Source organism: Ambystoma mexicanum, chromosome 7p (genome assembly GCF_040938575.1).
Source record: "Ambystoma mexicanum isolate Mex_15411 chromosome 7p, UKY_AmexF1_1, whole genome shotgun sequence".
Classification (NCBI taxonomy): domain Eukaryota; kingdom Metazoa; phylum Chordata; class Amphibia; order Caudata; family Ambystomatidae; genus Ambystoma; species Ambystoma mexicanum.
Genome location: NC_090939.1, coordinates 192655561 through 192727649, shown reverse-complemented (window position 1 = coordinate 192727649; position 72089 = coordinate 192655561).

Below are 72089 nucleotides of genomic sequence, written 5' to 3'. Positions count from 1 at the left end.
GTATCATGAGAACCACATTATGATGGTGCCTGCAAAGCCCATTCTGTGAATATGGAGGGACTGTATCATGTCATGGTCGATCAAAATGAATGTGACCAAGAGGTCAAGGAGGATTATTAGGTATACACCACCTTTATGGATAATTTGCAGCAAGTCATCAACCACTTGGATGGTGACTTTCTCTGTGCTATATTTGGGACTGCAAACAGATTGATAATCCCAAAACAGGAACAGTGGGTACATGTTTAGTGAAAAGTTCATTGTTGACTAACTAAATTATATTTCTGATGAAAGGGAGGCTGGTGATAGGGCAGTAGTTTGCCAGATCCTGAGGGCCGAGGGTGGTTTTTATTAAGAGGGGGCATATGAGCCCTGTCTTTAGTCTGTCTGGATGAGTGCCTTTTGCTAAGAGATGTGTTTACAATCCTGAGGGTGGCAGGCCGCTAAGTTGTTTGAGGGTTTTTGCCAGGATAATGTCATCCAAGTTGGCAGTGGGCTTTAGGGAAGCAGGGGTTTTAGAAAGGCCCTCAGGTAATAGGAGGGAGAAGTCAGTCCAGGGTTGTACTGATAGTTTGAGGATTGTGGGCAGGGTGTCTAATTGTCTTGATGGCTCAATGTGAGTCCTGACGGTGTTGATTGTGTTGATGAAGAAGTCATTTATAGCTTTACATTTGTCTTGTAATTCAGGTAGCACTAGGTCCATTGTGTGCTTAGAGTATTGCTTGACAGCTGCAAAAATGGCCATGCTCCTGTTATTGTCTGTAGCAATGGTGTTGGTGTAATAGTTCGTTTTGGCCTTGGTGATGAGGATCCTATGGTTGGACCTAAGGCCTTGAGGGATAGGGGGTCTTTTGGTTTGCGTGCCTTGGACCACTGTTTCTTTACTGACATAACTAAACATTTGTTGCTGAAGAGCTCTTGAGTGCACCAAGAGGCTGAGAGTTTTGTCCTGGCCCGGCATAGTTTGATTGGCATGTATGTGTTGTCTAACTCCTTTGAGATTCATCAAAAGGAGTCCAAAAGGGGAGAGACCATCTCAAAGGAAGGGAAGTTAGAGAATACTTCTACCATGGTGTGTACCGGGAAAGTATTGAATGAACCTCGTGCGTTATGCTGGCCTTTGAGGGCTGCCATTGTGTGAGTTAGTGAGAAGGGTGTGAGGAATTCGACCATCTGCACAGTGGGTGTGCGCTCGCCTGGACTTTTTTGAAATTTTACTTGAAATTGAATGATGGCAGATCAACCTCTGGAAAATGTGTGGGGCTAACAAGAACTCATTTTCCTATGCTCACCACTTGGCATACGCATAGACCTGTGTACTCTGGGAGGAAACAGCCTAAACACAGCCCCCTGTCATATTTAGTTGGGATCTGACAGGTGGCGTACACAGTGCATCTCCAGAAAGGGACGGGACAAATATTCCCCCTGCCATGGCTAGCCTAATTTACTAAGAAAAGGCTCCATGGATCTGCCATGTCCTTTTGTTGAGTACTGTAGCGGGTGGCAACATTCACATACTAATCAGATTTTTTTTCAAACATGCCCACCTGGGGCCTGGCTGCAGAGGCTAACAAAGGAGACAGGAAAGAGGAAACCCCAACAACCTTTCATATGCAAGTGTGTCAACCTGATGCCAGCTATCACCCTCAGTATCGATTGACAATGAAATGTCATGTCTAGGACTGCGTGTTTGCAGTAGTCATCCCCAGAGGTGGACCCCATTCAGAAGGTACGAGTATGTGGTTTGAAGGAACCAGAAAGTCTGGTCTCGCTGCAGCTTCAAGGGAGACCTGCCACTTTAATCAGGAACCACAGAGAGCTCCATTTACCAGAGGGACCCTTTGATCCACAACAGACAGGAAGATGGGTGGGACTTAGTATTACATGTTTTCGCCCTGTTACCTTTTCTGCTGCAAAGCACTCTGGTTATGACCTCACCGTATAGGAGATTGTTGTGGGACCCAGGATTAGTTCATTATGATAGGCTTAGCCTACACCAATCTCTTTGGTCCATTTGGCTTTAAAAGAGGGCTGAGCCCCTCTTTTGGCAGATCATCTGAAGGCTTCACCAGAAGCAGAAGGAAGAACTCTTCCTTGGACCCAGACTGAAGGTACAGTCTGCCTTACATCTTCCACCAGTGAAGGAAGGCCAAGACCTCCAAGAAGGGAGCAAGATCCCTCCCCTAAACATCTCCCAGGGAACAGAGGAAGATACCAAATCCAGAGAACGCTCCAGCAGCTCCAGATCTGGTACACAGCCAGCACACAGTGTGGCCTGCTAGGCTCTGTAGCAAGCTTCCTAGGTTGGAAGTGCCAGAGTGTCTCTGAACCAAGCAAGTGACAAGTCAGCTACCTGCAACACTTATTGTTGTTATGCCGCAGTCATAAAGCTTTCCAAGATGCCTCAACCAGTTCTCCCAAACCGCATACCAGCACTGAGATGATTCCTGACTCCGAGCCACTGTGGATTCCAGCCTGCAGCCATCCATCCAGCTTTGTTCACTAAACTACCGGCCGCCTGATACCTGCAGCTGTCTCCCATCTTGAACTCTGTCGCAGAAACAAGTGCCCTGAAACCTACTCGACCCTGTCTAGCTCCAAGAACTCCTACAGCATAAGGTACATTGTGGTTCTGTCCTCCTGGCTTCTAGTGACATTTTACAACCCATTGCTCCCTTTGTGTTGAAACCAAGTATCCTTGAACTATTGTGATTATTACTATATCGACTACCCTCCTGTTAGTATCCAGAGTGCACCTCTTTTCCTTCTTTGAAACTGGCTGTCCTCTGCATTCCTTTACAGGGTGGGTTGTATTTTGCAGGATGTTATAACTGTCTGTTGTGATAATAATAAAGTAGATATTTGTGTACAATTTTGACTGGACTAGTCCTTTTATCATTGGGTAATAATTGTATTTTTGCTGTGTTGCAACTAACCAACGATCTACGACTTTGCGGAGATAAGCCTGCCCTTCCGTCCACGTTACCAAAATTGGACAAGGAGGTTTATAATTTGCTTTTGTTTCCAATCTGATGGTTTAGAAACCAATATTCATCCCTGGACCACTGCTGCCCCAGAAGTTGATTCATCACAAAGGGGATGGCAGAGTGATCCACCCAGTTGAGGGCTAAAGGGTTAGAACAGTTTAGGAGGGAGCTGGATGAGAGGATTAGGTCCAGTGTGTTCGTCTTGATGGGAGTGGGGGAGAGCACATGTTAACTTAGATCTAGATATTCAGCTAGGCACAAGAGTGCTTCACTGGCATTCTTTGTTGTGTTGGTCCCGAGGAGATTGAAGACTCTGCGAAAGATATTTGCGTGCAAGATTGAGACTGTAGAGATTAAGTCTGTGATCTCATCTATGAAGTGACCACATCTGTGAAGTTGTCCATAAATGAGGAGAAAGGCAGTTGAGTCTTTATATGAGATGATGGCTGGGTAAGAACCGAACATAGCCAGTGATATTTGTTTACTGGGACACTCCATTTTCCCTGATCATACCTCATATTTAATGCTATAACTGGGTGGTAGAAGGCCATCGAAGATATGGGAAGAGGATGGCATGAGTTGGGTTTCGGTGATGAAGGTTGTGTCCAGTTTGTGGTAGCTGATGATAGTGGAGATGCCAGGCATGTGTGCAATAGCTGATCAGCGTTGATCAGCACCAAGGCGCCTGAGCACAGATAGGGTAAAGACTGTGGGCCGACAAGAGGTATTAGCCAGGTTGGGTGACCTTTGCGGGCACTTCATTTGACCAGGTTTTACTTGCAGAGTGTTGGGTTTGGGCTTGGGGGTTAGGAGAAACATGGTGATGACTTCCTAGGGGAGCAGAACAAGGTGCCTGGACCTTGGCACGTCCAGGCCTGAAAAGGCACAAACAAGCATAATCCTTGTCTTTGTACGTCCTTTGCCGTGGATGTCTAGTCAAGACTGTTTATAAAACTGAAGGTGGGCCTGACCGAGGAGTCCGGAGTGCATGTGGCATTTGGCAAGGAGACAGGAAGCAAGGCCACGTGACTTGTACTTCTCAGCCGCTGCTGCCTGTGGTGGTAATTACATCTTGTCTTCTACTGCATATACAGAGTAGTGGAGTAGAACGGCTCTCAATGTGGTCCCCAGAAGTTTTGTGAAGAAATTATTTTGTTTTTATTTCACATATATTTTCTGTACAAAGGCTACAGAACTAATATAGTGTGTTTCAATATGAGACACCAGTGAATGCATGCTAAGGGGATGTACATGGAATGGGTGGGCGTACATAATATGAATCAGGGGAAATTGAAATAATAACAAAAATAGTGGTGTCTTATATCATAAATGCAACACTGCATTCAGGGTTTGTCACTAACATAACGTGTAACAAGCAATAATGCAGGAAATCAATAGCAACAGATTAAAATGTCATAGGCATCCATATATGTCATATGAATGTTAATGGGCAGTGACATGTGTTTTCACTTTTTAAGCCTGAATGAGAGGAAGATCTGCCCTCAATCTGGCTCATAGGAACTGCATGATATCTCTAAGGGGAAAATCACACCAGAATCACACAGACATCAAGAACTTGAAACATTCAGTCGAGGCAGCCATCTGAACACCATATGGCGCTTTCTAATTAGCAGCTAGACACTCTGTTTTCATATTCTCCTCTACACCCTGCAAGAGTGTGAGGGCTGGGTGACTTTAATAATTGTAATGACTCCTACATATTGGCGTACTGATATGATATTATATGTCATTCATAACGCGCCTGTACACAAGTGTTTCTAGGCACGAAAGACTGAAAGACTTATGACACTTAACTTTGATCCATGGGATTACTCGAGCTAAGAGATTACATTAATGACCAAGGCAGAACATAGCCTACCACAGAGAGAAGTAAGGAATAGTCAAGAACAAATGTGCAATTCATCTGCCTGTTGTCAGTCTCCCTCGCCCCTACACATCTAGTATTGTTATTGCGTATGAATGTTGCAAAGATTAGGTAAGCATTTTTGAAAATAGGGGAGTGTCTAAATAGAAATCTATTTGTGGTAATTGTTGATTCCATTAGATTCAGTGGAAACATGTTAAAATAGTCATAGTTATATCGAATATAGTTCTGGACATTCCGGAATTGGACACTATTTTAGATCCTGCGTTTCAGGGTGGGGGAGATTGTAATGTTTGTTTGGGACTGAACACAATACCACAAAATGCTACCCCACTCCCTGGATGGGTGGGGGTTGAGCCACCTATGGGAAGACATAGTATTACACCAGTTCATAACCTGTCGTCTATGCACTGGAGGTTGCCACATGCATTGAAGAGAAAAATATAGATATCTGAGCTATAACAGAAACTTGGAGGCACAGGGCAGCTGGTCCTGCGCTTAACCTAGCAATTCCTGACGGCTATGATATGCTACAGCAAGATAGAGAGGAGGGAAAAGTGTGGCGGCGGTAGAGGGGGTATTGCACTGATTTTTAAATCCTCATTCACCATCTGGGAAATTAGCGGACGATGTATGAATGGTGTAGAGGGATTACATGTTAAAATTGGACTTAATGCGGAATCAACCTTGAATTTATTTCTAATTTATAGACCTCCATCCTCGACAGATGACTTTATTACGGCCCTGTCTAATCATCTGCTCTCTACCTTCAAGCCCCATTCTAGCTTCCTATTACTGGGTGATTTGAAGCAGCACTGGCTGGGGCATAAGGATGACTCCCTGGCCTCTGATTTGGAGCTGGCTCCGGCTGACTTGTGCTTCGAGCAAATGATGTGTATGCCAAACCACTGTTTGGGACATACTTTCGATTGGGACTCGACCATCAAGGTCATCACCAAGAACGTTCAGGTATCTCCCTGTCTGTGGTCTGACCACTTCTTTGTACTCTTTACCATACTGGCGGAATTCCCGGTGAAAAGGAAGGGCAGGAAGACGCAAGGGTTTCTGGGAAGAAACCTGAAGCTACTTATACGGGAAAGAATTGAACCCCTGCTGTGTCATTCGATTAGCTTTACCTCCCAAGACCCCCCAGAGGACATGTCTAAATCCCTCCTATCAAATTTGGATAACATTGTTAACTCTCTAGCGCCGCTCAAACCTAGAAAGGTTAAAGAAGGGATGAAAAATAAAGCATGGCTCACACCAGAGCTGAAAAAAACTTAAACCCTCCACCATTAAACTGCTGTATATATGGAAACCTAACCCTTCCATAGGAGCACTGGCAGCCTACAATGGAGCAGCCAAGTTATACAAATTGGCGATTATTGATGCCCAAATAAATTCTTTGAATTCCAGAATTCCGAATGCACAATCAGTAGTTAAGGAGCTTTTTAAGATACTATAGGAACAAGAAACCACAAGCCCATCCAATGCCAGTTGCTTAGTTAAGGATGAGGCTTGGTGTCGGGAAATTCAGGAAGCCATGCAAGATAAGTTGAACGCCATTAGGTTGGATATAATTCTCAAAAAATAAAAATATCCCACTGCCCCTGGTGAGGCAGTGAAGGAGGTGTTTGAACGATTCTTAGCTATCCCTCAAATCAACTTTTCTAATATAACGGTCGATAAGTTGGCTGTGGTAGTGGAGCAGCTTCAGGCCACAAAATGCAAAGGTGATCCTTGCTCAACCATTATAATTAAAACCCACGTCTTACTGGAAGCCATTTGCAAGTTTGCTTAGGGAAGGTCAAGTGCCAACGGACCTAAAAAAGGCATGGGTTGCCCCTATTTAAAAAAAAACTGTCCTACCCACCGAGGTGTCACTTAACTACAGGGCCATTACCAAGACACCTTTTTTGTCAATAATTCTGGTCCGTGCCGCATACGGACAAATTGCAAAGCACCCGAATAAACACCCCACTCTCAATTGTCATCAATCGCAGTTTAGACAGGGATATGGAACGGAAAATGCATTACTCAAACTGAAGTCCAGGCTTCTGGAAGGGGTGGACAAAGGCAAATCATCCATGCTGATGCTGCTTGACTTGTCGGCCGCCTTCAACCTGGTTGATCATTCAATCTTGGTCACCGGGTTGGAGGAAGTGGCAAATCTCTCCTCCACAGCAGCTCGCTGAATTGCCTCATTTTTGGATAACAGGGAGAGTAGAGTATTTCATGAGGAGGCAGTCGCCCCACCTGTTACAGTCAAATTTGGTGTTCCGCAGGGTACGTGTATCTCGCCCTGCTTATACAATAGATTTATTGCACCCTTTTTCACCCTTTTAGAACAAAAAGGGGTTGTGTTCACAAATTTGTGGATGACACGCAGTGTGTCATCCCTATTAATGGAACACATGCTCAGGACGAAGCCGAGTTGAACAGAATTCATGCCACCATCGAGTATTGGATGGTGCAGAACAATTTGGCTCTGAATAGGAAAAAGACAGAGCTGTTAATTGTTGGCATGCAGTCTATGTTAGGAAAGCTCGGTCCATTTTATGAGAGCTTTCAACTAGGATATGTTAAGATAACCCCACAAAAGAAGGTTAAAACTTTGGCCGTGATTTTCGATGAACAGCTCAACATGAAGGCTCATGGATACTAAGGCAATAAGACCCTCGCCAGCGGGCCATTACGGCGTAAGGTAATCTTCCTGGGACCCATAGTTACAGGCCTGAGCATAGCAAGGGCCTTAACGAAGAACCCAGGGGCATTACCTTATTCGGTAATGGTCCACCGGTGGTTGGCCTATTGGCATTAGTATTCTGGGGCTTAAAGCCCCGGGATACTAATGGTGGTGGTTTTTCTGTCTAGCATTTCTATGTGCAGTTAATGAAGGCGGCAGTTGCAGTATGCGCTAGTTGTAAATAGACTACAACGCGCGCACTACTTCATTACAATGGAACACAAGGGTGTCATTTTGGACTCGAGTTGTTCTATAGTAATGAATAGGAACTAATATCATATGCAACACATTGAATGGAACAGCACTGGCACGAGGGGCACGCCTCTGTGTGAAAGGAATTGCACTACAGTAAGGCTTGGAAAGGATTCAATCCAAAGTAAGAGTTTCCCCGCAGTGTTTCGGCGCACCGCGTTCTTATCGATTATATGCTGAACAGCCAAAAGGTTTAAGCCCTGATGAAGAGATAATGTGTGTTTTAGGCCGACAGTTCCTGAATATGAGGTTGAGTGAAGCCCTGTATGTTTCTGGATTATCGATTGCCTGAGACATGTTTGCTCTATGCATTTTACTTTGACATAGTTCTGATGTGTTTCTTGATTTGTGCAATTTTAGGACTCTTTACTTATGCACTTGTATGGGTATAGCATTGTTTGTGGTTATTTTCTTTATATAATTATTTATTTATAGCACGCCAAAGCCCGCAGGCATCAGGGCACGTACATGAAGACAAGGACAACAAATAATGAACGGGAAAACCAGATTATTTAGTGAGGTGGGCCAGCTCTTTTACTTAAATAGGCTTGTTTTTAGTTTATTTCTAAAGGACGTGTAGTTTGCCTCCAATCTTAATGAGCTTGATAAGCCGTTCCATGTCTGAGCCGCTCTTGCAGGGAACAAACGACCCTGGCCGTTTGTTCTTTTGGCTCATGCGCATGCAATAAGGTCTTGTGCCTCCGATCTTAAAGAATGGCCTGGGGTGTAGAGGGTTATTTGGTCTTCCAGAAATGCGGGGGCTAGTCCAAAGATGCAACAATGCACCATGGTCATAGATTTGAAAGTGATTCAGTCCCCCAAGGCTAGCCAATTGAGGGAATTTTTTTCAGCCGTGATGTGCTCTCTTCTAGCTTTCTGTCTCAGGATTCTCACTGCGTTGTTTTGTATGATTTGGCAACACACTATACACCCGGTGCTAGCTACTACCAGAAGGGTGTTGCCATAATCCAGTCTGGAGAGTATGGTTGCACAGTTATTTTCACTTAAGTAAGGACTGATGAATTTAAGCAATCTCAAGTAGTACTGCTAATTTTTGTTTAGATAAGCAACATGTGCTTCAGCCCCAAAGGATGCTTCCAACTATATGCCCAGAGTTTTCACTTTCCCTAAAACTGGGATAAGGGAATCTCTGATCTTAAATGATGAATATTCAGGGCTTAACTTAGATCTTGCTTGATGAGAGCCAAAAATAATCAATTCTGTCTTGCTCCCTTTTAAACATAACCAGTTTGCCTTCATCCAGGTCTCTATGTTGTAGATGTTAGCCACTTTATTGTTGTCCGCATTATGGCAGCCACTCAGCTCAACCACCATGTCTTTAAGAAGAGTACAGAGACACCACAGGTACAGTTTGAACAGCAGGAAGGACAGACTGGCCTTCTGTGGCACACCACAATTGATGGATATAGGGCAGGAAGATTGATCGCCCTTGTGTATTTTAGAGCTTCGTTCTGCTTGTAAAGAAATCACCCAGGCAGTTGCTTCCTGAGAACAACCCCCAGATTGTTCTAAGTCCCATTGGAGTTGTTGGTGGTCCAGCAAATCAAAGGTGGTTGATAGGACCAAAAGGACCAGCATGCTTGTTTTGCCTTTGTCCATGATGTCCAACATATGAGTTTGAAGGTCTAGCAATGTTTCAGAGAGGGCAAAATTGCAGCCAACAAAATGAAATTGAGGACGTTTGCCATCAAGTATGTTTTCTCTGGCTGGGTGTTTGGTGCTTTTATTTTTGATTGGAAATTTCAGGCTTCCCTAAAATTGAATTTTCTGGGTCCTGAAAAGCACAAACAAATGCGATTTTGAAAAAAAAACAAATCTAAGGAATCAAAACATCTGCAAATTGGTTTTTCACAAATACAATTTTGAAAAGGTGAAATTTTGGCCAGGAAAGGGCAGAAAAATCCAATTTCACTTTGGGTCACAGCAGCCTGTCACAGAGAGGTGCAGTCGCCCACTACCAGAATCTTGGTAGCCAGCCCTGTGCCCCTCAGTCCTGTCATTCACTGGAAGATTCCTGCCAAGAACACATCTGCTGCCACTACCTAGGAGGCAACTGCCTGCACAGAGAAGAATGGCACTACCCCAGAAGTTGTCACACTAGATACCTCCTTAACAACCAACTACTGCCTCACTAGGTCATGATAAGCAACCTCAAAGATCATGGTAGGCAATCTAGCACCTGCATCACAAAATCATGATAGGCAATCTCATGGAAGCATCTGCCACAATCAATACCTCAATACATTTCTCAATGGGATATCAAATGAAAGGCAAAACAAAACACCTCATACTAACTAACTTTAGAGGATAGAGAGATTTTGCATAGACAGATTTGGATGCCTAGAAAAACCCACAATTCAAGAAAAAAATGAAAAATAAATTGAACAAATCCAAAAAAGCCACCTATTACTGCACCAAAAGCTTTTCATCAAAAATGCATCATAAAAACGATAAAATGAGTTAAATGTCCGTTAGCCTTAAAGGGATGGTCTAGTAAAATTTTTTATTTAAAAAATAGATAGGCCACATAAAAAAAAATACTAGCATCCTCCGTTTTAAAACTTCCTATGTAAAATTTTGAGCTATTCAAGCTCAAAATTCGAAAAAGCAAGCACAGGGGCGCAGTCATTTTGTGAAATGGAGGACCTCCTGTGCTGGCTTTTGCGGCACTAATGAAGGAAAAGCCAGCCAGCTGTAGTAAACAAAGTCTACCGCTGGGTGGCTTTCCCTTCATTAGTGCCGGGACTCGGAGGACGCGGACCGGAGACCAGAGCAGGAAAGCTGCAGCTGAATCTCGGTAAGTGCTATTTATTATTTTTACAAAAAATAAGCACTAGCTGCGGTTTTTTTTCTAGGTTTTCCGGGCGGGAGGAGCCCGGAAAACTTAGAAATAAAACTGCAGCTTTAAAAACGTGTTATTGTGTCGGAAAACACTGTGGTTTTTCTTTCCAAGTTTCTCAGGCTCCTCCGGCTCGGAGGAGCCAGAGAAACTTGGAAAGGAGCCTGAGAAACTTGGAAAGAAAAACCACAACGTTTTCCAACACAACCGCGTGTGTTTCTGCCTGCTGTGGCTATCACTTTGGGTCTCCGGTGAGCACCGGAGACCCAAAGTGAAAGCCACAGCAGGCAGAAACACACGCGGTTATGTTTACATGCCGCGTAGTGTTTCTACCTGCAGCTGATTTCCCATTTGGGGCTCTCTGGCTCCCCGTGGGGAGCCCGAGAGCCCCAAATGGGAAATGCTACGTTGTCTGCCTGAATCTGCTTTTCCATTTGGGGATCTCGGGCTCCCCTTGGGGAGCCCGAGAGCCCCAAATGGAAAAGCAGATTCAGGCAGACACAACGCAGTTGTTTTCCGCAATGCCGCGTTGTGTCTGCCTGAATCTGCTTTTCCATTTGGGGCTCTCGGGAGGGAGCCCGAGAGCCCCAAATGGAAAAGCAGATTCAGGCAGACACAACGCGGTTGTGTTGGAAAACGCTGCAGTTTTTCTTTCCGAGTTTCTCAGGCTCCTCCGAGCCAGAGGAGCCTGAGAAACATGGAAAGAAAAACCGCAGCGTTTTCTAACACAATAACGTTGTATTTATGTTTGCGGTCGCTTCAAAAGCGACCGCAAACATAAATACAACGTTTTTAAAGCTGCGGTTTTATTTCTAAGTTTTCCGGGCTCCTCCAGCCCGGAAAACTTAGAAAAAAAAACGCAGCTAGTGCCTATTTTTTGTAAAAAAAATAAATAGCACTTACTGAGATTCAGCTGCAGCTTTCCTGCTCTGGTCTCCGGTCCGCGTCCTCCGAGTCCCGGCACTAATGAAGGGAAAGCCACCCAGCGGTAGACTTTGTTTACTACAGCTGGCTGGCTTTTCCTTCATTAGTGCCGCAAAAGCAAAAGCCAGCACAGGAGGGCCTCCATTTCACAAAATGGCTGCGCCCCTGTGCTTGCTTTTTCGAATTTTGAGCTTGAATAGCTCAAAATTGTACATAGGAAGTTTTAAAACGGAGGATGCTAGTATTTTTTTTTTATGTGGCCTATCTATTTTTTAAATAAAATTTTTTACTAGACCATCCCTTTAATGGTGCCAGCATTTAGCCAATCCAGAATAATGTGTCTGCTCTTACGCTCTGAGCTGAAGTGCCTTGGGGGAAAATCCAGTAAATGAATTAGGCGGTGGTTGACCCTTCCCATTTAGAAAGCCTCGGTGCACCGGCATTCCCCAGCCCAATGTCAGCACCTTCAGTTCCTGTGTTAATGTCCTTGAACAGTTGGCATTGAATCAATGAAGCAGGTTAGGAGAGGGCAGGAGGGACCTGGCAGTGTAACCCCAGGGATGGCTGCTGGAATGGTCTACAGGTCACTGGTCTTCATAGCGATGTTCAGGTTGGTGGTGCTTGTGGCAGGTGGAGCTGCTGCATCAGAGACAGTGGAGGTCATTACGACCTTGGCGGTAAGGGGTTAACGGCGTCGGTAAAGGTGCCGGAGCCGTCAACCCCTTACCGCCTCATTACGAGTTCTACTCGCGGAACCCGCTAAGGACGCCTGGTTTTACCAGGCGGCCTTAGCGGGTCCCGCGAGCAGCCCAGAATGCTAACAACGGGCCCGTCATTAACAGGCCCGTTGTTAGCATGCTCCCCATTCCCATTGAGCCCTATGGGGGCTCGACTGGGAATGGGGATGTACCAGGTCCGGGTTCCTTGAATGAGGAATTACCGGGCCCTCCAAGGTCGGAATGGCCCGATAATTCATCATTCAAGGAACCCGGACCCAGTACCCGGTACCCAGAAAGGGGGTAGCCATGCCGCTCATAGCGGCATGGTTATCTCCTACCTCGTAATGACCCCCAGTGCCTGTAGTGGTGACTGATTTCTTGAGGAAGTTTGATCAGTCTTAGTCTTGACACAATGACAAACGTTCAGCTTTTCCATTAATGATTTTCTGCATTTTTAAGTGAGTAGTGTATAGTGATGATAATAATGGAAATTGGTCCTTCTTACACATTTCTCATCATTAAAAGATGTATTTTATTACATGAGAGTGTAGGAAGAATTCATTCAGTGTTCATTACTGAGTGATAAGTATTTGAACATGAACTTAAGGAGTGGGGCATCCATCTAAATCCATTATTTTATTAATGTGCTACATATGGTACATGTCTTTAATACACATATGTAGAGTTACTGGACTATAAATAAAAATGTATGTGACATTGGTAAACCTCTTCTGTGTTGGCAATTGAGAACAGTTGCCGACTGCAGGGGTTGTTGCCTGCTCTCTTTAATGTTGCACAGTGACAGGTACATTCTTTTCCCTTCCTCTACTCATACCACAGCACCTGCTGGGGGGCTCATGGACACTCCCCTCAGGTGAAGGGAATGCTCTGGATGTAGGGGTGATAAAAATCACATCAATAGTGTCTTTCAGGAAATGGTCAACACAGTGGAGAGCATCGTTGAAAACTCAACCCAGTTACAAACACCCATTTCCTTTTACCACCCAACCCTTCGAGTAGTGCCAAACATGCTAGGGAAAAAAGGCAAAGGGAACGTGTCCGAAATGCAGCTCAGAAAAACTAAATTCAGCGAGGTTGAGTTCCATGGTCTTGCAGAATTGGTGGTCAGCCATGCTGGTTAGCTGGTTGGGGCACAGCAATAGAAAACAACTCTCCAGGGGACGAATGCCATTTGACAGACACATGTGAAAAGGTGGTTGCTGTTGGCACAGTACCCTAGGAAAACAAAGAGTGCTGCAAGAGGAGAAATGACTTGAAGGTCTGGGTGTGGACCCTAATCTCCTTCCACCAATGGGAAACAGCAGCCACAGGAGGTGGCACAATCGAGGCGCTCACTCTCACATACTGGGAGTAAACGACCAGCAGTATCTTCCACATGAATGGCATGGAGAGAATTGGAGGTGCAAAGGTTGAAATTGGCAGTCAACCTTAGCATGATGAGTAGGAATGTCATCTCTGTGGTATGAATGCAGAACCTGTCTCCCTAACCTAGCCATATGACAGGCTGCAGATTCAGAAGGCTACTATAGTGAGGCTAAGGCCACACCCAGGAGGTCATAGGTCATAGCAATAATGCTGTGGCAACACAATGTATTTGTAACCCATGGATGGACACCATGTCCAGATGATGTGAAGGCACAAATGTACCATTGCATCCAGGGTAATGCGACCTTATGCAAACTGACCTAACCCATCATAATGTCACATTAACAATGCCTATGCCGATGAACGTTGTCATAAATTACAGGTCAAGCCATCATGTCGCTTTGCCCTAGTCCAACCTTGCAAGTGCTGTGTGGGGCACATGGAAAGATATGCTGAGTCCTCTGAATAAACAACAATGTGTACATGGCAACAAAAAACACCAGACACAAAATTGCATTGCCACACCCAGCTACGTGTGTGCACATCAGAGGCCCCATGTGCCAATGATCAAATAGACACCCCCTACCACTTTCTTTTTCAGCCATATACCATTCACCACAATGAGTGAATGCATTCCATTCATCCCCCAACAGGTTCACAGGACAACCAGGAAGAGGAATCTGGGTCCAGTACAATAGGGCCACTGAAACCTGCTACAAAGAGGGGCAGTCACCAATGCAGTCATGTAATGCACTGGAACATTTCCTGCCAAGAGCACATCTACAGTCATTACCTGAGGGGCACCTGCCTACACTTGCCAGAATGGTACCGCCCTAGCAGTATCATGCCAGAAAACACCACTAAAGACACCGCCTCTGATACAACATCTCCACCTGCCACAAGCACCACCAGCTCACATGTCTCTGTGAAGACCAGTGACCTGTGGACCACTTCAGGAGCCAGCTCTGTGGTTACACTGCCAACCAGTCTCTAGGCCCCTCCTGCCCTCTCCTACCTTGCTTCACTGATTCAATGCCAACTGTTTCACGACACTGACACAGGGACTGATGGTGCTGACATTGGACTGGTGAGTGCTGGTGGGTGGGGGGACAGTTAGATGAGTGGCACCCCCTGCCCTGTCTGCAATACCTCAGAGTGTCCCCCAGTAAATACATGAAGGGATCTGGAGCAGACTGAACAACATTGAGCAGCACCAGGTGTGCATGGAATTGATAGCTGAACAGCCTCAGCAACACTTGTAGGATATCAGGGATGCTCTTCAGGGCTCATCCTGATTGTGGCTAGGTCAATGAACAGGCAGTGCCATCAAGTACCAGTAGTGACAGCATCCAATATTGTGGTAGGCCAGAAGGTAAGAGAGTTGATGTAGACTATATCATCAGGTGCTGAGACCTTGCAGAGGAAGCACTGCAGCATATCTAAGGGCAGAAGTTTCCACCTCTCTCACTCCACAGAATGCTCACTGCCTGGCTGCTATCACAGCCAGTCCCAATGCTCTGTGTCACACACACACAATGAATAATCTGACACTGTCAAGTAAATAAGACTGCAAAACATAAGACACTCATTCTAGGGATAAGGGAAGTGTGTGACCAAGGTTGTTAGGGATAACGGGAGAGATGGAGGGCTATTGTGCTGGGGGTGACATGAATTAGTCTATTTCTGCAGTTACAATTAGCATTAAAAACCCTACAATCTGCATCCAACAAGAGGTATGTAAAATACTTTGGTGGTTAGAATTAAGTACAGCAAATATGAGTCACCTCATATGCATTTTCACATGAATCAAATGGCAAGGCCCCTTTTGAACTGTAGAGTTAATATACTTTGCACTATGGCACTTGTAAGCAGATTCATGGAGCTTTATGCATTCAATGCAATTCGAGCACTTAGAAACAGTTTGCATATTAAATGTATTAGGTAGTGACATATATATTGGATTTATGATTTAATCATGACCACTGTAAACTGAATAGATCATGGTCATAATACAGTGCATCTATAATTGAAGTCAGGAATGTCCTTTCTCTCAGCTGAGAAGGAATTAGAACAAGGTCAGAAATAGTTAAAAGTAGCAAGTTGGACAGGAAGATGAGTCCACTTAGAAACAGGGAAGTGTTGCACTGCGTAAGGCAAATTAGGATGAGTTGATTAACACAGGCTGAGGCAGAACGCAATAGCTAGGGCCCCACACTGGAATAAATGTATGTCTGGTTGTCTAATATGTTTTAATAAAACAATACAACAACTTGTAAATTACATTAGATCAAGCCACACATGAAATGGTATCACATAATATTCTCCCCAACAAAAATATCGCTGTATATATGGTCATCAGGAACGGCCATAGGCGATATTTTTATTGGGGATAATATTTGGGGTTTTTGGGAGCAAGGGTTGCGCGGGTGTCCCCCGCTCCCTTTAAAATAATACAGGGGTTGCGGGGGTGTCCCTCGCAGGTTCCATGCCTTAATATTGCCGCAAAAATATGGTGATATTTTTGTATGGCGATATTTTTGCAGGGATATTAATACATGGAACCATGAAATGTATATCAAGCAATGACAGAGGTTAGGATTAATTTCAAACCTTCCAGCCATCCCCTTTTTTGTTTTGAAATGTGTTTATCACCTCCTGACCATTTCAGAATTCATATTACAATGGTAACAATGATTTACCATTGACTCTTTCTACTAAAAAATAAAGAACCATTAATATCTTGCTGAACGTGCTTTGAATATTCATATATTCTTCATCAGGAGAACAGTCCTGTATTATAATCCTACAACCAATGAAAAAACGATTTAATAACTTCACTTGAGATAGGTAGACACATAAATATGAGTTCAAATGAATCCCCATACCAACATCTTTCCTACACTGCTCACTGGTGAGGCCTATTCAAGCTGTTTGATGATGTTTTTACTTACCAAGGATCTGGGTCTGTTGCCCTCTGTGGGTCTCCATGTATGCTGGCAGTGTATTGTTATGCAATACTATGGAATCATGAGTTGAATCTTGGAAATGGGCACAGCAATGGGTAACAGTCATGTAGGCATCACAGATCTCCTGTACATTTACAGAATGACTGTTCGAATACAACTCTGCGGATGCCTGGGAAGCTACCAATATGGTATGCATAAGGTCCAGAACCACAATGACGTGAAGGAAGTGAGCAGCTGCATAGAATCATGCCTTTGTTGCCTTTACCTCTGCTGGGGTGGTGGGCTGGGAGATGTGGTGGGGTATATGATACGTGAGGGTGCACAGCACCCAAGCAAGCACTATTGAAAACATGGGCTGCAGCATGACATGCTTCATGCCCACAGTGTGGAGCAAAAGTGCTGCACCGATTGAAGCTCCAGCCAAAGTGGGGTGGCTGACCTTATGCTGATCCTGCATTCTAGATCTGCATGTATCAGGGTAAGAAGCTCATTTATGGTGTACGTGTTAAGGTAGTACAGTGTAATGAGCTGCCCATCAGTGAGTGACCAGGGTAATGGCCCGACTCTGGGAATGTGCGCTCTCCTTTCAAGCCATTTCCTCCACATTTCAAAAGGTTGTATTCTGTGATGCTCCTGCTGCCCATGACTCTGTAGCTCAATGTACAGTAGGAGGTGATGAATCACAATGTTTGATGCTGCTAGTGGCTGCACATTGTTGGGAACTGTGTTTGGAGAAGGTGTATGCCTTAAATACCCTTTCAGGGTCAATTTGGTGCACCTGCGGCTTTATTTCCATCACTTGGATGCATTTACCTCAACCTGTTGGGTGGATGTAACTACACTATGTTTTTGTTGATATTCGAGCCCATCTTTGGTGCTATTTTGATGGTATTTCATCTTGAAATATGGTGTAATTAGCATTTCATTTTCCATCACTAATACCTGTGGTGGAATTAGCTATGGGGGAATTACCACAGGTTCTCTTTGGAAATTCAGTCCGGTGGAATTAGCGTCTGGGGAACTACAACCCATTTCAATAACCGTTAATTCAGCAGAGTGGTAAAAGTAACGTACATTATTACCCTTACCACCATCGTCTTAAGGGGAAATAATGCCATTTTAATTGTGATTATATGTAGCACAGTTGTGCTTGTCTAAGTGCCGAGATGACTTAACAAAGCATGCAGCATCCATGCAAAATGCTGAGGTGTGGGTTGGCATATTTTTATTGGGTAAGGCTGGATCTAAATGCAAATTAATGTTAGCCTGGTCAAGTGATCACCCTCAATGGTTTTTGTAGGTCTGCTGACCTCTGCAGGCAGCCACAGGCAGCTGAAATGAGTGTCTCTGGTCGTGTTGTGCTGAGCTCGGTGTTGCTCTCAGCCCAGTTGAAGGTCCTTCTGAGGATGAAGACACTTTAAATATCTCAGTTTGGGGATCAGCAGTCATGTGATCAGCCTGTTGATCTACTCTAGGTGGTTCTTGTAGTCCCCTGACAGCTGCAGGCAGCCTCAGGTAGCTGGAATGAGTGCCACTGGTGGTGTTGTGCTAAACTTGGTGTTGCTCTCAGCCTAGTTGAAACCCCTTCCGCTGCTGGAAAGACCAATGAGAGCGGTTTTGGGACAGGAGTCACGTCCCACAGCCAGACAATCCAAGCACATTACATTCACAGACTTAGTACCACTCATACCACCCCTACTTCCCAAATGGACACCCCTCCACTCCCCTCAACAATCACAACACCATCATCACATAGGCATTCAACAAAATCGCCCCCCTCAAATCACAAAAACCCTGCAGCCACCAAAATAAACCATGTTTTCACAACACTGTCCAAGCAAGAAGCCTGACGCCTAGAGAGAGCTTGGCAAAATAACCTATACCCCGCCAGCAGAACACCACTCAATTTCTGTTGTAACAAATACCAAACAGCCATATGCAATGCCATAGCCACACATTACCTCCAAGAACTCCAATCCGCCACCAGAACACAGAAACTATTCAACATTGTCAAATCCCTTTCCAAACCACTAGCCACATCTTCCACACCCCCATCCACTGCAGTATGCAACTCCCTCATGGACTACTTCACCTCCAAAATACATCACATTAGGCAAGACCTGCCCTCTGCTCTCCCACCCCTCCTCCCAAGCATTCTAATGCATGGGACACCTTCCACCCCATTGACACAGACACCCTCATCACCTTTACCACCAAAACAAACCTACACACTTCCGCAACTCTGTCTGGTGCAATTTGCGGTGAGTTCGGTAAGTCACCATTCACATTGGGTCTGTTGGACCCAATGGGGTTGGGGGGCGCTATTAATAGTACTGAAAATTGCCTTAAAAGCGGCGCATTCACCTCCATCTCAGATCTGGAGGTGAATGCCCCGGAACACAGGATTGGGCAGAGCGGTAATAGCCTTACTGATGCATTTTCCCACTCTGCCCAATTTGTGATGACTGCACCATATCTCAACCCCACACTCCCTAAAAAAATACTGCTCCATCACTATCCAGACATATCTCGCCAGATTCACGGAAAACTCCATCTCTACCCAACTGCAACAATACACCCCCACAAACAACCTACTCAGCTGCTTCCAATCTGACCTTCAACCTGGATACAGCACTTAGACCTCTACACTTCACAACCTTGATGACCTCCACAACATCACTGACAAAGGACACACAGCATTACCCATATTCCTTGACCTCTCTGCAGTCTTCGGCCCCATCAGCCAAACCATTCTACTCAACATCCTATCCCACAGGATGAAACTCTCAGGCACTGTCCTGCTTTACTTGTGAGGAAACAGGCATTAGGTGCTATGCAAAAACATGATACTCAGGGCCTGATTTACAGAAGCATTTTATAATAGTGCAATCCCATTGGAAAACGTTCAGTGTATCAGGCCCTTAATCTTCTTCATCAAGCCCAGAAGAATGTGAATGTTTTTTTTAATAAAAGACGAAAGCTAAAAATGTATGTATTTGTAAAATGTTGGTTAGATATAAATTGCAGTTTTATTTCAAGGGAATAAACAGGGAGTAAGCCATCTTCAATGGGTGATAGCTTTTTTGTGCTATCAGATTGGTATGTTTGCAAGCCTTCAGTGGAGCATGATCACTTTTTTTTCTTTCCAAGTCTACTTGCTGTTTAAGTTAGTTAGAAAAACAAAGCACAGATAATCTCAGGTAATACTTGCATCCAATAACTCAGACACATTTTCCTAAACATACCACAAAGATTTCAACCAATCATATTCGTCACACAAAGCTTCCCATTCAGGCAACATTTTCTGTTTTCTTTTTCTTTATGTTATGTTACAAAATTGTATATTTTGCCAAACCACCAGAGTTAGCTCCTAGTGCCCAGGCACGTCATTTTGTACAAAATATTTAAGGCCATGAGCACATCTTTGCCTCAGCAGTGGTCAGGCTGCTAAGACTTGCACAAGGTCCTGGTCTCACTTTTAACCAGTTGTAAATTACGTAAAACGAAAATAAAGATTGAATTGTTTATTTGGAAAACAACGCAGTAAATACATTTCAAACTGTGTGGTAACCTTGAAGGAAAAAACTCAGCCATCTAAAAACCACGGATTAATCCCAAAAGAAAAGCAATACCAGAATGGATACGACTCGAATTCGAGTGTGATATAGCTCATTGTGTGCCTGCCATAATCCCTTAGGCATGCCAATTCTCAGAATTATATCATCCATGTAAAGTTAAACAGATTGGCCAGGGATATATTGCATCTGGTCACAAGTCTTGGTATTTGTCTGTCATACAGAGCGCGAATGAACAAGGAATTAGCCAGTCCTGTTTTGCACAGCATCTGACATAAAAGCTCAGACACACTCCTCTGCTTTGCCTACACAGTGCACAACTGGAAGGTACTTTCACGTGAGTGCTTTTAGGATGATTGCATAATCCAAGATAGAACACCCCTGATGTACCCTGTGTGTGGCAGAGAATCTTCTTCTCATGGCCTCATAGCTCTATTAATGTTCATATTATTTTTTTCTTTAACATCAAGTAATGCAATTGGCATACAGGTTTAGCTAGGTGCACTATTCCTTGGCCTAGTGGGGGTGCCATGGCTACGGGAAGGTAAGGGTAATCATTGTGACAGTGAAAGAAAGGGCATTTGCGAGCATGGATGTGTTGGACATTCCAATAATACTGCCTTGCAAAGTTGCATTATCTCCGACCTCTGAATATTGTGACGAATCTGATGGGATTCTCCTCATGTGACTAGGTAAAAGCAGACACTTTTTGACCCTGGAGGTGGTGCACTGTGGGAGAATCACATGGGGGACCCGACCAGGAAGACTGGGATGAACCTCTTTTTAACTTTCCCCGTAATCCTGTCTTATGATGTATGGTTCCATCAACCGGACGACGCACTGCATGAGTCTAGAATCCTGTGGATTCAGAATCATATAGAGGCATCATTTGATTAGTGGTAGAAACACCCACCTGGGGACCTCCTTATCTGAAATAAACCTACTGAAAGTATCCATATCTGTCTACGAGCTTTCATTACTTTATAACATTGGCGATTAGGATCGTTCGTCAGAAGATGTCCCCGGCAAAGACACATGCAACAGTGCCGATGGAAACAAGAACGGCAGCGCATGACAGAAGACAGGCATCGCAACCCCACAGGAATACAGAGCACTCCCTGAGACAACTAACAGAAATGCCAAGTAGGTCCATTGTGAAAGAAAAAAAAAAGCTCAAGAAAGTTCTGTGTGGCCCACCTGCATTTTACGAACCCGAGCGTGCGCAACCTTTTGCGTTGTTAGAGTGAAGGACCCTAAATTACGTGCGATATGTGCCGCCATCTTGCGGAAACGATGGGCATTGCCATAGCAACGTAACGACAACAGTTACGGAACCGAAACAAGTCTCCGCAGCGCGATCCAAACCGAGGAAGTCAGCACAAACACCACATGCATTCAAAAGAATGCAGGGACTCAAACTGTGAAAAGTAACAGACATAACTGCCAGAACAGTGAATAGCACTGGAATAAGACAGCAAAATCGCAGACACAACTGTCTGCAAGTAAAGAACAATAAACTCAAAGACATCAGATTCCACAGGAAGAGAAAAAAATGTAATACTGTGGGGATGCACAATGTGACAGCCCACATACAATTTTTAGCGCAACCAGGCAACCCAACATGTACATGGGAACAATGGCAGGACAGTTTTCAAGTCTATCTAAGAGCTATAGGTGGAGCCAAATTCAGTGACGACTTAAAGGAGGCCACCTTACTGAATTGTGTGGGTGCAGAGGCATTGCGCATTTTTAGCACATTGGATATTGGGGAAGGTTCTGGTGACTCAGCCGCCACAGCAAGTGGAAGCAGGAAATATGAGACCGCTCTACATAAATTAACATGACATTTTGGCAACAAAACTAACATCGTCCTAGAACGGTACCGATTCTTCTCCAGATGACAGAATAAAGGGGAAAATGTGGATACCTTCATGGCCGCATTGAGAGGTCTCATATCAACCGGTAGCTTCACTGGAATAGCTGATGAGTATCTAAGAGATCAATTAGTCCTACAAGTTGCAGATCCTCGTATACAACAATGGCTATGGCAAGCAAGGGACCCAACCTTGGAACAAGCTATGTAAATAGCCAGATCGATAGAGTTGGGAGAGAAATGCATGAAAGAATTACAGAGTAGGGCAGAGAACGTTGAAATAAGGTGCATTCAAAATACACAAGATGGGAACTGCGACAAGGATGAAGAAGCGTTGATTGCTTTGGTGAAGAGGATGACCAAGACTGATGCTGGCCCCAGCGCCAAGAAAGAGAGGGAATACATCAATAGAGCACAAAACAGATGCTATAAATGTGGCAGATACAGACATGCCAACATAGAAAGTGAATGTCCAGCGTTTTCAGCAGAATGCTTTAAATGTGGCTATGTTGGTCACTTTGGCAAAGTATGCAGGACTGCCAGAGGAAGAAGCAGACCTATATCGCATATCATGGGTGGGGCGCAGAGAGATGGAGGTTGTACCACCAGAGGAAACATAACAAGCATGAGAGCATTAGAGGAGATCGGCAACCCGAAGAGCCTACTGTCTGTCACTGATGGGCTTGACGATGAAGTACAAATTCTGGCGTTCACACTGTCTGAAAAATGTATGGGTCCATGGGTACCTATGTTAATAAATGGGGTGTCTTTACAAGTTATGGTAGACATTGGCTCTCCACACACCATGGTGGACACAGAGACATTCGTAAAGGAGTTGCAACCGATAAGAGTGAGAGCGACAGGTTACAGAAAGACGCCCATTAACATAATCAGATACACTTGGGTACACTTGTTTTTTAGAGGAAGGAAAACCTACTGCAAGTTGTTTGTAACTGAAAATGGGTTCTCCATCGTTGGATGGTGGGAGCAGGCATCATTTTAGATCAAGATACACCCAGGGGAAAGCATTCCCATCTTGAGTATTGCCGAGGACAGTTGCGAGACAGGTGAAAACTTAGCTAAAAGTTTCCCAAGAGTTTTTAATGAAACCATTGGCACCCTAAAAGGCTTTAAACATCAGATCGTACTGAAGAGAGGTGCTAAACCGGTAGTTCACAGAGTGAGAAACATCCCAATTGGCACAAGGGAGGCCTTACAGAAGGAACTAGCGAGACTATGTGAGCAAGATATCATCAAGCCGATAGAGAGTTTGGAATGGGTCTCTCCAATCGTCATCGTACAGAAACCGGATGGATCAATCAGGATGTGCGTAGACTTGAGAGATCTAAACACAAATGTATGGGTAGATCGCCATCCATTACCTAATGTAGGGGAAATGCTCACCACAATGAAACCAGCAAAGTTCTTCACAGCATTGGACCTATCATCAGCCTACCATCAGGTCGTTTTGGATGAAGAATCGAGACACCTTACGTCTTTCATCACTCCCCTGGGGACATTCAGATATAAACGGATGCCTTTCGGCCTAGCATCAGCAGCAGCTATGTTCCAGTGGGTAATGCACCAGTTATTCAATGGCCTACAGGGTGTGTATTTTTTTCAAGACGCCATACTGGTTTCTGCAATGACGGAAGACAAGCTCAACGCAAAGTTACTGGGGGTACTGCAAGCCATTCAGGAGAAAGGCCTCACGCTCAAAATTGACAAATGCAAAATTAAAAGAAGCGAGGTAACATATCTAAGACATTGTATTAACGCTGAAGGGATTAAGCCAAAGAAGACACAATTTTGCACATTCCGGAGCCCATGAATTAGGACCAACCCGAAATTCATAGACCACTATTCGGACAGGACCAGGTACATGAGAGATGTGATGAGCAAAGGTACAAAGTTCACATGGTCAATTAACTGCACAAAGAATTTGATCAAATAAAAGAATTGGTGAATAAGGCCCAAACCCTCAGAATGTTCGATTGTAAGTTTAAGACTATGATCTCTGTTGATGCCAGCAACATTCGGCTAGGTGGCGTTCTCGAACAACTGCAGGAAGGCACAGTGGTACCTATTGCCTTTGCGTCTAGGGTTCTCAAAGGTGCAGAGAGAAACTACTCCACCATCGAAAGGGAAGCATTGGGAGTTAAGTGGATTCTTGAGCATTTTAAGGGGTTTATTTAGGGCATTCCAGTTGAACTGAAAACCAACCATATGCCATTAATCCATGTGTTGAACTCTAAAAACCCACATTTAACTTCACTGAGAATAAGAAGGTGGACCTTGGACATCATGCAGTATAATATATAGGTCAAGTGCATCCCTGGGAAATCCAATCTCATCGCAGGCTGTTTTTCTAGACTCCCGTGGAACTGCGATTATGGTGATGCAGGAGACGACGAAACAACAGAAGAACAAGATGCCAAATGCATTGTGGCTCACATAAATCCGGGTTTCTCGAAAGAAGAATGAACCCAAGCGGCAAACGAAGATGTTGAACAAGAATATCTGAGGAAGGCCATCAGGAGCAACTGGAAGGAAACTGATCTGAGCATTAAATTCTGGGAGAAGATAAAGGATGAGATCTCCAGTGATGACATGTGCATTTATAGAGGGGATTGGATAATTCCTCACACGTCTTTGAGAGAGAGAATAATGCAGATCGCACATGAAGGCCATGTGGGGAGAAGTTTAACTAAGAGAAGGGTTAGAGAAGCATACTGATGGCCAAACATGTGGAATCAAATGGAGCTTTTAGTCAAGGATTGTACTGCTTGCGATCTGAGCGATAAGGGGAAGCGTACACAAACCACACCTCTCCGGCCAGTGGAAATTCCTAAATCTGTGTGGACTAAATTGGCCATTGACATAACAGGACCGTTTGAAACACTGGGCCCTCAGAAGGTATACTTTATTGTGCTAGTAGACTATACTTCCAAGTGAGTGGAATGGGGAGTAGCAGAGGGTACAATCACCTCCATAAAAGTGGTGAAGTTTTTGGAAGAAATATTTAATAGGGAAGGAGACCCTCAAGAACTGATCTCAGATAATGGTGCCCAATTCATGTCGATAGAAGTTCAAAACTTTCTTAAGGAGAGAGCTATTGAACACAAGGCTACAGCACTGTACCACCCAATTGCAAATGGGTTAGTCGAGAGGATGAATGGTGTCATGAAGGGAACCATTCAATTAGCGATGGCCAACAATTTATCTTTGAAGGAGACATTGAAAGAAGCACTAAATAAATACAGGGTTACTCCACATTCTGTCACTGCAGAAGAACCATTTACTCTCATATGAGGTAGGACGGCTACCAACAGACTGAGACCCACTTGGCTTGCCCCCAGAAGGAATAAAGATATCAACATGGATGAGATTGTCAGGAGGATAAGAAAGAGACAAGAAGAGTATAAGAAATACTACAATGTTAAGAAACATGTGACAGAAAGTGCAATTGCGAGAGGTGATTGGATTTGTGTAAGGGAACCAAAGAAAGTGTTAAAAGGAGAATCTAGATATAGAATGCCACAAAGGGTAATTGAATGTTCGAAGAAATCTTTAATTTTGGAGGATGGAAAGAAATAGTCTTGTGGCAATATCATACTAGCAAAGGAAAGCAAATTATTGGAGGACAAAGTGGTACAAGAGTTTCCCAGGAATGAGAGGGTACAAGAGTTCTCCAAGGACACTGTTGGTGAAAATGACATATCATCTAAGAACAGGTGGATTACGCCCAATTTCAAGAAGGATTATGTCTATTTCTGAAACACTTGGATGCAGCCCATGTCATATCCTTTTTTAAAATGTTTTACAAGGTATTCCAGTTTACCCAATTTGAGTTGTTTCTGTGTACTTGTTCCTTCTCACTGTACATACTCTGAATGTGTTGTTTTATCAAAAGCTTTCCTATGTGCCTATTTATTTCCCTTCCTTTCTTTTTGCCCCTTCTCACCCCTCTTTCACCTCACTATCTTTTGTGTTTCTCTGGGAAGAAGGTGGAGGGGAGATGTTATAATGTATGGTTCCGTCATCCGGACGACGCACTGCATGATTCTAGAATCCTGCGGAATCAGAATCATACAGAGGCATCGTTTGATTAGTGGAGGATGCACCCACCTGGGGACCTCCTTATCCTAAATAAACCTACTGAAAGTATCCATATCTGTCTACGAGCTTTCATCACTTTATAACATCCAGCCCTTTTGATGGCTTTTTGCCAAACTAAAAAAGTGGAAAAACCTAATTTTGATTAAACTAACTACATGTCCCATAATTCCTCTAGGAGCTGAAACGAGGAAGAGAGCTGAAGAGGCATGGAAATGTAGTAGTCAGGTAATTAGGCTTAACAGCCATTACAGGAGTCAGGCAGTTGAAACTAATGGCTCACACCTGAAGCTATTTGCCAAACCTTTGGAGCTCAGGAGAGAAGGAGACAGCTGGAGCAGGAGTTGGAAGGCTGGCAGTAAAAGTTGTAGTAGTAGAAAAAGAGCACAAGGCTGGAAATGCATGAGAAAGTGTGATCACAGAAGGGACGCCGGAGCTTGGAGACAGCAGATTTCACCTGCAAGTTCTGAGAGGCTACTGGGTTCTCAAAACCTGCATTCTCTTGGCTGCACTGAGGAAGACGTGCTGAGAGGGGAGTTTTCCCCATGTGCGCTGAGTGGCTGTGATTTCAGAGCCGTGACCGTGCTGAAACCTTAGGCTCGTAGCAAAAGGCAAGATGAGGGACTGAGGAGTGAAGGAGACTCCCAAGTGGTGTGGCTGGCCTGACCAATATTTTTAACTTTATGTGGATGATATAATTCTAAAAAATGGCATGCCTAAGGGATTATGGCAGGCACACAATGAGACCAGGGCCTTGTGCAAGTCTTAGCAGCCTGACCACTGCTGAGGCAAAGATCTGCTCATGTCCTTAAATTATTTGTACAAAAAACGTGCCTGGGCACTAGGAGCCTACTCTGGCGGTTTGGCAAAATATGCAAATTTGAAACATAACATAAAGAAAAAGAAAACAGAAAATGTTGCCTGAATGGGAAGCTTTGTGTGACGAATATGATTTGTTGAAATCTTTGTGGTATTTTTATGAAAATGTGTCTGAGTTATTAGGCGCAAGTATTGCCTGAGCTTCTCTGTGCTTTGTTTTTCTAACTAACTTAAGCAGTAAGTAGGCTTGGAAAGAAAAGAAAAAGTCTTCCATGCTCCCCTGACCTGAAACATACCAATCTGATAGCACAAAAAGTTATCATCCATTGAAGATTGCTTACTCCCTGTTTATTCCCTTGAAATAAAACTGAAATTTATATCAAACCAAAATTGTGCAAATGCATACATTTTTAGCTTCTTTTTATTAAATATATATTTACATTCTTTCTGGGCTTAATGAAGAAGATTAAGGGCCTGATACACTGAAGGGTGTGGGTCCCAAGTGTGCCCAAAGCAGTTGTAGAAGTTGAGGAAGTCAGGAAAGTAAAGCATCCTGCAAACACAGTGTTCCCGAAGCCGGTGAGTGAAGCTTGGCGTTCAGGTTCACTCAGTAAGCCTTGCCGGTTACTGTATCCAACTCTAAAATCACTTGCGTATACTTGGATGCGAGTAAAAGCTTTTCATTGTTCTAAAATCCTTTCTTATAATTGAAATGCAGCATGCGCACTAATAATGAAAACCGTAGTGTTTGCGTAAGAAGAAAAGCACATTATTTCCATTGTTGAACATTTCTTTCTGTTTGTGGAGTGGCCGTGTGTCATTAATTGGGAAGGAAACGCCTGTGAAAACCATTCCGAAAGCTTAACGTTGACTTTTCACCAGGGTTACAAGTGAATGCAACATCACAAGGAGGTTGCATATGGCCAATTGTGTTTCCCAAGAGAAGTCTGAAATCACCTCTGTGAGATTGTCTGTGAATACAATTACTTGCAGTCCTTTAAGGTTACAGATGCAACTTAAAGCGTGGTCGCTTGTGACTAAGTCTGTGTTCCTTTTAAAGACTGAACCTTGTAGTGTTCTGAACAATCATTCTTTAATTCTAGACGTTGTACTGACGAGGAGAACAAGCATTACCCAAGCCAAGATGTGAACCCTTTCCATAGTGAAACAAGTCCTTTTCAGATCTATCCCCTGATCTGTGAGCGTTTGCAAGGTCCAGTGTCCTCCGATACAAGTGTGGCATTGTAGCCTGAAGCTGGAAGCGTGGCACTACAGCTTCAGGATAATTGCTGGAACATGAAGGTGTGAGCAAAGCTGGGGAAGGGAGCTGGATGCTTGTAAAGAAGAGTGAGAAGATAACCTGTAATGTTAATCTTGAGAAAAATACAAGCAGTTGTCCACCTCGCATTACCGACCCCTCACAATATGTACAGTAAATACCTTAGAAAGCTGTGGCCAAGAGCTAAATAATGAAACCAGGTCAAATGCAGGTGATCAGTATTTATCTAATTTTAGCAGGTTTCCTTCCAAAGATGGGGGGGGGGATATAAGGAATTTCCACACACCCAATGTGTGGGCTGTTCCCATACAGTGACTATGCTGGGTATATGAAGCCATTACTTGAAGAGGGAATTATAGACTCTGGGACTGATAGATATTTGGATTGACGCAGAGCAAATTAGTAGTGGTACCAAGGCACGCATTGCTACTACTCATGACAGAAGATGACATCTCCATAAAGCGGGTGCCCTCACTAGCCAATTCTCAAGCTATTGGCTGATTAAAGAGATGGGATTTGAGGGCTATTTAGATAGCATGCAGCCCAAGTAGATGAGAGCCCTGTTCCCGAAGGCGAGGATGGGTATCCTCCCCTTGGCAGTTATCAAAAACAATGGAATCACAATGTTTTGCCATCTGGTCCTTTTTGTATTGAGCACTCCAATGACCTGCTCCACTTTCTCGTGCTCTGCCCTTGTTACAGTGACTTGAGAAGAAGCTCTTTAAACCCCTTGTTTTATTCTTGTGCTGTCAAAAATACCCCAGAGGCCAAGGACTCTTAATGGCAAGGATTCTCTGGTCACACATGGGTAACGTCTAACTCAGGGCATGGAGACAGAGTTAACTTTACATCTCAAGTGTGGGGACCATGGATGCTTTTTGGGGCTTCATGGTGCATCCTAGATGTAATGCTTGGCTTTGTCTCCCGCCAAACGGAATGGTGAAACTCTCTGTCTCTATGCATGGGGACCCATACCCAACATCTTTAAAATATTAAATGTTCTACTCTTTCTCCATCGCCCCCAATGTTTTTAATGCTTTTAATGTGTTCATGTTTTTATACTGCAATTTTATATAGCATGTTGGCTGGAAAGCTTTTTGTGGTGGTTGCTCCTCTTATTGTGTGCTTAAGGGCATTTTTATTCTTTTACTCTACCACAACGCAATGTCATTTATTATTTCCATATGTTTGCTTTATTTTGTTTGGGTTTTAACTATGCATTGAATCTGTACTGTACTCTCTACTTTTATGGCACGCTTGCCGAAATAAAGTATGAACGAACAAACGAACGAACGAACAAACAAAAGAATGAACGAACGAACGAACGAACGAACGAACGAAGAAAACGAACGAACGAACAAACGAACAAACAATGCCATTATTTGGGCATTTAAAGCTGCACTTTACACATGTCTGACAAATCCTATTGACTATGCTACTGCCTGTATCGTTTAAGGTGTATTCAGACGGAACAGAAGAGCAGAGTCAAATTGGTACTTCAATTTACAAACAGCACATTCAAAGAAAATAAAACTAATCACAAGCAACAGTAATCTTCACAATCCAACCATCTTTGTATAAGAGTACCTGTTCTGGCCAAAGAGCGATGTATATCTTATACTACTTATAATCATGTACACCAGGTGGTAGCTTGAGACGAGGTAAAAAAAAATAAGGATTTACAAGACATCAAAACATTTTGAGAGCACAGTGATAGCGAGACATCCGCAATCATGTTGACTCACCCATACATTTCAAGTAAAGGAGGCCTGATATCATTAATGGTGTTGAGTACTGTCTTCGTAAATGGTCTTGTCCAACGTGAATAGTGTAAGAAGTGAATTGATCCGACCTTCGATCCCTTGGAGAATGCAAATGATCCATGTTGCAGACCTTATTTGTCACAGATGATAAAAGTCATAGGGTTCATTCAGAGCTCCTTTCCTAAGGTGGGACTGAGTCTTGCTGAGAGGTGTTGTCAGAAGTCCTTCGATGGATAGCTATTAGTCCTGTCTTGAAAATCATCAGTATTTCCTCTAGGTTCGCGAGGGAGGTTTTACTAGTCTTGATCATGTGTTCAGAGGCACCTTTCATGAGGTTCGCCAGCAAAATGGCCATTCAAAAATACTTCCAACTTCATGCCATCAAGTCCTACAGAGTCCACTGATTTTGTGGCTCTGCAACAGTTGGAAAAAATGAGTGAACATGCGTGGCTGAAGAAAGCCTCCATGGGAGGTGTGGCAAACACCATTCTGCTTTATGAGATTGGCAGAATAGCCACCATTTTCCTACAATCCATGCCATGGCACTCCGATTCCAAAAGTCTAGCATACTGCTCTTCTCTGCTGTATTCCCATCTTATCAAACTGTACTCTTATGTCACAATTCTTTCACATTATTATTATTATTATTATTATTATTATTATTATTATTATTATTGCTATTATAATTACATAACGCAAACCTAGCCTCGGAAGTAGCGGAGTGCTGTACCGCGTGATTAGGGTAACATTAACAATCAAGAATGTTGAAGAGAAGACGGTAATGTAGCACAGTACTGTGTGTGTACAAAAAACTATGAACGTGGAAGCACTGTGTTGATTTGCAGATAGTCACATGGTGGCTGGCAGGTAGGTAGCCTTCGAGTCTAAGTAATGTCAGGTGTGATTCAAATAACAGGCTTTTCTGCTCGTTGCTAACAGGAGGAGGGCGCTAGCAGTCCGGATTATTACTGGGATGAGATGCCATAGGACTGGAGCGTATTAGGTGAATGACTGCCTCCTAGTTTTCCCATTGTGGGCCTGTCTAGTCTCGAGTCTGTATATTGTGACCCCCAGGTAAAATGGTGTGCCAGCCGAGGTAGCCTTGTAGCTGATACAGGCATATTTAGTAACAGGATCTTCGCTGGTAAGGGTATACAGTGCAGCCCAGTTAGGGAGTGGAAGATGTAGTCGAACCTCTGTGCCAGTGATGAGGCGTGCTGCCGCATTGTGTGCTGTCTTAAGGGAGCACAGCTGTGTGGCCTAGAGCTCTGCTAGTAGTGCGTGTGGCCCATCTATGTAAGAGAGTACCATAGCCTGCGCTACCGATTGGAAGTCTTAGGGCAGCAGTGTAATATTGTTCCCTCTGCTGGGGTGCCAGCGATGGAGAGATTAAGTGGGCCCCGCAGGCCGAGGCCTGGTTGCGTAGCGAGATACAAAGAGACGCACACGCAGGGCTCGTAACATGCCTGGAACTGCCTCCCTGTGGTGGGGGCAGGGCTTTTATTGAAAGCAGCTTACGTCACTGTGTGGCGGGACTTAAGGCGTACACAACAAGACGGAAGGGCTTGATCTTGCAAAGCAGGGTGATTCAATTCCAGGCTATTTGTGCCTTTCTATCTATGTGTTGTTAAACGTATAGGTTGGTGTCTGTAAAGAAGACCGGTGGGGGGGTCTGTACTTCTGCTCTCTATATGGTAGAGGGGAGGCACAGAGGACCCCAGCCAAGATTCTCTAATACGGTAGCGATGGACGAGCAATCAAGGCCTAGCTTCTCAGGAGGTGATGCAGGCTGGTTCTTAAGTACAGTGTATCCCCAAGCCCCCACAAAGGAATGTCCACACACTGTATTACTGAAAACACAGTCTTTATATAATTAATATTCAAGGGTTATGTACACTTATCACAATAACGCACTTTGTGCTCAGGAAAATCAGCAATGGTAAATATCTACAATTCTAAAGTGGTACCACTAATATTAGACCTCATTAAAGTGCATTCACAATACTGTAGAAATGGCACACAGATCAATAAGAAGGAAACCAGCAATAGAGAGAGGAGAGATAACAGAGGGTTGAAACAATAGGCAGAATACTGGCCCTTGCTACTGGACACAGTTCTGTGTGGAGATCCCCCCACCTGGGCAACCTGCAAAATAAAGAGATATAACCCCAGCCCAGTCCAGATATTGTTCAATAGTCTATTTTTCTCCTATAATGTTTTTACCCCCCCAATGTACCTGGTGGAGTCGAGTTCCTCGAAAAGGCGTCGACAAGCGTCGAGGGACTCGCTGTTCGGCGACGGGGAATCGACGGCCCTTCTTGAATGCCTTCCTTTTCAGGCGGGAGGCACGGGGCGTCGAACGTCCGTCGACGAACGAGGCCGAACGTTGTCGAAGAGGCGGCAGCTCCGTCCGAGCGGTGCTCGTCGGCGTCGGGGCGTCGGCGTCCTGCAAGGCGGAGGTGTGCGGGGCACCTCGATGACAATAGTTCTGGACCGCAAAGATTGTAGAGACGGGAGCCCAGCAAGGGCGTCGAGTCGTCCGAGTCTTTGGGGTCGTCGGGTGGCGGGAAACCCACCGGCAGGTTTCTCCTCGGCGCGTTGGTCGTCCTCGACTTTCTCCGGCAGGATAAGCGGTCGACGATGCGGTCGAGAGAGTCCTTCGATTGAATGTTCTTAGGCAATGGAGCGGACGGCTCCGATCGTCGGCGGCACGGCGTCAAGTGGTTCCCACGGCTGGGCAACACAACTTCGACGGGCCTCCAGCGGTTACACAGACCTGCGAACCCTGGTCGACGGCAATGGACTTCGACAGCGTCGATGTCCGGGTGCTTCACTTCGATCTCCTCGGCGGTCCCGTCTCGGGTCGGCAGCCTTTCGAGGGTCTGACTTCCAGGGCGCTTCGGCGAAGATTCAGCGGTGCTCGATGGTCCCTCGGAGCACGGGAAGAGGGCGCCTTACCAGGTCCTCTCTCGGGTCAGTCCTCGACGATTTCGACAACCTTCAGTTCCGTCGAAGCAAATGCCACAGCAAGTCTTCTTCTTCCAGCTGGACGTCGAGGATCAGCAAATCCAGTTACTCTTGAGTGGAGACTCAGCTTCTGAATGCTTCTGAACAATTTCCAGTGGTGAGAGGTCCCCAGATATACTATTCTGTCTCTCATCCACACTGCTGGCACACACACAGCAGCCAATCACACAGAAGGGCATTCATGCAGTCAGTCAGCCAATCAGGCACACAGTGCATTCAGGCCACACTCCTCCCTTTCAGACACTCACAACAAGGAATGTGGATTGGGACAAGTACCCAGCCATTCAACACTACACACTGCATTCAGGCCAGTTTCGGGCAGGGCTGTCTCAGTCTTTGTCTCTCATGCCAGAAACCAGACAACCACAACAAGGAGTGTATATTGGTCACACACTCCATTCACCCAGGTCCCACCCACAGGAGGTACCCACAACATACAGTCACTGGGAAGGCTCCAGTCAGTCTAGCTGGGCCTTCACAACAACACCATATATGGAACTTCCACCCAACAGCCAGTCAGGGGGAAGGGACAGAGTCAGGGCATCCCAGGACTTTGGGAAAACAAGACAACAGGCAATAGAAAGCAAGAGGCCACAGGGGCCATCTTGTTTCTATCAGGAATCAACTGATCCCAATGGCAGGGCCTGGGTATCCCAAAATGGAGGACACCCAGAGCACCTGTCCGATTCAGCATGGAGCTGCCACCAGCCCATACCCTGCTCTGTGGGCCACCCACAGGTGCCCAAAAACATACACTAGGGGCACAGGGTTGTACCCCCCCCACCCATGGGTGCCATAAGGGTATCCCAGGGGTCTGTTCACCAAACCAAAAGAGAGAGCTGCACTGCCAGGAGTCCCAAATGGATTCCTGGGCAGAAAACATAACAGAACACACGATAAAAGGCAGAAGAGGACAAGGATTCAGAGGCCCTGTCCCTCTGATACATTTCCAGCATCACAGTCGCCCCCCCCAGACTGAGGTGGAGGGTGCCTAATCTCCCACGGGATAGACACCCTCATCCAGACGGTCAACATACCTTCTGGAAAGGCCATCTGCATTATCGTGACTCTTCCCTGGTCTGTACTCTATGGTGAAGTCTAGCCCTTGTAGGCTAATCGACCACCTGAGCAATTTCGGATTCTCACCCTTCATCTGCATAAGCCACTTCAGGGGCTTATGATCTGTTTGGACCTTGAAGGTGGACCCCGTAAGGTAGGGCCTAAAACGCCTAAGGCTCCAAACTATACTAAAACATTCCTTTTCAACAGTAGCCCACCTAAGTTCTCTACCCTTGAGTTGTCTACTGATGAATATGATAGGATGTTCTCTCCCTTTGTCATCTAACTGGGACAAGACAGCTCCAATTCCGGTGTCGCAGGCATCCGTCTGGACGATAAAGGGTCGGCTGTAGTCAGGCGCACTCAACACAGGTGCCCTACACAGACTTTCTTTCAAGCCATCAAAGGCCCTCTGACAGTCTTCAGTCCAATTAACCTTCCTAGGCTGTTTGGGTGAAGTTAGAGCTGTCAGGGGTGCAGCTATGGTTCCATAGTCTGCCATGAAATTGCGATAGTACCCAGTGAGGCCCAAAAAGGCTCTCACCTGGGTTTGAGTAGTGGGAGTCTCCCAGTTCTGTACGTCCTGTACTTTACTGGAGAGAGGTTGGATTTGACCCCCTCCTACCTCATGACCAAGATAGGTAACTTTCCCCTGAGCTATCTGGCACTTGGTGGCCTTGATAGTGAGGTTAGCCCTTTTCAAGGCCTGCAACACCTTATCCAGATGTGTCAAATGCTCTTCCCAGGTGGAACTGTAGACGGCAATGTCGTCTAAGTAAGCCACACAAAAGGCTTCCAGCCCACTGAGCGCATGGTTGACCAATCTCTGGAAGGTGGCAGGGGCATTCTTCAACCCAAAGGGCATGACCCTAAACTGGTAGAGTCCCTCAGGTGTGGAGAATGCCGTCTTTTCCTTGGCATGGTCCGTCAGAGCTATTTGCCAATAGCCTGAGGTAAGGTCAAAGGTGCTCACAAATTTGGCAGCACCTATAGTGTCCACGAGCTCATCAGCCCTGGGCAATGGGTGCGCGTCAGTTTTGGTGACGGCATTGACTCCTCGGTAGTCCACACAGAACCTCCAATCCTTGGTACCCGCCGGGGAACTTGCCTTGGGGACAAGGACCACTGGACTGGACCAGGGACTGGTGGAGGGTTCAATAACACCCAGATCCAACATCTTGGCGACCTCAGCCTGGATGTGGTTTTTGACGGTATCTGACATACGATAGCTCCTGCTTTTGACAGGCACACTGTCACCAGTGTCAATTTCGTGCTTACACCACGGTGTAAGGCCCGGTGTCAGTGAAAACAGAGGGGCATACTGCTGGAGCAAAGCCCGGCAGGCCCTCTGCTGCTCTGTTGTCAAATCGGGAGAGAGTTGTACTCCCTCCACTGAGCCATCCTGAGGGTTGCTATGCAGCAAATCAGGAGGGGGCTCACTCTCATCCTCTTCTTGCCCTGAAGCTAGCAAGAGACATGAGACTTCTGCTCGCCTGTGGAAAGGCTTGAGCCTGTTGACATGGAATACCTGGGGGGCTACCCCAGAGGCTCCCATGTCCACCAGATAATTGACTTCGCCCATCTTGGAGATGATCCTGAAGGGTCCAGTCCACTTGTCTGCCAAAGCTCTAGGCTTGGTAGGCTCCATCACAAGGATTTCCTGTCCCGGAGTCCAATCCACTTGCGAAGCTTTCAGGTCATGCCAGTACTTATTCAATTCCTGGCTGGCCTTGAGATTTGCTGTTGCCTGACCCATCATTTGTGTCATCCTCCGCCTGAGGCCTAACACATAGTCCCCCACTTGCTTGGCGGGACCTGGAGGGGTGGCTTCCAAGCCTTCTCGGATCAAGGCGAGGGGCCCCCTCACGGGATGTCCAAAGAGTAACTCAAAGGGGCTGAAACCAACACCCTCTTGAGGTACCTCTCTGTAAGCAAACAGCAGGCATGGCAGGAGGAGATCCCATTTCCTCCTTAGGGGCTCTTCCAAAGCACCTAGCATGCCCTTGAGAGTTTTGTTAAATCTCTCAACCAGACCATTGGTCTGGGGGTGGTAAGAGGTGGAGAACTTGTAGGTTACCCCGCACTCTTTCCACATGGTTTTCATGTAACTAGACATGAAGTTGGATCCTCGGTCAGAGACAACCTCCTTGGGGAATCCAACACGGGTGAAAATGCCCAGGAGAGCCCTGGCAACCACCTTGGCAGTAACAGTCCGAAGGGGTATTGCCTCAGGGTACCTGGTGGCATGATCTACCAAGACCAGGATGAACCGATGTCCACCTGAAGTGGGAGGGTCAAGGGGACCGACGATGTCGATGCCCACCCTCTCAAATGGGGTGCCAACCACTGGTAATGGCTGCAGTGGGGCAATGACCCTGCCTCCAGTCTTGCCAGACAACTGACAAGTTGGGCAGGTCCTGCAGTGGGACTCCACCTCTACTCCCATCCGTGGCCAGTAGAAATGGGCAGAGAGCCTCTGCTTAGTCTTCTTGGTCCCAAGATGACCAGCCAAGGGCACCTCATGCGCCAACTGCAGTAGGAAGGGCCTGTAAACCTGGGGTACCACCAACCTCTTGCGGGCACCAGGTTCGGGCTTAGTGGGCTCACTAACAAGGAGCTCACCCTCCCAATAAATCTTGAATGTCCTAGGCACTTCACCTTGTGCCTGGGACAGGGCCTGTTTCCTCAGGCCCTCGAGAGAGTGGCACTCTCTCTGTCCCTTACAGAAGTCTGCCCGGGAGGGTCCCCCTTCAGCTAACAAGCATTGAAGGTCGGGATGATCCTCCGGGTTGAGAACCTCTCCCACAGGAGAGTCTTCTGTCTCTTCTCCCACAGGAGTTGAGTTTGGGTTTTCCGCTGGACCCAGCCCGTCCGGAGCATGGATCCCATTGGGTGCTGTCGGAACAGCAGGAAGAGAAGGTGTTCCCTCCACAGAGGTGGCCTTCTTGGTCTTCCTTCTTCTTGCCTTAGGCCTCGCCTTTGGCTCGGATACCTGACTCACAGCCAGACCCGGTGTCACCTGTGACCTAGTGACTGCAGCAGCAGTCATGGGAAGACCATCCGAGATCAACCCCAACTCTACTAGATCGTTTCCTAACAGAATGTTAGCAGGGACATTGTCCTGAACCAGGACAGGAAGCTTTGCTGTCTTGTCTCCAATCATGAGTGTGACTAGGGTTACAGGCGATAATTTGGGAGGCCCACCAGCTAACCTGGTGGTTCTCAGAGGAGCACCTACATAGTCCTCTGGCTTGAGCAGGGTCCTGTCCACCACTGTCATGCTTGCCCCAGTGTCTCTCAAACCAGTAGAAGGCTGGCCATTCAAGAGGACACTTCTCAAAAACCTACGGGTGTTCTGCGGGATAGTCGCCAGTACTTCTGCGTACTGGTCCCAGGCCCCAAGGGACACTAAGGAAATCTCTACTGGAGCACCAAATGTGATTCCTGTAGAGGAGGGGAGGACAGTGGCCTCCACCTCAGACACGGGGTAAGGGTAGGTCAGGCTGACAGCCTGTACTCCAAGTGCCTTACCTTTACACTTGGGGTCACCCCTTTTGTGATCCAGAGCCCCACAATCCCAACAAGTGCCAGGAGTGCGGGGTACGGTACTGGAACCACTGGGAGCCTGCTTTGCAGCAGGTGGACCACTACTCTTATTCCCACCCACAGAGGACTTATCCCCACTAGATTTTTGGGTCTTAGGAGAGGAAGGTTTTGGTTTACCCGACTGTGACTGCTTTTGGGACTCCTCAGCTTTCTGAGAGGCCCCCTTTTCTTTGTCCTTGTCCTTCCCACTGGAGTCCTTAGGGGACACCCGGTGGGAGACCCACTTGTCAGCCAACCTAGCCAGCTTAAAGGGGTCCAAAATGTTCTGGTCAGCCACATACTGACGCAGCTCTGGTGAACAGGCTTCAGAAAAATGCTCAAAAAACAAGAGGTGGGACAACTCAACAAAAGTTTTCACCTTGTATCCATCAATCCACCCCATCATGTTCATGTGCGCAGTACTCACCCAGTCAACCCAAGACACATTCTCTCTTTTCTTAAATTCCCTGAACCTTTTAAGGTATTGGGCAGGTGTCTTGCCAAACTTGGCAATCAAAGCAGACTTCATACACTCATACTGACCCCTTTCTTCCACACTCAGCTTCAGAATACAGTCATATCCAGTTTGAGGCACTCTGCTTAACAAACACTTAGCCCAATCTCTTTTATCTACATCATGAATTGCACAAGCCATTTCAAACGCTTCAATCCATTGGAGGATATCTGAACCCTCCACAAACACACCAACCAAATCTTTCATAAACTTGGTGGCTGGGGACCTGACACTCTCACTGGATCTAGCTGAAGTCTCCACTCTGGCTTTCTCTAGCTGGATTCTCTGACATTCAGTGTCCTGGCTTTTGAGTTCAAGGTCCTTATTTCTGAGTTCAAGATCCCTATTCTTGAGTTCCACTTGCTGTGCCAGCTCCTCTTTCTTAAGCTCAGCTTCTATTTCCAACTTGCGATATTCAAAGGCTAACTTCATCCTCAATAACTCAAGTTCCATGGAATTGCTGGGGTTTGGAACAGAGGCAGCAGGAATGGTGGCATTCCCAGAAACAGATTCAGCGACAACCCCAGGGGCAGAGTCCTCACTGGTTGCATCCCCCCCTTCCTCAAGAGTTTCACCATCAGTCTGGTAATCCACCAGGGCAGCTATCAGCTCAGCCCTAGACTTATCCACAAAGTCTAACTCCCTGGCTTCACAAGCACTCTGGAGAGCCTCTAAGCTCATCCGAGTCAATTTACCATTTGCAATGGCCTCCATTGCTTGTAATGCAGTTATTTGGTACACACCCAAACCTTAATCTAATAAAAGTGCGGATATTTTGTAAGTGGCACGGTTATACACTGAGTCTTAAAACCATAAGCATCCCACCGCTGCCACCAGCTTTGTAAAGAAGACCGGTGGGGGGGTCTGTACTTCTGCTCTCTATATGGTAGAGGGGAGGCACAGAGGACCCCAGCCAAGATTCTCTAATACGGTAGCGATGGACGAGCAATCAAGGCCTAGCTTCTCAGGAGGTGATGCAGGCTGGTTCTTAAGTACAGTGTATCCCCAAGCCCCCACAAAGGAATGTCCACACACTGTATTACTGAAAACACAGTCTTTATATAATTAATATTCAAGGGTTATGTACACTTATCACAATAACGCACTTTGTGCTCAGGAAAATCAGCAATGGTAAATATCTACAATTCTAAAGTGGTACCACTAATATTAGACCTCATTAAAGTGCATTCACAATACTGTAGAAATGGCACACAGATCAATAAGAAGGAAACCAGCAATAGAGAGAGGAGAGATAACAGAGGGTTGAAACAATAGGCAGAATACTGGCCCTTGCTACTGGACACAGTTCTGTGTGGAGATCCCCCCACCTGGGCAACCTGCAAAATAAAGAGATATAACCCCAGCCCAGTCCAGATATTGTTCAATAGTCTATTTTTCTCCTATAATGTTTTTACCCCCCCAATGTACCTGGTGGAGTCGAGTTCCTCGAAAAGGCGTCGACAAGCGTCGAGGGACTCGCTGTTCGGCGACGGGGAATCGACGGCCCTTCTTGAATGCCTTCCTTTTCAGGCGGGAGGCACGGGGCGTCGAACGTCCGTCGACGAACGAGGCCGAACGTTGTCGAAGAGGCGGCAGCTCCGTCCGAGCGGTGCTCGTCGGCGTCGGGGCGTCGGCGTCCTGCAAGGCGGAGGTGTGCGGGGCACCTCGATGACAATAGTTCTGGACCGCAAAGATTGTAGAGACGGGAGCCCAGCAAGGGCGTCGAGTCGTCCGAGTCTTTGGGGTCGTCGGGTGGCGGGAAACCCACCGGCAGGTTTCTCCTCGGCGCGTTGGTCGTCCTCGACTTTCTCCGGCAGGATAAGCGGTCGACGATGCGGTCGAGAGAGTCCTTCGATTGAATGTTCTTAGGCAATGGAGCGGACGGCTCCGATCGTCGGCGGCACGGCGTCAAGTGGTTCCCACGGCTGGGCAACACAACTTCGACGGGCCTCCAGCGGTTACACAGACCTGCGAACCCTGGTCGACGGCAATGGACTTCGACAGCGTCGATGTCCGGGTGCTTCACTTCGATCTCCTCGGCGGTCCCGTCTCGGGTCGGCAGCCTTTCGAGGGTCTGACTTCCAGGGCGCTTCGGCGAAGATTCAGCGGTGCTCGATGGTCCCTCGGAGCACGGGAAGAGGGCGCCTTACCAGGTCCTCTCTCGGGTCAGTCCTCGACGATTTCGACAACCTTCAGTTCCGTCGAAGCAAATGCCACAGCAAGTCTTCTTCTTCCAGCTGGACGTCGAGGATCAGCAAATCCAGTTACTCTTGAGTGGAGACTCAGCTTCTGAATGCTTCTGAACAATTTCCAGTGGTGAGAGGTCCCCAGATATACTATTCTGTCTCTCATCCACACTGCTGGCACACACACAGCAGCCAATCACACAGAAGGGCATTCATGCAGTCAGTCAGCCAATCAGGCACACAGTGCATTCAGGCCACACTCCTCCCTTTCAGACACTCACAACAAGGAATGTGGATTGGGACAAGTACCCAGCCATTCAACACTACACACTGCATTCAGGCCAGTTTCGGGCAGGGCTGTCTCAGTCTTTGTCTCTCATGCCAGAAACCAGACAACCACAACAAGGAGTGTATATTGGTCACACACTCCATTCACCCAGGTCCCACCCACAGGAGGTACCCACAACATACAGTCACTGGGAAGGCTCCAGTCAGTCTAGCTGGGCCTTCACAACAACACCATATATGGAACTTCCACCCAACAGCCAGTCAGGGGGAAGGGACAGAGTCAGGGCATCCCAGGACTTTGGGAAAACAAGACAACAGGCAATAGAAAGCAAGAGGCCACAGGGGCCATCTTGTTTCTATCAGGAATCAACTGATCCCAATGGCAGGGCCTGGGTATCCCAAAATGGAGGACACCCAGAGCACCTGTCCGATTCAGCATGGAGCTGCCACCAGCCCATACCCTGCTCTGTGGGCCACCCACAGGTGCCCAAAAACATACACTAGGGGCACAGGGTTGTACCCCCCCCACCCATGGGTGCCATAAGGGTATCCCAGGGGTCTGTTCACCAAACCAAAAGAGAGAGCTGCACTGCCAGGAGTCCCAAATGGATTCCTGGGCAGAAAACATAACAGAACACACGATAAAAGGCAGAAGAGGACAAGGATTCAGAGGCCCTGTCCCTCTGATACATTTCCAGCATCACAGTGTCCACAGTAAATTTGAGATATTTCACTGAGTTGATGAGTTGCAGGGTAAATTCATTGAGGTTCATGCCATGCAGTCACCTTTCTGCGGGAGCCTTCATGGCTGGTGGGCTCAAGGGGGTGAATTCTGCCTTCGTAAGGTTAAGTTTCAAGTAGGCACTTTACTTCCATGTTTTAATGGTAAGAAGGATGGTATGTAGGAGAGCGATGTCTGGGGCCCCCTACCTTTTAGGTAGAGCTGAGTGTTGTCTGCGTGTTGGTGTATTATTTTTAATTATTATTTATTTATTTGCATTTTTAAAGCACTTACACAGCCCGTGGCCTTTGAGGCGCTGTTACAGGAATTGTTAGTTGGGTAATTGTTTTTTTGTCTTAGTTGTGTATTTATAACGTGCTCAAGCACAGACCGGGTTCGAACCTGTGTTGCTTCATGTCATCTTGCTTTCAAGGCGAACACGTTGCCGCTGAGCTATCCTCCCAGTATTCAGATGTCAGAGTTGGTTAGGAGTGTACAGAGGGGCTCCATGTATAGATTGAGTAAGACAGAATAGAATAGGAAGTCTTGGTAGACAATGCAGGTTATCTGATGGCATATTAGACTCATAGAATCAATCTAGACATATGGTGGCTCCCAAATAGGTATCATGAGAACCACATTATGACAGTGCCTGCAAAGCCCATTCTGTGAATATGGGGGGACAGTATCATGTCATGGTCGATCACATTGAATGTAGCCAAGAGGTCAAGGACGATAATTAGGTATGCACCACCTTTATCGATCATTTGCAACAAGTCATCAACCACTTGGATGGTGACTTTCTCTGTGTTATTTGGGACTGCAACCAGATTGATAATCACAAAACAGGAACAGTGGGTACATTTCTAGTGCAAAGTTCATTGTTGACTAACTAAATGATATTTCTGATGAAAGGGAGGCTGATGATAGGGCAGTAGTTTGCCAGATCCTGAGGGTCGGCGGTGGTTTTTATTAAGAGGGGGCATATGAGCCCTGTCATTAGTCCGTCTGGATAAGTGCCTTTTGCTAAGAGATGTGTTTACAATCCTAAGGATGGCAGGAACACTAAATTGTTTGAGGGTTTTGGCCAGGATAATGTCATCCAAGTAGGCAGTGGGCTTTAGGGAAGCAAGGGTTTTAGAAGGCCCTCAGGTCATAGGAGAGAGAAGTCAGTCCAGGGTTGTACTGATTGTGGGGGGATTGTGGACGGCGTGTCTAATCATCTTGATGACTCAATGTGAACACTGGCGGTGTTGATTGTGTTGATGAAGAAGTCAGTTATAGCTTTACATGTGTCTTGTAAATCAGGTAGCACTAGGTCCATTATGTGTTTAGAGTATTGATTGACAGCTGCAAAAATGGCTTTGCTCCTGTTATTGTCTGTAGCAATGGTGTTGGTGTAATAGTTTGTTTTGGCCCCAGTGATGAGAATCTGATGGTTGGACCTGAGGCCTTGAGGGATAGGATGTCTTTTGGTTTGCGTGCCTTGCGCCACTGTTTCTCTAATGACATAACTAAACATTTGTTACTGAAGAGCTCTTGAGTGCGCCAAGAGGCTGAGAGTTTTGTCATGGCCCGGCATAGTTTGATTGGCATGTATGTGGTGGCTAACACCTTTGAGATTTGTCAAAAGGAGTCCAAAAGGGGAAAGAACATCTCAGAGGAAGGGAAGTTAGAGAATCCTTCTACCATGGTGTGGACCAGGAAGGTATTTAATGAACCTTGTGTGTTATCCTGGCCTTTGAGGGCTGCCATAGTGTGAGTTAGTGAGAAGGGTTTGAGTAATTCGACCATCTGCACGGTGGGTGAGCGCACGCCTGGACTTTTTCGAAATTTTAATTGAAATTGAATGATGGCAGATACACCTCTGGAAAATGTGTGGGGTTAACTTGAACTCATTTTCCTATGCTCACCACTTGACATACGCATAGACCCGTGTACTGTGGGTGAGCCCCTCTTTTGGCAGATCATCTCAAGGCTTCACCAGAAGCAGAAGGAAGAACTCCTCATTGGACCCTGGCTGAAGGTACAGTCTGCCATACATCTTCCACCAGTGAAGGAAGGCCAAGACATGCAAGAAGGGAACAAGATCCCCCCCCTAAACATCTCTCAGGGAACAGAGGAAGGTACCAAATCCAGAGGACCCTCCAGCAGCTCCAGATCCTGTACACAGCCAGCACACAGCGTGTCCTGCTAGGCTCTGCAGCAAGCTTCCTAGGTGGGAAGTGCCAGAGTGTCTATGAACCAAGCCAGCGACAAGTCAGCTACCTGCAAAACTTACTGTTGTTATTCTGCAATCACTTAAGCTTTCCAAGATGCCTTAACCAGTTCTCCCAAACCGCATACCAGCACTGAGATGATTCCTGACTCCGACCCACTGTGGATTCCAGTCTGCAGCCATCCATCCAGCTTTGTTCACCAAAATACCTGCCGCCTGAAACCTGCAGCTGTCTCCCATCTTGAACTCTGTTGCAGAAGCTGAAAAGTGCCCTGAAACCTACTCGACCCTGTCGAGCTCCAAAAACTCCTACAGCTGAAGGTACATTGTGGTTCTGTCCTCCTGATCCTTCTCCGAAGGCCCCTAGTGACATTTTACAGCCCATTGCTCCCTTTGTGTTGAAACCAAGTATCCTTGAACTATTGTGATTAATTACTATACCGACTAGCCCTCCTGTTAGTATCCAGAGTGCACCTCTTTTCCTTCTTTGACAATGGCTGTCCTCTGCATTCCTTTACAGGGTGGGTTATATTTTGTAGGATGTTACAACTGTCTGTTGTGATAATAATAAAGTAGATATTTGTATACACCTTTGACTGGACTAGTCCTTTTATCAATGGGTAATAATTGTATTTTTGCAGTTGTTTCCAACCTGTTTGGATCCCTTCTGGTGTACGAGAGGTACGGGGATGATTGATGGTTTAGAAACCGATATTCAACCCTGGACCACTGCTGCCCCAGAAGTTGATTCGCCACAAAGGGGATGGCAGAGTGATGCACGCAGTTGAGGGCTAAAGGGTTAGAACAGTTTAGGAGGGAGCTGGATGAGAGGATTTGGTCCAGTGTGTTCCTCTTGACGGGAGTGGGGGAGAGCACATGTTAACCTAGATCTAGATATTCAGCTAGGCACAAGAGTGCTTCACTGGCGTTCTTTGTTGTGTTGGTCCAGATGAGATTGAAGACTCTGCAAAAGATGTTTGCGTGCACGATTGACACTGTAGAGATTAAGTCTGTGATCTCATCTATGAAGTGACCATATCTGTGAAGTTGTCCGTAAATGAGGAGGAAGGCAGTTGAGTCTTTATATGAGATGATGGCTGGGTAAGAACCGAACATAACCAGTCATATTTGTTTACTGGGACCCCCCATTTTCCCTGATTAGACCTCATATTTAATGCTATAACTGGGTGGTAGAAGGCCATCAAACATATGGGAAGAGGATGGCATGAGTGAGGTTTCAGTGATGAAGGTTGGGTCCAGTTTGTGGTAGCTGATGATAGTGGAGATGCCAGGCATGTGTGCAATAGTTGAACAGCGTTGATCAGCATGAGGGCGTCTGAGCATAGAGAGGGAGAGGGTAAAGACTGTGGGCTGGAAAGAGGTATTAGCCAGGTTGGGTGACCCTTGTGGGCACTTCATTTGACCAGGTTTTACTTGCAGAGTGTGTGGTTTGGGCCTGGGGGTTAGGAGAAACATGGTGATAACTTCCTAGGGGAGAAGAACAAGGTGCCTGGACCTTGACATTTCCAGGCCCGAACAGGCACAAACAAGCAGAATCCTTGTCTTCGTACGTCCTTTGCCGAGGATGTCTAGTCAAGACTGTTTATAAAACTGAAGGTGGGCCTTGCCGAGGAGGCCAGAGTGCATGTGGTAGTTGGCAAGGAGGCACGAAGCAAGGCCAAGTGACTTGCACCTCTCAGCCACTGCTGCCAATGGTGTTAATTACATCTTGTCCTTTACTGCATATACATATGGGCCTGATTACGAGGCTGGCGGCCGCAGAATGAACGGTGCCGGTAAGGGACCGGCACCGTTCATTCCGGGCCGCCACATTACGAGGTCTGCAGCGGATCCCGCTCTGGACGCCTGGCCTGACCAGACGTGCAGAACAGGACCCGCTAGCAGTACAGGATGCTAACAACGGGCATGTCATTAACGGGCCCATTGTTAGCATCCTCCCCATTCCCATTGAGCCCTATGGGCCCTATGGGGATGGGGACGTACCAGGTCTGGGTCCCACGAAAGGGAATTACCGGTCCCTCTAAGTTTGGAATGGCCCGGTAAGACCCCTTTTGCAGGACCCGGACCCGAGTTTGGGGGTAGCCATGCCGCTAAAAACTGCATGGCTACCTCCAAACTCGTAAAGAGGCCCGAGCAGAACGGCTCTCAAAGTGGTCCCCTGAAGATTTGTGAAGAATTAATTTTGTTTTTATTTCACATATATTTTTTGTACAAAGGCTACAGAACTAATATAGTGTGTTTCAATGTGAGACATCAGTTAATGCATGTCAAGGGGCGGTACATGGAAAGGGTGGGAGTACATAATGCGAATCAGGGGAAAATGAAATAATTAAAAGATCATAGTGTTGTCTTATATCATAAATGCAACACTGAATTCAGGGTGTGCCACTAACATAACATGTAACAAGCAGTCATGCAGGAAATCAATGTCAACAGATTAAAATATTTTAGGCATCCATATATGTCATATGTATGTTGATGGACAGTGACATCTGTTTTCACTTTTTAAGACTGAACGAGAGGAAGATCTGCCCTCAATCTGGCTCATAGGAACTGCATGATATCTCATCACACCAGAATCACACAGACATCAAGAACTTGCAACCTTCAGTCGAAGCAGCCATTTGAACACCATATGGCGCTTTCTAATTAGCAGCTAGACACTCTGTTTTCATATTCTCCTCTACACCCTGCAAGAGTGTGAGGGCTGGAGGACTTTATTAATTGCAATAACTCCTATATATTGGCGTAATGAAAGATTTATGGCACTTAACCTTGATCAATGGGATTACTCGAGCTAAGAGATTAAATTAATGACCAAGGCAGAACATATCATACCACAGAGAGAAGTAAGGAATAGTCAAGAACAAATGTGCAATTCATCTGCCTGTTGTCAGTCTCCCTCGCCCCTACAATTCTAGTATTGTTATTGTATATGAATGTTGCAAAGATTAGGTAAGCATTTTGAAAATAGGGGATTGTTTTAATAGAAATCTATTTGTTGTAATGGTTAATTTCATTATATTCAGTGGAAACATGTTAAATGGTTAATGTGGTCCGAGATATAGCATAATAATAGTGGCAAACATCTTAACTCTGGGGCCACAGTAAATATCCTCCATGATCTTGTTTTTTTTTAAAATCTCATTCTTTATCCCCACTGTGATGTCATGTATGTTTTGATTGGCTGAGTAACAGGATTACTCTGAGTTAAGATGGTCGTCACTTCCCACACCTACTGAAATCAAGTGAGCTTAACTCTGTATTATTTGAAGTTTTTTTTCAGTGAATTTCAAGGGTTTTATTATGCTATATCTTCTCCAGAGCCTTATGGCTATGGCCTTCAGCCATGGCCACTATCCTTTTAGCACCAATTATTATAAACAACCAATGCCCAAATCCTACTGCCTAGCAATTAACCAGATGCCACCGTTAATGAGAGATTTCTGTGGGAAACCTATGCAAATCCTGCAGGAGTCCCCCAGTAAAATAAAAACGGTCTGGACAAGCGGGCTCCTTAGTCCATCCCTAACTCTGCCATAACGCATTCGGTCCTATTCTTCTTCCTCACCTCTACCCTGATATGAGAAGTGCACCTTCCCTCCAGCAAATATCTCTTTTGTGCACTTTTCTTTTTTGGCTTCCCTCAGCATTAACACAGGAATTGCTTGCATCGAGAAAATAAAATAGCAGCTTTTCATTTCCGTAAAGTCTCACTAATACAGTGCATCATGGAAGATATATAAAGGATAGAGAAAGGTTTTCAGTGACTGGGGGTCAACTCCTGCTCCATTGAATTATTTCAAACTACTGCACGGTTTTACCCCCAAAACTACAAATGTTGCATTTATAGTTATTATTTGGTGCAAAAACATCCAGTGGTTTTCGCACTAAGGTGTATTTAATGGAAGCACCTTTTTCTCTATGGGGAAATGAATGGGACGAGGCTGAAAATAGCTTTTACATATGATTAATAACTTTTGAACTGTTTAACACATTTTCCCCAACATTTCCAGTTTGAAGGATTTTTTGATGGATATTTCTTTTGGAATACTTCATCCATATCCGTTCAAAGAGTGGAGTTTCTAGCAATGGAATTTTGGAAGAAATCATAGCAAATTTGTTTCACCTTAACCATGCCTAACATGAGATCCAACCCTGCCCCATCTAAAAGTCTGTGACGCTCTCAAGTCCAGCAAGGCTCTTCACATATGTGTAAGAAAACAGTTTCTCCACAAACAAGGTCAATAGAGTGACACCATATATTTTACCCTCACATGGACATTCTGAGGCTGTTTGCATGAGTGTATGTGGTTCATGGTTATTGAAACATTAATGTTCGGGTGAGTCCTGTAAATAATGAAATGAGGTTCCTGCCCAGTGTGCATTATGTAATGACTAGTCAAGCATGAAACACATAAACCACAGACATATTTGACGAAATATAAACCTTTATGGTAATGCTATTTAATAGTGTGTAAAACAGCCATGAGTCTTGATTGGTGCTGTTTGTTCCCCAGCCCGTTTCTCAGAAGGGTATTTAAACATGGTACAATAGTGATGTGCCAGCGTGGTCATTTTTGAATTATAACCGCATAACGTATTTGATATCATTGTTTTAGAGTTTGATAATGTTCTTTGCTCAGCAAGCCAAGTGTAATGTTTTGTAAATACAACAATAGAGTCTGGAAGTGCTAATTAGATACTGTCAAATTTTACAAGTGCCAGTTAACAATGTTAGTACAATTAAATATTTAGCTTTTCGAAAAAAATGGCTTATTTTGCTGAGAATGCCTCAACTTGTATATCTGTGACAATCTAACTTCTCCCCTGTTGGAACACAAGGCTGAGTATAGTCTAAAGTGCCTACTCAGCCCTCACACTTCTACAAACCAAAAAGCAACACAATCATAACGGTAAAACATGCACAGTTAAGAGATATACCTTCTTCGCCTTTTGTGGTAACGTGGGCCGGGTGAAGGTTTTACTCTCAAGAGGGGTTTGAATGTGAAACAGTAGCATTCCAAACAGCGAAGTATAACAGTCCAAAATATAGAAATCTCTGATCAAGGTTTTATATATGTGTAGTTATGGTTAAGTTGCTCTTTCCATAGGAAGCGCCCTTTTTGGGCGGCTTATAACTCTGCTCTCCCTGGACGAATCCTCACCAAACTTTGCAAAAAAAGTATATGGGTAAGGTTTGGTCCAGGGGGGGCAAAGTTATAGGGGTGGTCCCAAAACTTCTTTTTTCCCCATAGACTGAATGGGGAAAAAACTTTGATCACGCCTACAGCCCAAACCGCTGGACGGATTTTCACCAAATTTGGACCAGGATCAGTGGCCTGGTCTCAAAAGCGTGCTTATGCAAATATGGTGAAAATTCGTCCAGTATTTTTTTTTTTTAAATGACCAAAAAGTAGGTCACAAAACATTAGTGATAGCTATGTTCGGTCCGCGGACACACTTCCCTGTTCGCTCCGCAGACAGTGTCTCGATTGGCCAATCGGCTTGCGTCATGTCCGTGGACATGCAACGAGTTCGCTGATTGGACGGTGAAGAGCATGAAGTGTGTCAGATTTTTGGAAACGCCCGCCATCTTGGATTTGCGGACGTCCGCGGACAGCGCGGTGAAACTTGGTGGAAAAATACTATTTAGTAAAGTGTTTTGGTGTGTAAGACTGTTTGGGGAGGGTGGGGGAGTAAGAGATGGGTTAAATGTTGTATTTATTTAGGTGGCAGGCACCCCTGTTGTGTTAGTTCTGACTGCGGACAATACAGGTGTCCTGAAATGTTCGTAAATAAATGAAATGGGGGTGTCCTGAGGACACTACGCCTGTACGTGTGGTTCATAGGCAAGTTGAAACTGTTCTAAGAACACATCAAGTGTCCTGGGATGTTCTAAATAAACGAAATGGGGGTGTCCTGAGGACGCTATACCTGTTTGTACTGTTTGTAGGCAAGTTGAAACTGTTCTAAGAACACATCAAGAGTTCTGGGATGTTCATCAATAAACAATATGGGGGTGTCCTGAGGACGCTATGCCTGTCCGTACTGTTTGCAGGCAAGTTGTAATTGTTTTAAGAACACACGCAGTGTCCTGAAATGTTTGTAAATAAACGAAATGGGGCTGTCCTGAGGACGCTGTCCATATTGTCCGTAGGCAAGTTGAAATTGTTCTAAGAACATGTGTCCTGGGATGTTCGTAAATAAACAAAATGGGGGTGTCCTGAGGACGCTATACCTGTCTGTACTATTCGTAGGCAAGTTGAAACTGTTCTAAGAACACTCGTCATGTTCGCGGACATTAAAAGTGCCCATATGGCATAGTTAAAATGTTGACTCTATGGGTGTGATATGCTGCGGTGGTTGTGGCCAGGGCATAGAGTCTTGGGAGCATGGCCCTATGGCCATGCACCCAAGACTCTATGCCCTGGCCACAACCACCGCAGCATATCACACCCATAGTGGCTTATCCAGGCTTGGGTGCATGGACATGACCAAATTTATAAGCACCAAAGTTATAAGCTATTATGGGTGTGGTATGCTGCGGTGGTAATTGGCTGCACCCAAACCGGACCTGCCGTGAAACGGTTGCGCCATAATGGCATGTGCCTAACTGGCCATGCCGAAATGACCTGTTCTGTGCTCCAAGCCCCTTGTTTTATGGCCGGTCTCTTGGTGACTGTTGTGCCCCATGGCACAACCCCAACTAACCATATTTAAGCAGCACGGAAACAGGAATAAAATGACTGGTTGCACGAATAACATATGCCCAAGTACTTTCTGCACCCACAGCGAAAATCAAAAGTTGGCAGCTGTGAATATTCACACCATACTGCTTAGCTTCAAAGTGAAAAGGGGCCGGCCCCCTCAGCCCATGTTGGCCTTACTTATTAGGCACCATTGCGTGAGGGGCCTGGCCTTTTCCTGATTTTGAAGCTAAGAAAGGTCGGTCCTGGTTACTGTATGCATGGGAGACCCGGGTCACGAGTGATTTTTCACTGACGATGTCACTGTAGCTGTAACAATATCTATTTTTATTTAATTATGTATAAAAGATTGCAGGTTTTGAGAACTCCCAATGTTTTTAGTTAATGCCCTGTGCGACTAAATTATTTGCAGAGGATCAAACACTTTGGTTAAGCAGAGTGCTACAAGTTGCTCGTTTTATGGCCGGTCTATTGGTGAAAGTTGTGATACATCGCACAACCCTAACTAACCACATTTAAGCAGCTGGTAAAAGGGAAAAATTACCAGCTGCAAAATAACATATGCCCAGGTACTTTTGCCTCTATAGCTAAAATCAATAGCTGGCACCCATGAATATATGCACAGTAAGTGAACATATATCTTAAAGTGAAATACGCAGGTGTATTTCTATAGACCTACTCCTTAGACAAAAGTGGGCAGGACAAAATAACATTGGACTTTCAAAAAACATAATGAACACCAAAACAATAACCTAAGAGAGGAAATGTTCCAATAAATATGCTGGCAAAGTATAAAAGGTGCTCACCGTTTAAAACCAGCAAGCTGTCATGAAATATTTCCTGGAAAACTAAATGCCAATACGAAACAAGTGCTTGTGGTCTCGTCAGTAAGCAGCGTCACTGGGAACATGTCAACTTGAGTAAAATCCTGGTTGCCAAATACTTGTGCAAGCTTGCCAACCTCAAAAAAACCCAAGGGGTTGTGTCCGCCATCTAAAGAAAATGTACACTGTAAGTGTACAATTATGGCATTATTACCCCCATCTTGATTGTGAGACTACAAATACCCAAATGCATTTCAGCAAAAAACAAGAAAATGGTCTCTGAGTGCATACCTTCCAAGGTATTACAGTAGCACGGTTTTAAAAATAATAATATGGATGCTGTGTGTTATGAGATATTTAAAACTAAGAAAACACACTGCATTCAGGACTGTGGGTCTCCCATCCATGCAGTAACTGGGATTGACCCTCCTTAGTTTCAAAGCGAGGAAGAATCCAGCCCCCTTATGCCATGAATCTAAGTGGTCTTGTAAGCTGGATGCTTAATGGCATATTCAAAGAAGACATACCCCCGAGGGCCACATGGCGTAATGGTCATCTGGAATCAGTGATTGATTACATTTTTGTTAGTACCTCTCTACTGCCCTCGATTGAGAATTTTGAAATCATTGACACTAAACAAAGCGACCATAATATTTTATCAATGAAATGGTCGCAGAAAAACATCACCACAATTCAACAAAATCTCCAACCCCTAGGAGTCTTAATTATGAACCCGGGAGATAATAGACTATGATGGTCTGAGGATGCCCTGTCTATAAATTTAACCAATATCTATCAGAAACAACTGAGCAAAACTCTAGTATTATGAACAACCTATGTATTCAATATAGTAACACTATGCAGCTCTTTCATGATACAAGAACTAAGGTCAGATCAAAAACTATACATCCACATATATTTGACCAAGCTATGAGGACAAAGAAAACCGAAAAACATGCCCAGTTGAGATTGGCTATGAAGTATCCTCCGGCTGTCAGAGTTCTATTGATTGCGAAAATAAAGTAAACATATACTAACTGGTTAAAAAGTCATCGCGCAATTCTGTTCCAACAAGATAGTGCAGGAATGCTGTCCATATTAGCAACTAAAAACACTGCTAAAATGTGGGCTTTCATTAATTGTGCTACAGGGTCTTCACAACTTGCAGCACAATCAAATGCTGTGTCAGAACAAGCTTGGACACATCATTTTCTTGACTTATATTCAATTCCAGAAGGTGCAGCCCCTTTTCAACCCAGTGTTTTGAATGGTCAATTTAAACTTGATTTTGATTATGAGGATATTTGTACTCTCATTAAAACTTCATCTAAATCTAAAGCAGCCGGGCCTGATGGTTTATCGAATTATACTCTAAAGCTGCACCCGGAATTATGGGCATCAATATTGTATAACATCTTTACTGCAGTCAATGTAGCCCAGGCTATCCCTGAAACTTGGACGCATTCCATCACTGTCCCGATATTCAAGAAGGGGGATCGGCAGGCACCTAGTAGCTATCGGCCAATCTCCCTTCTTGATGTACCAGGTAAAATCTTTGGTAGACTGCTATTAAAAAGATGTAATGCGTGGACCATGTCGGCACAAGTAAGAGACAGCTTTCAATCTGGCTTTGTCTCAGGTTTGGGTACTATCCCAAATATAATGTGCCTAAATTTAATCAAAATGCATTATGCTGCCAGGGGCCAGTCATTGTACTTAGCATTCATAGATTTTCGGGCTGCGTTTGATTCTATTGACGGGGCATTGCTTCACAAAAAACTAAATAGATATAATTGCCCAAACTCCTTAGTGAATATGTTGATGCTATTGCATTCTAACACCACAATGCAGGTACGCCTAACGCTTGAAGGCTTACTATCTGCCTCTATTGATACCTTAGGAGGCCTAAAGCAAGGGTGTCCATTGGCTGCAAGCTTATTCAATTTTTTCATCTATGACATGGGCGCAATTTTCAGCTCCTTCTGTTGTGACCCTCCGAAAGTGGGTACCAGTAAAGTCAGCTATTTACTATATGCTGATGATCTGGTACTATTGTCTTTAACACCATATGGTCTCCAGCTTATGCTAAATAGTTTAAATCAGTACACGATCTCTAACCATCTGGAAATAAATGCATCAAAATCCCAAGTATTAGTTTGCCATAATACAGGTAAACGAAAGAATAAGAAATATGCTTGGACAATACAGGGAAAGGAACTTTTGGTTGTTGATCATTATAAATATCTGGGTGTTATTATTTCCAATTCTGTTACACCGAAAATTGAAAATTGGGAAACAAATAACAAACTTCAGACTCTGATCTCCCAGACAAGAATTCTTGTTGCAAAATATGGTAGATTTAGCTTCAAACATGCATTGTCTTTTTACCAAATGAAGGCTGTACCAATATTGTTGTATGGTGCTGAGTCAGGAAGCCCTCAAAATCAGCTGTACTTGGACAAATTAGAGGGTAAATACTGGAGGAAGGTACTGCAATTGCCTAACTGCACTCCTCTACCTATGATACGTTTTAAATTGGGGGTATTATCACTCCATTCCCAAATATTGTGGGAAATGTCAGCTTTCCTGAGGAAATGTTTGCTAAATCTTAATGTGTCAAATGTATTGGGCATAGTAGCACAGTACCTACTTGTTAACACCTCTGGATTTCCTCTTCAGTGGTGCACGCTTTTGTTTACCGAAATGGCCCTGGCTGCTGTAACTATTGAAATCCTACTCACTAATCCAGATTTAGCAAAGAAAAAGATCTTTGAATATGACTGGATTAAAAACTGTGCAGCTTGTAAGACCTACAAGGACTTTGATAGCGCAGTCTTTGGTTTGAAAAAATACAAGGTCCTGGCGGAATACTTAAATAAATGTCCATCTCTGCATATACGACGACAATATATGAGAGTCAGATTTAATTTGTGGCACACCCGTGATGTTTTACAGAGGCGAAAACAAATTGCCCCGCATGACAATCTTTGTCATAACTGCCTAAATGTACAACAGAATGAAACTCTTCAACACTTAGTTGTGGCGTGCCCTGGTCTGTATTCTCTGCGCATGAAACTGTTTCAAAATGTACTTGTCTTCTTTTCTGAGGGAACACTTTGGAGATCTCTCTTTACAAGTCCTAGATTGGCTCTGAAGGTAGCTATTGTACATTTTTTAGAAACAATCGTGCCAGATGTTTCTTGTGTATAAATGTATAAAACATCTAAGAAAAGTTGAGAAGTGAGATGCATTTTAGAAAAATAATTGTATGTAAATGTATTATTTTATTGATTCTGAAACAATTGTTAAATATTTGAAAAGTTGTTTCTAACAGCTAAACAAATAAAAAAAAAAAATATAAAAAAAAGTAAGCTGGACTCTTTTATTAGGCAACCAGGCCTTAGGAAGCTGACCCCTTTCTTGCTTTGAAGCTAAGCAGGGTTTGTCTGTTACTGTTGGGCTGGGAAACCCACTGTTGGTGTAGAAATATCTATTTTTTTATTATTGACTGGCAGACTACAAATACCAGAATGCAATTCAGCAAAAGGCAGAAAATTGTCTCTGAGTGCAAAACATTCAAGCACTGACAGTGGCACAGTTTAAGAATTTGGATGCCCATTCAGTCACCAACCCATGCAGTAAACAAGACTGACCATGCTTACCTTCAAAGCAAGAAAAGGGCCAGTCTGTTGCTTTAAGTGGTCTTGTAACTGTGGCTCATTTATCAGGCAACGTGACCTGAAGAGGCTGGCCCCTTCCTCACTTTAAAGCAAGCCAGGGTCCATCCTGGTTACTGCATGAATGGGAGACCTGAACGGCAATTGTATCACTGGCCATGGCCTACCCCCAACATCACTATAGCTGTAAAAATACCTTTAACAAAGGGAAACTGTAACTATATATACTGAACTACTCATACCAGTGGCTATATGTCTGCCATGCTTTGAACCCCCGAATATTGTAAAACAGCAAAAAAAGAAATGCTTTCCTGCCCCCAAAAAGTGCCCCCCTCGTCTGTGCCACCTGCCCCCAAATCCCAGATGGCCTCCTCACCTCCCCTGCTCTCTCCCTTTCCCCCCACAACACACACTGTTTCTGTGACGCAGTTTTCTTTGAGATGGTGGATAGCAAAGGCTATGGAAAGCTTTGTGTTGCAAATTCAGTGCCTAAACCATCTCCAGCTCCCAGATTTCACTTGCTGCCATCTAGCAAGCCCCCCACATCTAGCCTAATGGTTTATGCATGTGTCTTGACCTGCAAATATCTTTTTACCTTTGTTTCATTTGAAACTTGCCACCTTTGCTTTTCTTGGAGTCTCATCTCCCTCCTCCAAGTTTCCTTCTCTCCTTTTATGCACAGTACATCCCAAGGAAATGTCTTTTCCAAAACGTTCTCCTGTTCATCATTGAACAACACAGCATTTCATTTATTCTGTGACATGGCCTTCCTTGCCATTCTTTAAAACGGTCATCTAGTGTTCAATTGGGACACTCTCCCACCAGGTCTTCTCACACAAATGCCTCACACAAATGCCTCACTTCCAATTCACCTAGTGTACCTTCCCACCACGACATTTATTATACACACATCAACTTTGACCTGGTGTACTCTCCTGCCAGGTTTTTCTTATTCACACTTGCTTAACTTCACCTGGTACACTATCCTGCCAGGACTTGGTTTCACAACTATTTAACTTCACCTGGTATATTTCTCAGCCAGAACTTTATTATTTATATATTTATGTTTTTATGTTTTCATTTAGAGAGCGTGCTAAACCCAGAACTGTTGTTACAACCTGTTGCACAAAGTGTTAAAATCCAGAATGTCAAAAGACAGAGGAGGAAAGCCATCCCCTGTGCAGTTATGTAAAGAGTCAAGTTTTCAGTGATCTCCTGTGTACGATTGTCCCACTCTCAGGGCAGGTGGGAGAGAGTTCCATTGTTTAGCAGCAAAGGTGGGAAAGCTTGCCCTGTCAGCTTTGGTCCGTTTTAATTTTGGTTGCAGAAGTCTTCTTGTACATGGTGATCTAAGGGGCCTCTCGGAGTGAGCTCTGGTGATTTTCTGTGAGAGATAGGGTGTGGCTGAGTTGTTGAGGCATTTATATGTAATATATAGGGTCTTGAATATGATTTGTTCATGGATCAGAAGCCAGTGCGCATCCTTTCTGGCGGTCGAGATGTGCTCAAATTTTGGAATATTGAGGGTAGCTCTGATGGTGTTATTCTGGATCACATGCATCTTTTGAATGTTATATTGTGATGTGCCAGAAAACAAGTCATTGCAGTAGTCTAGTCTTGCTCCAATACTCGCTTGGGAAATAGTTAGGCAACTGTCCTGAGAGAGGAAATATCTGGAGGCATTAATACGTTTTGTCATGTATGCATCAGATGAGGCGATGACGTTCACATGACGTGCAAGTGGGAGAGTGGCATCGAGGTAGACTCCTAGAGTCTTCACTGAGGAGAATACAGGGATCTGAATGCTGTCCATGTTGAAAGATGCATATTGGGCATTGAGCTTCTTGATTACTGCCAAGGGACCGACCAAATGTATCTCTGTCTTTTCATCATTCAGACAGAGCTGTGGGTGGCCATCCAGATCTGGATCGTCAAGTACATTTTATTTAGGGAGCAAGTATCATCTAAGTCATTCCCGGCCAGGGCGAGTAGGATTTTGGAGTCATCAGCATAGTTTGTGTAAGATATGATGTCTAGTTGGTCAAATAAGGGTTTAGTAATGTATAATAGAGGGTGGGGGACACACGGGACCCTTGGAGTATGCCACATGGGAAAGGGGCTGAGGGAGCACTGGCATTCTCGGCAAACACTCTCATGGATCTGCCCTCTAAGAATGATGCTTCTTTAGCAATGGCGTCATTTCCCTTGCACTGTGGTTTTAAGAAGTGATCCACTTTATTTAGCCACCCGGTATCCCACTGGCTTCCTTTAGGTTCACTGGTAGTTTCTATGGCCTTAATAGATGGAAATATTCTTGCTGGCAACCCGGTAACCCATTTTGTTTCACACAGTTTACTGGTTGTCTCCAGCGTTTCTCCATTCTTTCTTGCTGCGGAATGCTTACTTCACATGCACCCCGTCAGGTGCTCCACTCCAAGTGTGTCAGCTTTCACTGTGTGTGGTCTCTGCTGCCTTCCCTCTTGCTGCAGTGGTCCGTTTGCACCCTGGATTCCCCGACATTGTATCAGCTTCATCTCTCGGGCACCTGCCATGGCTTTCCTGCCTTCCACGTAGTGCTCTATGTTTCCACGGGCTACGAGGCCGCTTGGTGTGTGCAGCCCCCCTTTCTCCTGCTGCCGATCAACTACAGCTGAGTAGCTTTTGAACTTCCCAATCTGTTTACTCAATTGCTGACAACTTGACCATTGCATTGGTTGCTTGGTCTTCATAATTCACATTACTCTGTTGCTCTTCCTCGTGTCAGTTACTACATAATTACTTTCTGAATGGTTCAACAGACATGAATGCTGAGCCTTCTGGGAAGTAATACTCACTGCTCTTCTTCATCCCAATTACTAGTATACTCTCCCTAATGAGAGTTTGGGATCAACCACAGTATATTCATCAGGAGGTGAGGGATGAGTGCAACAATATGTCATTAATGCATGGTAACTGAGGAAACACCGTTAAGGGAAGAGGGAGAGATGTGGGTTTCTCCAAAAACATCGTCTGGGCTCCCCAAGAGTTACCTCCCTCCAGGTGGTCCTCACTCGTATAGCTGCACCCAGGTTCTGGACCAGATAGAGGCTGCCTACCCCTGGCCACATAAGGGGAGGTCATCTTGGGGAAAGGATTGATTATATGATTGGATTCATCACAGTACACATCTAGATGGGGGTTGTGCAGTGCATGTAGCCTGGTGTATTCTAGGATGCAAAGAATGTCAGTGTTGACTTTGCATCAAAGTTACCTAGCCATACACCACCGAGTGAGAGAGAATTGTTCTCTGCATGCATACATACATGTCTTTGGAAAGAATGAAACATGCTATTGTGTGGCCTATTATTTTAACTTCTGCAAGTTTGTCAAAGTGGTTGTTGACAAACTGAATGTTGATGTCATGTGCATATGTTTGGAAGGCAATAATTGTACCAATTGCTCTATTGACTAAACCTTGTTCTACATCAAGGTTACATTTTAGAATTAATTTAGACACAGAGTTAATAGCTTTTCTAATCCAGCTGTGTTAGAGATACATTTTTCTAAGCTATTGAATTGTTCTGTTGCTTGTTAACACAAAGTGAGTGTCATGCCATGTGCTTCTAGTTTGTCTGTGGAGTTGATATGCTCAATTGGTTGCATTGTTTTTTTCATCATTGTATTGTTGAATTGGCTACAGCTTGCACGTGGTGGCATTAAGCGCATGCATTTAAGATTTTGCTGAGTTAATTGTTTCTTAACATCAAAGGCCGATGTGTTTTGTCCATACCGCTCATGCATTACTATAGTTTTTAAGGTGTATTTTGCATCTTTAGTAAGCAGATCCATTTCAATGCTTTTTAAAATGTTGGTATAAGTTAAATCTGCAGACTGACACATGTTTCGAGTTTTTTCTATGTAGCAAAAAATGCTGCCACAGATTTAGATTCCCAATACTGCTGTTCTTTTTTGCGTCGTAATGTTTTGAAAATGGGTTGGCCTTTTACTGGTGCTAACTGTCAAAGGTCTCCAAAAACAATAACGTATTTTCTGCCTGTTTTCTGCCTAACAGTTCTTCGTAGTTGCTTTTTAGGAATTCCTGTATTTTCAGATGAATTAAAGCCAACATGAAGTTGGAAATCATGCTCACTTCATTAACTAAGAGGGCTTTCATTTGTAGCAGAATTGTGTGTACTTCAGTAGCAGTTTCTGCTGACAATTTGTAGTATTCTAATTTGTTTTGGTGTTCTACTGGGAGGAGAAGCAGTCAGTGTAAAGTTACACCTCCTGTGTTGTGGGCGGCAAACCCTGTGTTGCCTGTTACAACAGCTGAATGGTTATTTGTTACTACTGACTTCTGCAATTGTATTCCCTCTCCCTCTTGCTTCTCCACTCTTTTTGACTGATTACTCTCTGTTCTCTCCTATTATCCCTTTCTCCCTTTTCCTATCTCCTCCCCTCCTACCCTTACTTTCTTCTATGCATTAATCTATCAGAATTGTCCCTGGACCTAGTATGATATCAACCTCGTCTGTCTCCTCCCTCTTCCCATTACTTGCCCCCCCACAGCACTATCTGAAATGTTATCAGGCCTAGTACGAGAGACGCTTGTTTTGTTCCTTCCCTCCCTTTCTGCACCCCTCTCCTTCACCTTTTGTTTTCTTCGGCTGTACCAGAAATGTTGCCAGGCCTAGTACGGTAGTCGCCTGTCTGTTTCCATTTCCATCTATGTTTTAGCTCTTGCACTATCTGAAATGTCGACAGGCCGAGTACGATAGTTAATTCCACATCCTTCCTGTTCATGGCTTGTAAGAATGTCATTGTATTTTCCCTTGTTCCCTCCCTTACCTTGAAGCGCTTTGAAACACATTGTGTATAGGCACTATATAAATAAACTATCATATCATATCATAACTCTTCTAAAAATGTCATGATTATTTTAATTAGGGAGGTTTTGCCAGAACCAGCTACACCACAAGCAGAGGGTTATAATGTTTATAGCTGTATGTTTTAGTTTCATGTTTTAGTCCATGTTCAATTTCTTATGTGAATTCTAGGTAAATGGGGAGTTGCTCATCATGCATCTGTGATTTGAGCAAAGACAAATCTTCAGATTTTTTAGATTGATACATGGTATTTTCTTCCTAAGTCATGGGTAGGTCTGCTTAATTTTGAATGAGTGGTTCTCCAAGTGGTTCTTGGTTTCCTGTAAGCGAAGGTTGATTGCCTTCAGGAGTGTCTTTATCCATCAGAGTTTCAATTCATTCCTCTTGCTTACGTTCATTGTCCAACATCTGTTTTTATTGTTTAAAATTGACATTTGTTAAACTGCTTTCATTTGGCTTAAAAGCCGTTTCAAATGTGTCAAGGTCACCTAACAAGTCTTCCTTTTTTTCTCCAAGGTTTGAATAGTTGCAATAGTGCCATGTAATAAAGTTCTCTATTCTGTGGCGATTTAAAGGATAACTTTACATGATTTATTAGGCTGGCTTGGTAACGGTTACTAGTCTCTCTTCACAAAGTGAGACAGAATATTTGCCAGTTCTCTCATCTGCCATAAAAGTATTTTTGTAGGAGTAGTTTTGGGCTATGTCATACAGGCGGCACATGTTTTCCAAAGCAGCTGTTTGGATAGTATGTGTCAATTACATTGTTATTAAAACTATCCTGGCTGTTGGGATCATTTGTGGCTATTGTATCTATTTCTTGGTAGGATTTTCGTACCCTTTTTTCATGATGAATCTGGACCAAGGTTTTGCCGGAGAATGTTTTCAGATTTACCACTGTTTTCATGTCGACGTCAGCAGTATTTGCTACACTTATGTAAGTGTAAGATTTGTGTAAGTAGGTACCTTTGTGTGGTTTCTGAAGGGATGTCACAGGTAATGTGTTTTTGAATACATTGTAAAGCAGTGGCATCACTGTCATGGGCAAATTTGGGAGCTTCTTTTATCTACAAAAGCATGTGGATGTGTTTTGCTCCTCTGGATTGATATTCTTTTCTCCAAAGGAAGTGTTCTACTTCTCCGAGTGGCGAGGTAGTTTTACTACAGATGAGGTGTCTAGAGAACAGCAGTTTTTATGTCTATTCCCTTGTTATTTTGGTTTGCAATGTGTAGGAAGTCAGGAAAGCCATCCCATGCATATCCTGCACAACTTAAAGTAGCAACCCATCTGGGCAGGTTAAATAGGATACAGCGTACATCAGCGTGACGTCGGAACCAGTATTCTTGTTTGCCAAGAGATTTGTGATACATGACTGCAAAACATAATCTCTTTGTCTTTAATCTTTTGAAGGAGTTGGGTAGCAAACATGTTTAAGAGATAAGAGCCTGTTTTTAATGTGTGCAACTCCATAAGAGAGTTGCTAGTTTGCCTTCGAAGAAGAGGTGGGAAATGTATTCTACAGTTTTTCTGAATTTTGGATCTTCAGAATACTTTCTTAAAGAACGATATCCTGTAGGAAAGACTAGAGGAAAAGAACGTGCTTCTTCACGTTTCTGCCATACGCATTTGGTATGTTTCTAATGCATCTTCTTTGGTGTGGATAGAATGTATTGGGTGAATGTTATGCTGTTCTGAAATGTTGGCTGCAGTAACAGGATCCACATGTTCAAATTGCCCACTTTTTGTTGAATCTTCAATTACTTTGGTGGTTTCTTTTTAGTTTTCTTCTGTGTTTATATCTCTGTAGTATTCATTGTTTTGTTAATCTAGTCTAGGGCTTGTCTATCTTTGTTTAAGCCAACTAGTTGTTGCCAAATTTGTTTGTCTTTTGTTGGTACACCATTCACTTGTCCAATCAAAGATTGTTCTATTGGCCATCCTAATCCTAGAGTTTCTACATTTTTTTCAAATACAATGGCAAATATACTACTTTGCCACAAATGCCCTTCAGAAACTCAGATGTAGACAATTTGGCAGTTTTGGTTTGAAGGCATATTATAGCTTAAAATTGGTGTATGTTTTGAATTATGATGCTACCATACGAGTCAAGTTGTTGAGAGCTTTTGGAAGTGAGAAGATTTCTAAGTTATTAGTGATAGCCTGTGATGGCATTTGGTTATTGCCAAGCTTTGTATTACAGTATGTGTGTACTATTGCGGGGTCAGTTAATTTGTATTTATTTTCTGCTTTCAGATATAAAGCTAATTGGAACCATTGCGATTCCTCATTGTCTTGTATTTTGTAGGCTATATCTACTATTTGTGTACTCTTTTTAATAAATAGTTCTGCGACAACAGACACAATGTTTGCCTGGTATTTCAGCAGATGTGTTCTGATACTGTGCTTTTTCTTTTTTGTATGTGTATGGAGGTTGTTGTTGGTGAGGTGTTCACTAATGTTTTCTAAAGTAACTGAATTTTCAGTACGACGTTCATTCATCGGCAGGGTTATCACTGAGTTTTTTGCCACTGATTCTTTGCCGAATAAACTCATTGAGAAATATAGGGGGGTGGGTAAAGGGATATAAGAGGTGGGGTGTGGGGAATAGGTAGAAGACAACTGGAGAGGCTGATTGAGGTGGGAACCTCCCAAAATAAAAATTGTCTATGAGTATTTGCAGCCAAAGTTCAGCATCTGAAATCTCACCAAAAAAATAAGCTAGCGATAGAATTGATTGATTGATATTTATTTCTATTGCGCTTGTACACAAGTGTTTCAGAGCGCGACAAGGCAAGGGAGGGGAACAGGGGAGAACAAAACAGCGATCTCACTAGGCCCAGTGACATTAAGAACGCGCAAGTGCATTGGAGGTGGGGAGGGGAAAAGTGCATGGAAGGGGGAGAAGTGGAAAGTGCGAAAAAGAGGAGAAACAGATAAATAACAATAAATAAATTATAAAGGCAACAAACAGTGGTAATACAGCCAGCAATTTGCAAGTGCTAGGTTTAAGTCAGCAGACAGGGTAGGCCTGATAAGTGCAGGAAAAAAAGGGGGGGCTGTATGGGTACAGATACAGACCTCAGCGCAAGGGGTGGCCCGGAGGCAGTGCGGGAGGGTGGCAGGATGAGCAGGTCCCTGGACCCGAAAGACAGGGTGGCCAGGTGCACGGTGCCAAGAGAGAACAGATCAGCAGGGGAGAGGGGGAGCGAAGGCAGAAGAAAAGAGGAAGGTCTTGAGGTGCTTCCGCAACCAGAGATGGTTCTCCTCAGGTTTTAGAGTGGCAGGGAGGCTGTTCAAGAGGGAGGCCCCAGCCAAAGACAGAGATCTACCCCAGCTCATTTCTTAGAAAAACGACTGACCCTGAGGGAGTTGGAGGTAGAGGAGCAAAGAGCTTGAGAGGGGAGGTATTTGCAAAGGGATAGCTGAAGGTATTTTGGACTCAGGCCCCAGAAAGCCTTGTGGACAATGCAGAGGGTTTTGAATTTAATCCTTGCATCCACTGGGAGCCAGTGGAGAGATTTCAGAGCTGTAGAGATACGATCCCAGGGCTTGAGGCCAAGGACAAGTCTCGCAGTCCTGTTCTGGATTAGTTGCAGAGGGCGGAGAGTAGAGGCAGGTAGATTTAGAAAGAGGCTGTTACAATAGTCCAAGCTAGAGAGAACCAGAGCTTGGGATATCATGAGCTTCTGGGGGAAGGAGAGGAAAGGCAGAGTACCTCTGAGGAGGTGCATTCGGAAATTTGACTTTTTAGAGACCTCAGAGATGTGGGCGGAGAAGGAAAGGGTGGAGTCAAAGATGAATGACATAGAACCACATTTTCTAAGTCAACTTCGGTTCCAAAATATTTACTTTGGATGTGTTCTATTTCTCGAATGAGTTTGTCGGCTGTTCTATTTAGGAGAATGAGCAGGAGTCCATTGTTTGTGAAGTTTTAATTCTGCTTTTGTTGTTTAGTTTGACATAGTGATTGAGGGATTGTGTTAAACATTTGAATGACTGTTGGTGCACGTTACATATTGAGCTGCAGGTCCATTTGTACACTGGATGGCTTGTTTGGACAAAAGGAACATTTGGTTGAAAGTTTGTTGGGTATGATGTTTCTATAAGGGTTTCTTTTACCATAATGGTGTGTGCTACCACTTCATAGCCTCGCTCATTATTGTCTATGGCAGTGGGATTTGTTTGTTTTTGTTAATAAGCCTCTTCATTGAAATATGATTCTGTGCTGTTGGTGTGAAATCATTCACTTGCACATAAATTTGAAAAGGTATCTATATTTTTTTTCTACCACCTAAAAGGTATCTATATTGACATTGTGCATGTTTACAAGTAGCCTTTGTAGTTTTCTTCAATTAATTTAGTTAGTGGTTTCATTCTGTTCAAAATCAATATGAAGAAGGTTCTCTTTAGTTTAAATGCGCTGTCAATCAAAGCTTCAAGGATCAGTTTTCTCTGGTAGTTTTTAAGCGTAGAACATGACCTCTTAGATTTTCTCAAGAGATTGCTAAGAAGTCAACATTGGAAATCTCTTTGCAAAATAGACTTTTTAGAATGTTTTCTGTGGCTAAATTAACATTGCTATATATGGTGTGCGGTTCATCTTCAGGTGTAGTTTCCTTTCTATATATTTTTTGTTTTTATTTTTTGAAAGAGGGGGCTTATATTTGTTAGTGCTGAATGGTTTAGTTTGGTTGAGCGAGTTTACTAGCTCTTCTGCTTGAATGTATTCTATACATTGTTTTAGTAGCGGGTGTCTATATGGCTTGTCTTTAGTTTGAGCTGCTCTATATTTTTTTTGTTTTCTACAGAGTTCCTTTTGAGTAAGCATTCTGTTGTGTCTGTTGGAAAAAAAGAAAGTGTGTGTTTCAAAGTTGTGGAAATTTTATGCGCGTGTTATTGTATAAAGATAATGAGTATGTGGGTTTAATTGTAGAGGGTTGAAAAAGACTGCTGTGTGATTGTGTAGTGGGATAATAGGTGTGGTTGGGAACATTGTAAGAGTGAGAGGTTGTATAGGTGTTGCGGGAATGGGTACATTTGATATTGAAATTCGGAGGTGTTGAGTGGAATATGTATGTGTATTTGGTGGGGAATGGGTGATAAAGTGTTTATAGTACTATGTGTTGCAGAGTAGTAGTGTTAGTGAATAAGAGAGTACTGGTGTTATTGAATAAGGAGGAATATTGTGCTGTGATGAGAACAACAGTGGTGCTCTAATGATGTGATTTACCGTACAGGTATGAGGGTTGTGTGGGTGCAAATTGTAAAGGGGTAAGGAGAAGTGTGTATGCGTGGTAATGTGTGTTAGTAGTTTGGAATGCAATGAGTGTGAACGATTATGGGTTTGATTTTTGGAGTTGATGAGGATAAAGGATGCAAGAATAAAGAAATGTAATTGTGCGATATAAGGTTTATGAGAGAACGTTGTGTTGTTAGGTACTAAGGGGCTCGTGGTTTATTGAATAAGGAGGAATGTTGAGATAGGATTGGAAATAGTGTAACTGGTGGAATAGAATGAGTAAAAGTGTAATACAATACTGTTGAATGGAAATAAAATATGCTTTAGGCTAATACATAGTGAAGTTACATTATTTGAAACAGATAGACATACATGCTATATTGATATACTTACTTTGTAGCACATGAAGACTTGTCTTTGTTCGATAGCTGTTTTTGTCAATCTTCTTTCATTGTCCAATTGTAAAAGAAAGTTAGTTGGTATTTGTGGTAAGGTTGAGGAAGTTTCAGTAGCATAGGTTGATATTTATTGTGGTAGGAGCAGTTATTAGAAAAGGGAGTGAATAAATGTTTGTAATGTGTGGGGAACTGAAGTACGTCAACTATGTTGGCAGTATATGGTCTATTATAGCAGTGGTTGGAAAACACTAGCCCTTTATAATGTTAGGAAAGGCGTTGCCTTTAGGATGCCCTCTTTTTAGTAAGAATGTATTGAAAGGCAAAACATGCATACATGCATTAGGATTTCTACCTGTGTTTTTGATTTAAGGAGCATGCATGTGCAGAATATTGTAGCAACTGTTTTAAGTTTGTTAGTTTGTTTGTTTATTTATTTGTAGCGTGCACCAGACCCGAAGGTATCAGGGCGCGGGAACAAGAATACTTTAGGCTTACAAGTTGCTTATAGGTTACAGGTTACATAGACAAAATGCAGATTAGTATGGATACAGCAGGTAATACATATGCATTACAAATGAAGATTCAATACAGTAGGTAGTACAAATGCAGTGCAGGTGCGGGTCGCGCACAAAGGTAAAAAGTCTAATTTGTTTGCTAGGTCATCTGGTTCATAGGGCTGGACTACAGGTCATTTTCTTTAAGCCACTTAATCACATTTGTTCTAAAATGCGGGTATGATTGGTCAGTCCTTAATGTGGATGGGAGGGAGTTCCACAATTGGGCAGCTTTGACGGGGAAACTATTTCCTCCAGTTGTGGTAATTTTGAACGGGGGAACTGATAGGCAGTTGTATAGGCAGCTCTCGTGGGTCTAGATGTAACTCTTCTTTTAAATCTCTATGTTAGGTAGCTTGGTGCTAGTTTGTTGAGACACTTGAATGTTAGAGAAGAAGTTTTGAGTTTCATTTTGTCGACTGTGGTGAGCCAGTTGGATTGTCTTCCAGTCGTTGATATCTGAATTCTCTTGGAGATTCCTAATGCCGCTCTAAGGGCATTGTTTTGCAGTATTTGGATTTTTTGTGTGATGTATTTATTAGACCCGAAATAGAGGCCGTTGCAATAATCCAGTTTGGACAGCACGAGTGCTCTTGCCAACGTGGTGCAACTGTTTGTAGAGCGGTAGGGTCTAGCTGATCTGATCAATTTACAAGTATAGGCTGTGGAGGATGCCATAGCGTTTAGTTGCTTAGCCAAGGTGAGACAGGAGTTGAGGTAAAAACCTAGTGTTTTTACCTCTTTGGCAACTTTAATTATATGGCCTTCTATGACAAAAGTTGTGCAGTCTTGGCTAAGTTTCTTGATGTTCAGTGTAGTCCCCAGAATGATGAGTTCCGTTTTGTCATCATTCAGGTATAGACCATGACGTGCCATCCATGCCTGGATGATGAGGTATATCTTATTCACCAAGGCCAAATCCTGTTTGTAATCCCCAGAAAGTGGGATGAGAATCTGTGTGTCATCTGCATAGTTAGTGTCGGTGACACCTAGAAGGTCCAAATCATCAAACATATGCTTAGTAAAAATGTTATACATGGTAGGGGAGACACATGGTCCTTGGGGTACACCACACGTAATAGGAGCGGGGTCTGCAGCAGCTGAGGTGGAGAAGACCCTCATGATTCTTTCACTTAAGAAAGATTTGATCCATGCTATAGCCTGGGGTGAGAAATGTGCTGCAGACTCTAGGTGGTTGCAGGGCACTTTATGATCCACCAGGTTGAATGCTGCAGAGGGATCCAGAAGGAGAAGCAGGGCCGTTTTTCATTTGTCTCTCAGCTCGTCATCCTGTGTCTATCAATAAGTGCTGTTTCGGTTCCGTGCTGTAGTCGTAAGCCTGATAGCCGCAAGCCTATCAGTTGGTGCAGTTCCAGGAATTTCTGGATCTGTAAGTAGGCCACTCTATCGAAAATCTTTAGTAAGAATGGCACCTTGGTGATGGGCCTATAGTTTGTGGGTATGGTCGGGTCTAGTGATTGCTTCTTGAGAAGGGGGAGGACCCAATATTCCTTAAGATTGCATGGTATAATACCTGATGAGAATGAGGAGTTGATGAGTTTTGAGATAAATGGTGATAGGTCTCTAGCAGCATCTTTTATTATTTGTGCCGGGCAGTTATCGCGCCGACAGTTTGATGGTTTAAGTGATAGGAGTATTTTTTCAACCTCCAGTATGGGCACTTTGGTGTAGTTGAATCTTAGTCCAGGTTTGGACTAGGGTAGCAGGGTATAGTTATCATACATTAACATTATAGCAATGCTAGATAATGTACTAAAGGCTGGCAGTATTGAAGAGTCAGATATAACTATAGGCGATAGTGTTAATAATCAACAAAGACGATTTGTATATGAAGACATTCAAATATCAGTGGATAAGCAACAGGTTATAGATGTCGTACATGTGCTAATCGTATGGGCACTGTGGGGAACACATATTCTCATGTGCTAATGTGCAAGAGCTAAACGTGGTGGTCGCAGTCACCAATTAATGTACTAAATTGGGTATAGAGAGGCAATTTGTTATCAATGTCCATAACGCTGTGACTGGAAGATATAGCAGCAAGATAATAGTACAATAGTCTGTATGGGACTTGTGTGATAATGTTTATGGTTATCTACGTTGTAGGAAGCATGGGCTAGAATCACCTAAATAGTATTTGCAAGGAAGTTCAAATGCAAAAAGATTCATGGCAACTGGCCCCTGTGGCGCTCTGTCATCTCCATCAGCACAGGCCTGCTTTCCTAGGCCTTACTTCATAGGCCGGCTAGAAGCCTGCCGGCTATTGGGCTAATGTAAAGTGGCACTTGTTGTAAGGAGGTGTAATATCGCGCCAGATTATGGAATGTAGTAGTACAGGGTTGAAAACACTGTACCTTTATATGTAAGGAAAGCTGATGTGTTTTGCTAATGGCTACTTTTACTTGTATTTTACTAAGAAACATACCGTGTATAGGTATAGCAGATGCACGAATATGTTTATATTTCTGTAAAGGAAAAGAAATAAAGTTGCTAAACACTGGCATGGCACTATTAAGTGGCAGTTGATGTGAGCAGGTGGAGAATTGTGGCAGTATAAGGGATCTGAAAGCAATGGTTGGAAAACATTTCATGCATATGTAAGGGTAAATACTGTTCTATTAAAAATGTATCTTTTTAGCAGCATTTTATTGAAAGTCAAAACATGTATAGGTGCATTAGGAGTTCCGCCATGCGTAACTGTGTTTTACAAATAAGGAAAATGTACTTGCAAAAGATTTCTAAAATACTGCTACCTGGCACTGCAATATGTTGGCAGTACATGTAATCTGGTAGCAGTACCTGTATAATAGTGTAGCTTTATTTGTAGGCAATCATGCAGCATTTTAGGGATGGCCTTTTTTTTATAGAATCTGAGTAAAACACTTGCATACGTGTATGAGCAGTAGTAACATTTTTCTTTTATACTGTAAAGTTAAAAAGAAAGCTCTTTCTGGACAGTTGTATGGAACACTTAACTGCCACTTCATGGAGCAGGTGGATAATGGCACCAATACATGGCATTTGACAGCGGTTAAAAAAAGCACTACCTTATGGAGATGCTTATTACAGATGTATATATATTTAAGAAGGTGGTGAAAAACAAGCCTGCCTGTACTATGTCTTCTTAGATGTAGATATAAAAGTCTTCATACTTAAGAAAGAGCCCCAAGGAAGAGCAAGGCTCGCAGCAAGCTAATGTGGCAGAACTGTGTTTAAATCACAACAAGACTAATGGAGGACAATCTCAATAAAACTAAGAATGATTACACTGTAAATATGTTTAATCTTCTGAAGGATGTATGACTAACATACAGACTCAGAATGTGATATAGGATTGGCACAATTACTAAACCAGGAGAACATTTCAATGGGGGTCATTACGACCCAGGTGTTAACCATGGCGCTATTAGCGCCATGGTTGACGCCAGTATTTTAACGATTGCGCCATGGTGGATGGCGGAATTACCGCCCCATTCCAAGGTTGACGGGGCGGTAGTTCCCCATTCACCATTGGCCCTTCCCCATTCCCATTTTTGCCTCCATAGGGCTCAATGGGAATGGGGAAGGCGGTAATTATGGTACCGCAAATTGCGGTACCGTAATTACCTCCAAGGTCCCTTTGCGGGTCCAATCCTTAACGGCTTGTCAAGACCAGCCGTTAAGGTAGGGACCCGCAAAGGGACCTCGTAATTAGGCGGTAAGGGGTTAACGGTGCTGCAACCTTTTACGGTGCCGTTAACCTCTTACCGCCTGGGTCGTAATGAGGCCCAATGTATTACATTTATTACAAAGAGCCAGTAGTGCATGGCCCTGAGCTGACGTTCTAGAAATATACCTCATCAGCAATGCCACTGGTTAGCATATCCCTGAGACTGTGGAGACCAGAAGCAAGCTGGCTGCTACATCCTTGAGACTTTAAGTTTGAGCCAAAAAACATTTTGGATATTTGTCAATACATTTGGTTATGGATCCTTGAGATGGCAGTATTCCACATCTTGGCCCATAAGACACATTGGGCCTCATTACGACCCTGGCGGTAAGGGGTTAACGCCAGCGTTAGCTGCGCCGACCCCTTACCGCCAATTACGAGGTCCCCTAGCGCCATGGTGCTTTTAACACCTGCTTTTAGCAGGTGTTAAAATCCATGGCGCTAAGGGACCATGGAGTTAATTACGCCACCGTAATTTACGGTTGCGTAATTAACGCCTTCCCCACTCCCATTATGCCCTATGGGGCAAAAATGGGAATGGGGAAGGGTAAATGGGGATTGGGGACTTACCGCCCCGCCTAGGTCGGAATGGGGCGGTAAGTCCGCCAACCACCATGGCGTAAACATAGTTTACGCCATGGTGGTAAAGTCACGGCCCAGGCGGTAACTTACCGCCTGGGTCGTAATGAGGCCCATTGTGGGGTAATATTAAATTGAAACGAATTTGCACAGAGGGTACAGCTTCTGCCTGCGCACTGAGTATAAGATGGCAATAGCTATAAAATGGCATGAATACTTAGGCATGTGATGGCAATGGGTGTCCAATGGTGTGAGCTCCTGGGCATATAATGGAAAAACATGGCATATGTTGAGAGTACCTGAGTATAAGATGGCAATAGTTATAAAATGGCATGAATACTTAGGCACGTGACAGCAATAGCTGCCTAATAGTGTGAGCTCCTGGGCATATAATGGAAAAACATGGCATATGTTGAGAGTACCTGAGTATAAGATGTCAATAGCTATAAAATGGCATGAATACTTAGGCATGTGATGGCAATGGGTGTCCAATGGTGTGAGCTCCTGGGCATATAATGGGAAAACATGGCATATGTTGAGAGTACCTGAATATAAGATGGCAATAGCTATAAAATAATATGAATACTTAAGCATGTGATGGCAATAGTTGCCTAATAGTGTGAGTCCTGGGCATTTAATGTGAACTTGTGGTCAATAGTTGCACTTCTGATATGTGTCTCATTTACAACATGCAGGTTTTGGGAATGAGGCAATGCCAAGTGACAAGTCTGAAACCCTGGTGGCACAGACCAGGCCCTTCTTCCTTCTTAGGGTGATGAAAAGAGGACCATCAGTGGGTAACAAAAACGCACATTAGTTTAGTTTAGTTTATTTTAAAGCGCACCTAACCCTGAGGTAACTGGGCGCATGAGCTTGATACAGGGTTACAGGAAGGAATACAGGTAAATACAGAGAACAAGCCGATTAGCGGTTACAGATCAAACAGCATAAATGAGATGCAGGTAAATACAAATAGCGAGCTGACTAGGAGTTACAAAGCAAGCTGGGTGCATAAAATACAGGTACAGGTACAAATACAGAGTAAGTGGTTATGGTTGCATGACAAAGCAGGTTGATGGCAAGGTTTGTTAATAAGCCTTATCTAAAAGCCAACTTTTTAGTTTTTAAGAGCCAAAAAGATTGTTTAGTTCTGATCAAGAGAGGGAGAGGGTTCCAACTTTTAGGAGCTTGAACTGGGAAGCTGGCTCCTCCAGCAGTTTTTAGGTTAAACCTGGGGATGCTGAGGCAATGTGAGTAATCAGATCTGGTGGGACTGGCTGGTTGATATTTAGTGATTTTGTCTGAGAGGTATTTTGGTGCAGTATTGGAGGGACATTTGTGCATGATAGCAAGTGTGTGGAGCATAATCCTATCACAAATTGGGAGCCAGTGGGTCGCTCGTCTCATGCTAGATATATGGTGGGATCTTGGTATGTTTAATGCAGCCCTCAACGCGTTATTCTGCAGGACCTGTAGTATATTAAGGTTACGTTCTGAGGAACCTAGGAATAGAGAGTTAAAGTAGTCCAACTTGGATAGGACTAACGCACTGGCTAGCATGAAGTAGCTGCTAGGGGACTGATAGGATTTGCATTCATTGATAAGTTTATTAGTGTAAGCCATTGAGGAAGCAATGGCGCTCACTTGTCTCTTGATTGAGAGCGTAGAATCTAGATAGACTCCAAGGATCTTGACTTCCTTGGTAACCTTAATAAGATTACTGTTGATATCGAAAAGATGTGT